Here is a 60948-nt window from a genome sequence, read left to right as displayed (position 1 = left end):
GGGGAAGCTGAAACACAGAAATTGCAGAGGGGTGAATCGATAATGTTGGTTTGTGTAACTGCTGGGAAACGTCAATGCTGGGAAAAAGCCAGGAGGAAACGATGAGAAAGCGATTAAAAACCAGAAAATGGCAGATATTTCATTTGCAATAGGCATCACTGAAACATTCCTGGTGTTGGTGCTGGGCTTGGGATGCTGTGGGAAAAAAGCTGAGCACAAACCCAAGGACTCCTCAGCTCTCTGGGCTTCCCAGATAAATTCCCTCTTCCTCCACACAACAACACCATGAAGTTACATTCAGATGTCACATTTAGGAAAAAAAAAGGGATTTTTTTCAGCCTGTGTGGAAAAAATTTGGGCTCCTGGGCCCTCTCGTGGCTGCTGGGGACAGGACAGGAAGGAATTCCCCTTTAATTTTCTCTCAAACACCCATTTCGTGTTCTTGGAAGGAGATTTTTGGGTTTGGAGTGCAGAAAATCCCATCTGTTGCACACAAATGCCCCCAAAACTGAAATGTTTGGAGCAGCTGGTGGGCACGGGAATGGCAGGAGTGGGAAATTCCAAATGGAAACTTTATTTTTTCTTCCCAAGGAGCAATTCCAGAGTGAAATTCCGAGGTGCTGGAGGCAGGGTGGGGGCAGGGAAATAATTCCAAAGGTGAATGGAAAAGGAGGAAAAAAGGGAGGGAGGAAAAAAGGGAGGAAAAAAGAGGGGGGGAAGAAAAAGGGGAGGAAAAAGGGAAAGATGGGGGGGGAAAAAGGGAAAGGAAAAAAAAGGGAAAGGAAAAAAAAAGGAAAAAAAAAGGGAAAGGGGAAAAAAAAGGGAAAGGAAAAAAGGGAAAGGGAAAAAAAAGGGAAAGGGGGATAAAAAGGGGAAGGAGGAAAAAGGGGAAGGAATAAAAGGGGAGAGGAAAAAAAGGAAAGGGAAAAAAAAGGGAAAGGGGGAAAAAAGGAAAAGGGAAAAAAAAAAGCAAAAGGGGAGAAAAAAAAAAGGGAAAGGGGGGAAAAGGGGAGAGGAATAAAAGGGGAGAGGAGTAAAAGGGAGAGGAATAAAAAGGAGTGGAAAAGGCAAAGCAAGGCCCAGGAGCCAGTTCTAGGATGAAGCCCTGGCTGAGAGAGCATCCTGTGAAATATTTTAATATTAATTATTATTAATATTATTAATATTAATATAGCAGAACCAGCTTTCTGCTCCACTTGCAGCCAGGAGAAGCCCAGAGGTACCAAACCCATCACCCACAAATCGGCTTTTCCTGCCTGGAGAAGCTTCTGGATGCCTCAGTTTCCCTCTGGAGCTCTCTCCAGAGCGTTTATCCCGGAGTAAAATTCCAGATCCCGCCGTGGCAAACCCAAAATATCCGGGGTGAGCCTTCTGCAGATTGAAACTCCCCAAATATTCACGCTGTAATCTGAATTTCTGAGGATGCAGGGCTTGGCTGGGGGGATTTGATGCTCGTCCTGGTTCCTGCAGGGATTCCCAGATTTCCTGAAGGAATTCTTTCCGTTGGAGATGGGTGGGAAATGCAACGGGGTCTCTGCAGATTCCAAACTTAGCCAGGATGGGCTTTGATTGGAAATAATCCAGGTGTGTCACACGAGTGGTGGCTTCAGAAGAAAATTCAAAATAAATTAAAAAAAAAAAAAATACAGAGATAATAATAAAGATAATAATAAAGATAATTTAAATAATTATTAATAATGTATAAATAGAATTAATGATAAGTGTAATCAAGATTAATAATAATATAATAAATATAATTAATGTTAAATATAATTATAATGACAAATAAATATAGATACATTAATAATAAATATAATAATATAATAATTAATATAATAATGAAAATAATTTATAATATAATTAATATAATAATCAATATAATAATGAAAACAATTTATAATATAATTAATATAATAATCAATATAATAATGAAAACAATTAATAATAACCTATTAATATAATTAATAATTAATATAGTAATTAATATAGTAAAGATGTATAATAAATATAATTAATGCTAAATATAATAATAAATATAATCAATAATAAAGATAATAATAAAGATAATTATAAAGATAATTATGAAATAATTAATAATAAGATATAAAGATAATTAATAATACATATAATAGGAATATAATAAATAATAAAGAGAATAAAGATTAATAAAGATAATAAATATAATAATAAAGAGAATAATAAATATAATAAAGAGAATAATAAAGAGAATAATTATATTAATATAAAAATAAATATAATTAATAATAAAGAGAATAACAAAGATAATAAATATATTAATATAAAAATAAATATAATTAATAATAAATATAATAAATATATTAATAGTAAAATAATAAACATAATAAATATATTAATAATAAAAATAGTAACTATAATAAATATATTAATAGTAAAGATAATAAATAATAAAGATAACAATAAATATAATTAATAATAAAGATTCCTCAGGGAAGTTTTGGCAGGATCCTGGGGCAGAGGAGGTTGGAATTTCCTGGAAGGATTTTACCTGGAGGCCCAAAAGCCCAGGAGGGAAATCCCAGATCTTTCACCCCAAATCCAACTGCAGAATTCCCAAGAAATGATTTTATAACAGAGAATTGGGCAGAAACACAAAACCAGGGAGAAGCTGCTCCTCCTTTGTGTTTGGAAAAGGACAAAGGGCAAACTTAGAGAGTTCTGCAAGTCCCAAGAAATTTAAATTTACCTCTTTTTCCCGTTTTTTCCAGCCCACAGATGGGGGAAGTTGCTAATTTTATACAGGAACCCCCCCAAAAAAAGCTGCTCCTCCTTCTGCTTCACAAGATAAAACTTACCTGGAATAAATAACAAAATAAATGTACCCTTTGTGCTTCTGCATCAGGGCATTTAAAGAGGCAAAAAAAACCCAAATTAAAAAAAATTTAAATGATTTCTTTTATCTGCGAGAAAATGTTTTATTCTTTCCAAACCCCACAGAAAAAAGGAAAAAAAAAAAAGAAAAAGGATGCAGCCAAAACCAAGCAACAAAATCAGAGGGGGCAGAAAAAAGGGGGGAAAACCTCAACCCAAAAATCAGTGACAATTATTCCGTGTTCTGCACAAGGATGGAAAAACTCTGAGCAACAATTCCAAAATGCAAATCACAGCTGGGAGCTGCATCCCAGGGAATTTCTGGGAATCAAAGGCTGCAATTTGGATTTTTCTATTGACTAATAGCCCTACTCCTTTTTGTTGGTGTTGTTACATGCCAATTAACACCGTAATTAGAAAAAGAAACCTGAATTATTTCTTTTTTTTTCAGGTTTTCCAGAGTCCACTGCACGTTTGCAAAATCCTAAAGCTGGGGTTGGATTTTTTCTTGGCCTCCCATCCCTCCCAAATCCCAACCCACTGCAGAAATTGCCAGTGCAAACACATTTCCCACCATTTTTAACTTTGTGCAATTGCTGAAACTCCTTAATAAAACAAAAACCAACCCAAACTCGTTGGCAGCGGGGCTGGGAGACAGGAGGGGAGATAAAAAAAAAATGTAAAAATCACAACTGAATAAAATAAAATTAAAAAAAAAAAAAAATAAAAACCCCAGAACTGCAGCTTTTATTAGGCAGCTTTACAGTCTCTCTCGTGTACAGAACATTTTGCACAGCTCCAGCTTGGCTCTCCTGGAGGGATCTGCTGCAGAACCACCGAGTACAGAACAACTGCTGAGCTTGGACCAAAAGAAACAAGAGGATGGAGAGACCCAAATTACCACGAGTTGCAGCAGGCTCTGTCGTGAGTTTTGATACAGAAGCTGACAGTGAAGTGTGGGGGGAAAAAAATTAGTTTATAAACCATCAAGTTTCCTCTTGAAATGTCTTTTCCCAAGGCACTGTGAACAAGACTGTTTAGCAATTAAAAAAAAAAAACACCAATGGGGATAGAAATATTTCACACAACAACCACCATCACATCATCAGCTATTCTTTATTCCTTCCCTTAAACAACGCCCCTGGAATTTGTTTGGTCCTTTGAAGGGGGGGAAAAAAAAAATAAATCAAATTATCTTCTGCAACATACCACGTGTTTGTATTTAATACATCTATAAATCAAAGCTTTGTTGGATTGTTTAACCCTTTCACTGGGAAAACTCCAGGGTTTTCCTCACTGGATGAATCTGCAAATCCAATTTGATCATTAAATAAAAAACTGAGGGAGAAAGGGTTCAAAACCAAGCAAAGCCCTGTGGTTTGTTTGTTTTTGTTTTTTTTCTTTTCAAGAGGAAACCATGCAAGAGTACATAAAAAGGCAAAATTGGCTACTTGAAAACCAAGAATCGTTTTTAATGCGTTGGCCAAGGAAAACAAATCGCAAAGTTCCGTGAGGTTTCTCTAAAAATTTACAAGAAAAAAAAAAAAAAAAACCAAAACTGATGGGCAGCTCTAGTCAACGCTCTTTTCTCCTGCTGGAAATGACAACAAACACAGTCCCACACGAAACAATTTCATCTTGACTGCAAGAGACCCCCTGGGAGCTCCTGCAGCCCCCAGGGCAGAGGGAAACCTTGGCATTTATTCATTTCTTCAGGGGTTGGTAGACAGAGGCGTTGGGGTCGAGTCCAGAGGGGCTGGGCTCCACGAATTTGGAAGAATAATGTGGGGACACGGGGCTCAGAGTGCTGGTGGCTGCGGTGTAGGTGATGCTGGGCATCACTGCCATCACCTCTGCGATCTTCTGTTTGAGGTCCTTGATTTCCTGATCCTTCTGCAGGATCTGCCCTGTGAACAGCAAAGGACAGCGCTCACGATGGGTTTGGATTCAAAATCTTCCCTTCTGCAGACTGAAATCAGCACCTGATCTGTGGGCAGAGCTGTCTCCAATTGCCAGAGAACAAAACTCAGCGCTCCTGTTGTCATTTTGCATTATTTGGAGTCACAGCTGCAGCAGCCCCAAAGATTATTTCTATTTAATCTCATTTTTTCTGCCCTTTTCCATTCCCTTTCTCCAAACTCCTCACAAAATCCAAAATATTTTGGTCATAAAATCTGTTAATTTTCCAAACCATCCCATTCCCATCACTTCTTCTCAGCAATTCCTGAAACCAGGTGCCAAAAAAACCCAAAACAAAACAGTTTCTCCCTCTAATTAAGTATTCCTGCAATCAAACAACCCTCTGCAGGGAAATTAAACTGGTGTTAAATGCAAAGTTATTGAATTTTGTTTTTGCACAGCTGCACCGAGCCTGGGCTGGGTTTTATGTTGGTTTTCTGCTCCCTCTGGTGGCATCACACTCCCCTCACCTGCTGAGGGTTAAAACATGTTGGGTTCTACCCAAATGTAGCTTTTATTTACTTGAGGAGCAATAAAATATTATTATTATTATTATTATTATTATTATTATTATTATTATTATTGTTGTTGTTGTTATTATGAAAGGACAGCAGCTTAATAACAGGCTTAATTTAATTAATTAATATATTTTAAAAAAGAGAGAGTTCTTTCAGAGCTTTAAAAGACCTCCAGCTCCTTGAAATGGTTTCTAAAATAAACAAATTGATAAAATTTATATAAAATAATTTATATAAATTTATTGGTTTATTGATTTATATAGCATTATTTATATAATATTAGTTTATATTTATATATTATTTATATAATTTATATATTAATTTATCGATTTATATTATTATAATATATTGATTTATATAATTTTATATATAGATTTTATATTGATTTATATAATATTATTTATATCATATTGATTTATATTTATATATATTTATATTATTTATATATTAATTTATTGATCTGTATTATTATAGTATATTGATTTATATAATTTTAGATATTGATTTTATATTGATTTACATACTATTGTTTATATAATATTGCTTTATATTTATATATATTATTTATATAATTTATTTAGCAATTTATTGATATATTATTATAATATATTGATTTATATAAGTATATTTATTTTATATAAATTTATATAATATTGATTTATATAATATTGATTTATATTTATATATTATTCATACAAATGATATACTAATTTATTGATTTATATATAATAATATATTGATTTATATAGGTTTATATATTGATTTTATATTGATTTATAGAATATTGATTTATATTTCTATATATTATTTATATAATTTATATATTAATTTATTGATTTATATATTATGTTGATTTATATAGGTTTATATATTGATTTTATATTGATTTATAGAATATTGATTTATATTTCTATATATTATTTATATAATTTATATATTAATTTATTGATTTATATATTATGTTGATTTATATAAGTTTATATATTGATTTTATATATATAGATATAGATATATAGATATAGATATATATATATAGATATAGATATATAGATATAGATAGATATATATATATATAAAATTATTTATATAAAGTAAATCATTCAGAAAACAATCCTGAATTAATTTAAACACCCATTTTAATGTTTATTTTCAGTTTGATGGGCTGGGAAGGTGAGATCAGACGATTCAAACTCCACACTCCCAAAGCCAGAAATGCCAAATTCCCTCTGAGAACCACAAAATTCCAGGATTTTCCCCCTCACTGGGGGTGGAATGGAAACTCTTGGTTACCTTGGGCAATCTCCAGCTGCCTTTTTGCATCTCCCAGGGCAGAGAACAGGTCCAGCTTGATCCTGGTCTCTGCACTCAGGCTGTTCTCCAGGTGTTGTGTCTTGTCCTGCATGGCTGACAGCGCTGACATCAACACCTCCGTGTCCTTCTCGTTCTCCTTGTACTTCCTCAGCTCCTGCAGGGAAAATCGGGCTGAGGATGCCTCCAGGGACATGCTGGGGGGTGAAAAATGTCAGCCTGGGGGGAGGAATGGCATTCTGAGGGGGGAAAATGGCATCCTAAGTACAAAAGTGGCATCTTTGGGGACAAAAATGGTACCCTAAGGACAAAAATGGCATCCTGGGGGACAAAAATTCCATCCTAAGGACAAAAATGGCATCCTGGGGGACAAAAATTCCATCCTAAGGACAAAAATGGCATCCTGGGGGACAAAAATTCCATCCTAAGGACAAAAATGGCATCTTTGGGGACAAAAATGGTACCCTAAGGACAAAAATGGCATCCTGGGGGACAAAAATTCCATCCTAAGGACAAAAATGGCATCTTTGGGGACAAAAATGCCATCCTGGGAGACAAAAATGGTACCCTAAGGACAAAAATACATGGAATGGTTTGGATGGAGGCTCTGGGTGTTCCCTGAGCATGGAATGGTTTGGATGGAATGGTTTGGATGGAGCCCCTGGATGTTTCTGAGGATGGAAATGGTTTGGATGGAGGCTCTGGATGTTGGTTTGGAATGGTTTGGAATGGTTTGGATGGAATGGTTTGGAATGGTTTGGATGGGGCCCCTGGATGTTGGTTTGGAATGGTTTGGAATGGTTTGGATGGAGGCTCTGGATGTTGGTTTGGAATGGTTTGGATGGAATGGTTTGGAATGGTTTGGATGGGGCCCCTGGATGTTGGTTTGGAATGGTTTGGAATGGTTTGGAATGGTTTGGAATGGTTTGGAATGGTTTGGATGGAGGCTCTGGATGTTGGTTTGGAATGGTTTGGATGGAGGCTCTGGATGTTGGTTTGGAATGGTTTGGAATGGTTTGGATGGAGCCCCTGGATGTTGGTTTGGAATGGTTTGGAATGGTTTGGATGGAGGCTCTGGATGTTGGTTTGGAATGGTTTGGAATGGTTTGGATGGAGCTCCTGGATGTTGGTTTGGAATGGTTTGGAATGGTTTGGAATGGTTTGGAATGGTTTGGATGGAGGCTCTGGATGTTGGTTTGGAATGGTTTGGAATGGTTTGGAATGGTTTGGAATGGTTTGGAATGGTTTGGAATGGTTTGGATGGAGCCCCTGGATGTTGGTTTGGAATGGTTTGGATGGAGGCTCTGGATGTTGGTTTGGAATGGTTTGGAATGGTTTGGATGGAGGCTCTGGATGTTGGTTTGGAATGGTTTGGAATGGTTTGGAATGGTTTGGAATGGTTTGGAATGGTTTGGATGGAGGCTCTGGATGTTGGTTTGGAATGGTTTGGAATGGTTTGGATGGAGCTCCTGGATGTTGGTTTGGAATGGTTTGGAATGGTTTGGATGGAGGCTCTGGATGTTGGTTTGGAATGGTTTGGAATGGTTTGGAATGGTTTGGAATGGTTTGGAATGGTTTGGATGGAGGCTCTGGATGTTGGTTTGGAATGGTTTGGATGGAGGCTCTGGATGTTGGTTTGGAATGGTTTGGAATGGTTTGGAATGGTTTGGATGGAGGCTCTGGATGTTGGTTTGGAATGGTTTGGAATGGTTTGGAATGGTTTGGAATGGTTTGGAATGGTTTGGAATGGTTTGGAATGGTTTGGATGGAGGCTCTGGATGTTGGTTTGGAATGGTTTGGAATGGTTTGGAATGGTTTGGAATGGTTTGGATGGAGGCTCTGGATGTTGGTTTGGAATGGTTTGGAATGGTTTGGAATGGTTTGGAATGGTTTGGATGGAGCCCCTGGATGTTGGTTTGGAATGGTTTGGAATGGTTTGGATGGAGCCCCTGGATGTTGGTTTGGAATGGTTTGGAATGGTTTGGATGGAGCCCCTGGATGTTGGTTTGGAATGGTTTGGAATGGTTTGGAATGGTTTGGAATGGTTTGGAATGGTTTGGAATGGTTTGGAATGGTTTGGATGGGGCCCCTGGATGTTGGTTTGGAATGGTTTGGAATGGTTTGGAATGGTTTGGAATGGTTTGGAATGGTTTGGATGGGGCCCCTGGATGTTGGTTTGGAATGGTTTGGAATGGTTTGGAATGGTTTGGATGGAATGCTCTGGATGTTGGTTTGGAATGGTTTGGAATGGTTTGGAATGGTTTGGAATGGTTTGGATGGAGCCCCTGGATGTTGGTTTGGAATGGTTTGGATGAAGGCTCTGGATGTTGGTTTGGAATGGTTTGGAATGGTTTGGAATGGTTTGGATGGAGGCTCTGGATGTTGGTTTGGAATGGTTTGGATGGAGCCCCTGGATGTTGGTTTGGAATGGTTTGGAATGGTTTGGATGGAGGCTCTGGATGTTGGTTTGGAATGGTTTGGAATGGTTTGGATGGAGGCTCTGGATGTTGGTTTGGAATGGTTTGGAATGGTTTGGATGGAGGCTCTGGATGTTGGTTTGGAATGGTTTGGATGAAGGCTCTGGATGTTGGTTTGGAATGGTTTGGAATGGTTTGGAATGGTTTGGAATGGTTTGGATGGAGGCTCTGGATGTTGGTTTGGAATGGTTTGGATGGAGCCCCTGGATGTTGGTTTGGAATGGTTTGGAATGGTTTGGATGGAGGCTCTGGATGTTGGTTTGGAATGGTTTGGAATGGTCTGGAATGGTTTGGAATGGTTTGGAATGGTTTGGATGAAGGCTCTGGATGTTGGTTTGGAATGGATTGGAATGGTTTGGAATGGTTTGGATGAAGGCTCTGGATGTTGGTTTGGAATGGTTTGGAATGGTTTGGAATGGTTTGGATGGAGGCTCTGGATGTTGGTTTGGAATGGTTTGGAATGGTTTGGATGGAGCCCCTGGATGTTGGTTTGGAATGGTTTGGAATGGTTTGGAATGGTTTGGAATGGTTTGGATGAAGGCTCTGGATGTTGGTTTGGAATGGTTTGGAATGGTTTAGAATGGAGCTCCTGGATGTTCCTCCTGCCCAGGCTGTGCTCCCTGGGTGTTGTTCTCACACAGATCCAGGGATTTGGAGCTCTCCTGGAGCTCTGGCATTACCTGAACTTTCATTTCCAGCTCTCTGATCTGATCCTCTTTCAGTTTGATGTCGATTGTTAACTTCTTGCACTCTGTCTCCAGCTCCCGGATGCGATTCCGAAGGGTTTCGGTGCATTCCCCCCTGCAGGGAAACAGCACAAGGAGAAAATAAAAATTAAAATAAAAATGAAAGAAATTAAAAGAAATAAATTTTTTAAAAAAAATTTAAAATTAAAATATTAAAATAAAGAAATTAAAATAAAAATTTGAAATAAAAAATTGAAATAAAAAATTAAAAAATAAAAAGACGAAAAGATAAAAATAAAGAAATTAAAATAAAGAAATTAAAAGAAATTACAATAAAGAAAATAAATTAGATAAAAACTGAAAATAAGAAATTGAAATAAAGAATTGAAATAATAAAAAATAAACCAAAAAGATTAAAATAAAGAAATTAAAATAAAAATTGAAAATAAGAAATTGAAATAAAGAATTGAAATAATAAAAAATAAACCAAAAAGATTAAAATAAAGAAATTAAAATAAAAATTGAAAATAAGAAATTGAAATAATTGAAATAATAAAAAATAAACCAAAAAGATTAAAATAAAGAAATGAAAAGAAATTACAATAAAGAAATTAAAAGGAATTAAAAATTGAAAATATGAAATTGAAATAAAAAATTGAAATAAAAAATAAAGGAATTAAAATAAAGAAATGAAAAGAAATTACAATAAAGAAATGAAAAGAAATTAAAATAAAAATTGAAAATAAGAAATTGAAATAAAAAATTGAAACAAACAATAAAATAAAAATATTAAAAGAAATTAAAAATAAAGAAATTACAATAAAGAAATTAAAATAAAGAAATTACAATAAAGAAATTAAAATAAAGAAATTAAAGAAATTAAAAGAAATAAATTAAAATAAATAAAAATAAATAAATTAAAGAAATTAAAAGAAATAAATTAAAATAAATAAAAATAAATAAATTAAAGAAATTAAAAGAAATAAATGAAAAGAAAGAAATTAAAATAAATTAAAATAAATTAAAGAAATTAAAAGAAAGAAATTAAAATAAATTAAAATAAATAAATTAAAGAAATTAAAAGAAATAAATGAAAAGAAAGAAATTAAAATAAATTAAAATAAAAATTAAGATATTAAAATATTAAAATAAATCAATTAAAACAATAAATTAAAACAACAAATTAAAACAATAAATCAAAACAACAAATTAAAACAATAAATTAAAACAATAAATTAAAACAATAAATTAAAACAATAAATTAAAACAATAAATTAAAATAAAAGCTATTTTTTTTTAAATAAAAGCACAGGCTCCTCCCTCCTGCCCCAAAGGCTCCCCAGGGCAGAGCACCTGGTGGCAGCAGCAAAGGCCACAGCTCGTGCAGCAGTTGCTTCTTCCAACTTCTTCCTTTTCTTCTCCTCCATTAATTGCTTTTCTACAAAGGTTCGTGCCTCCTGCTCTGCCTTCAGCTTCTTCTCCAGCTGGCTGATGGTCTGTTTGTCCTTCTGCTTCATCTGTACAGCGTTGTGCAATCTGCAGGGGACAGCGGGCACTGAGCGCGGGCTGCAGCCAAATCTGCCTCCCTGATTTAACACAGCAATCCCCCCCTGCAGCCCCCAGGACAGGCAGATTTATTGAGAAAAATTGCAGAGAAAAATACAGGTAGCAATCAGTAGAAATGAAGATGAAAAATTGATGTAAATGACAATGTGGTTGGTTCATTTATATGTATATAAGTAAATAATTGATAATAATATTGATAGCAATTGGATAGAAAAATATAGATATCAATCAGTAGAAATTAAGATGAAAAACTGATGTAAATGACAATGTGGTTGGTTCATTTATATGTATATAAGTAAATAATTGATAGCAATTGGATATAAAAATGTAGATATCAATCAGTAGAAATCAATATGAAAAACTGATGTAAATGACAATGTGGTTGGTTCATTTATATGTATATAAGTAAATAATTGATAGCAATATTGATAGCAATTGAATAGAGAAATATAGATATCAATTAGTAGAAATTAAGATGAAAAATTGATGTAAATGACAATGTGGTTGGTTCATTTATATGTATATAAGTAAATAATTGATAGCAATTGGATAAAAAAATGTAAATATCAATCAGTAGAAATGAATATGAAAAATTGATGTAAATGACAATATGGTTGGTTCATTTATATGTTTATAAGTAAATAATTGATAGCAATTGGATAGAAAAATGTAGATATCAATCAGTAGAAATTAAGATGAAAAACTGATGTAAATGACAATGTGGTTGGTTCATTTATATGTATATAAGTAAATAATTGATAGCAATTGGATAAAAAAATGTAAATATCAATCAGTAGAAATGAATATGAAAAATTGATGTAAATGACAATATGGTTGGTTCATTTATATGTTTATAAGTAAATAATTGATAGCAATTGGATAGAAAAATGTAGATATCAATCAGTAGAAATTAAGATGAAAAACTGATGTAAATGACAATGTGGTTGGTTCATTTATATGTATATAAGTAAATAATTGATAGCAATTGGATAGAAAAATGTAAATGTCAATCAGTAGAAATGAATATGAAAAATTGATGTAAATGACAATGTGGTTGGTTCATTTATATGTATATAAGTAAATAATTGATAGCAATTGGATATAAAAATGTAAATGTCAATCAGTAGAAATGAAGATGAAAAATTGATGTAAATGACAATGTGGTTGGTTCATTTATATGTATATAAGTAAATAATTGATAATAATATTGATAGCAATTGGATAGAAAAATGTAAATATCAATCAGTAGAAATGAATATGGAAAACTGATAGAAATGACAGTGTGGCTGGTTCATTTATATGTATAAGTAAATAATTAAAAAGGCAAATAATAAATAAAAAATACCAAAGAAATAAGAAGAAATAAGAAAAAAAGAAATAAAGTAAGAAAATAAGAAATAAGAAAGTAAGAAATAAGAAGAAGGAGTAAGAAATAAGAAGGAAGAAAGAAAAAGAAATAAGAAATAAGAAATAAGAAGAAATAAGAAATAAGAAAGAAATAAGAAAGAAATAAGAAAGAAATAAGAAAGAAATAAGAAAGAAATAAGAAAGAAATAAGAAAGAAATAAGAAAGAAATAAGAAAGAAATAAGAAATAAGAAGTAAGAAGTAAGAAGTAGTAAGTAGTAAGAAGTAAGAAAGAAAAATAAGAAAGAAATAAGAAAGAAATAAGAAATAAACAAGAAGTAAGAAAGAAATAAGAAAGAAATAAGTAATAAATATGAAATATATACTAAATAAATCATCAATAAATCATCAATAAATCACCAATAAATCACCAATAAATCACCAATAAATCAGCAATAAATCACCAATAAATCAGCAATAAATCACCAATAAATCAGCAATAAATCAGCCATAAATCAGGCACAAATAAGCCACGAGGAGCTGTGTGCTGTCACGTACTTGTTCTGCAGCAGCTCGTTCTCCTGCCGGAGCTGGCCCATCTCGGCGCGGCTGCCGCGCTCGGCGGAGCTCAGCGAGCTCACCTGGCTGCGCAGCTCCTGCTCCACCTGCCTGCTGGCCTGCAGGTCAGCCTTTAGCTTCTTGATGTCCTGCTCCAACCTGCAAATGACAATTCCAGAGGATACCTTCAGCTTCCAAAAACCAGGAATGACCTCGTGCCACCAGCCAGACCCTCAGAGCTTCAGCCTCACCTCTGACTGGGTCCTAAATTTAGTTTTAATTGCTCTTTGTTATAAATCCATATCATTTTATTGGCTTTTTGTAAATATTATAATGAATGTTATGTGTGTAAGATTAGAAAATTTAGCTGTATTAATGTAGTTTATTTCTGTTATTGATGAAACTTAGAAATAGTGGTGTAATATATATATATATGTTAGGCTATGGCATGGTATTAAAATAAAAACTGCTTTTGAGACTGAAAAAGATATTTAGAGACCCCCCTGCATTCATAAATTATCTTATCCAGATGAAGACTGCCTGACCAGAGTTCTGGGGAAGGAATTTATTGGGAATGTAAATCTCAATGGCACCAAGAGCATTGATCTACTGGGAAGGGGGCAAGAGAAAATTAAACAGAAGAACCCCAAAAATCTCAAGAAGAATGTGTGAATATGTGTGAGAATTTATGGATATGGAGCAGGGTTCTGTTTTTAAGGGACAATCCTTTGTCAGTGAGGTGAATGCAGAGACACCCAGCTCTATCTGTATACTTTATTTTTTATCTCCTAATTGTCTTTTTATTAAACTTTGAAATTCTGTAAGAAAAACATGTGCACCTCGTGTTTCACGCTCTTGAACAGAGCCCATCTGCTCCACGCTTCAAACTGCAGCTTTGGAAAGTTAATGAAGATTTGTGTAATCTTATTAATTAAAGTATTGTTAAATAAAACACACTTTTTGGATGAGAGGCTCTCAGCTCACTTTGATTTTGCTCCCCACAAATAAAGTTATTGATTCTTAGAATAAAAACACATCACAGGTGAATAATCAACCTTTCTAAACTCTGTTACACACTTATTTAAAGCAAATACACCCCAGCCATTCTCACACAATCTTCCTTTGCTCTGCCAGCTATTGATTGGAGAGTTTTTAAATGCCCATAAAGAAGATGAAGGTGGTTTTGTTTCCTAGGTTTGTATTCTGAATTAGTGGGACACTGAGATGAGGGGAACAATCACAAAAAGCCAAAAAGAGCTTTTGCAGCAGATGAATGGCTGGAGCTTTCCTCATTCCTTAATGGAACATTTTTGGGCTTCAATGCAGGGAAATCTCAGCCTAAAAGGCACTGAGAGATGAGCAGTGAGAACATCCTGTGCCACTGGATCCAGAGGGGAAGTGAATCTGTGCAAATCCATGGAATTGAGAAGATGAGAGGGTGGATGAAGAGCCAGGAGCAGCCTCTAAAGGAGCGTGGCTGGGCTGGGACACCTCCCACAACTCCAGCCTCAGCCCCCTCCTGCCTCTCCAGCCCTCCTGGGAAGTTGAATTCCTTCAGTGAACTAAAAATGCTCAAAAACACCCTTAAACAGGAAAAAATTAAATCAATTTACAGGCAAATAGTAACAGCACAAAGCAAATACCCACCTCAAAGGGAAGTGCACAAATCACTTCAACGCCTGGGGCTCTGCTGAGGGAAAGAATTTACAAACCTGACCGAATATCCCAACCTCAGCCCCAAAACAGCAACACCAGGAGCCTTGTCCATCATTTAACACTGGTGATGCCACCCTGTGCAGCGTTAAATGATGGACAGGGCAGCTGTTGGGCAAAGAAATCAGAGTTTTGTTTCATCTGCCAAAAAAAGCAGCAGCCCAGCGTTGTAGGTGTTTTAATTAAAGAGAGTAAGAAGCTGTAGGAGCCACTACCAGACTGGGGTGTGCCAAGAGCTGATTGGTTTTATTCCATGCTTTCAAAAATAGGTGGAAAAATGCTGTTTCAACAGAGGAACACACCTGAATCCCACTTTACACATAAATAATTTCCATATCCATGGCTCCAGTGAAGTGATAACTGAAGTGCTGTAAATAGCTTTTACCTATAGCTCAGACTATGCCAAACTAAGATACCCCAGGATTTATTTTTGGGTGTTGAGTATTCCAGGAAAAGAAGCCCTGAGCACACAGAGCCTGAACAGGAGGTGCTGGCACAGGATGGGCTGAATTTGTGTTTTTTGGCAAGGGGGAACTGATGTGAGTTCAGGGTTGTGGAGCCATTCCTGCACCTGAGTGTTCCCAGGGCTGCTCCAGGTAAAATGCTTTTTCCTTCTGTGTGGATGGAATTGGTGGGATCTGGCCTCAGGGAGGGTGGAAAATCCATGAGACATCGCTCCAAAGCAGCCAGAAAAAAAAATGAACACAGAAAATTCCTCTCCTTCCAGTCAATGCCACACAAAACCACTGGAAATTGGAAATGGGCTTGTTTGGAATGAGGAAGATTTCAGCAGGTTTTAATCAGCCCTTTCCATTACACTGAAGGTTTTGCTCCAGCTTTAAACACCTGAGCAGAGAATATCTGTTTTCTGCCAATTATGGAGCAAATCCAGGCTCCTGTCTCCCTAAAACCAGTGAGGAAGATCAAGATCATCATCATCATCATCATCATCATCATCCAAAGGTTTCCTGTGTGGTTTCTGTCCCAGACCTGCCCCAATTAGGCAGCGACACAACTTCATTAAGGAGAAAACAAGAAGGGAGTTACCCCTCAGAGCCAGGTGTGCTCCTTGCACTGTCACACAAGGACATCAACACTGCTCCAAAATAAAATCACATCAAGGTAAAGCAATAAAAAGCCATAAAAACATCCCTGCTGCAAGCAGGGAGCAGTGCAGGGAGCTGGGCCTCCTCCCCTCTGGAGCAGGCTGTGCTGCTGGGGCCATGATAAATGACCCCCAAAACCAGCATTTTTCAGATTATTTTTATTCTTATTCTGATTTCATTTGCTGCTTAAGTCTCTTATTCCCAAGTTTATTGGAAAAAATTATTCCCAGAGGAGAGGGAGCAAAGAAAAGTTCTGGAAGATGTTTTTCCCTGCACACAGCAGCACTCACTGTGACACAGAACTGCTTTTTAAATGAGGTTTTAGGTGCAGATTATGTTGTGCTGTTTATACAAGAGAGGTCAATTCCTCTGGTTTGTCATTCCTCTAGCTGCAGATTTGCCCATTTCCTCTCCTGAGCACCACCTCCTGTCATTCCTGGTGAGGAGAATTCATCAGGGACCATCTCTGAGAGGGACAATTTTCCCAAATGCCTCGGGGGAGACTGATGGAGGAACTTAAAGACAACTCAATTCAGCTTTAATGTTCACCAGTATTGACATCCAGGTGCTCAGTTTACTCCATCCCATAATCACCTGGTGATTGCACTCAAATGAAACACAGTTTATATCAAAATTATCACTTTGAAGCACCCACAAGGCCCTGAGATGCTGTGCAAGAGCCCCAGCTCTGCCTTTGTCCTGCTCTGGCACAAGCAGCCCCTGCAGTGGAGCTGCTCCTGTGCTCCTGCAGCCCTGAGCTGCTCCTGCTGGAGCTCACAGGCTCTGAGGAGCATCCTGCATTCCCACAGAAATCCAGGATCCACAGAAAGCCAGGATCCACAGAAAGCCAGGATCCTCAGAAAGCCAGGATCCTCAGAAAGCCAGGATCCACAGAAAGCCAGGATCCACAGAAAGCCAGGATCCACAGAAAGCCAGGATCCACAGAAAGCCAGGATCCTCCTTTGCAGCATCCTGAATTCCCACACAGCCAGGGATCCACAGAAATCCAGGATCCACAGAAAGCCAGGATCCTCCTCTCCCTGCTAGAACTCACAGGCCCTGAAGAACAACTTGCATTCCCACACAGCCAGGGATCCACAGAAATCCAGGATCCACAGAAAGCCAGGATCCTCCTCTGCAGCATCCTGAATTCCCACACAGCCAGGGATCCACAGAAATCCAGGATCCACAGAAATCCAGGATCCACAGAAATCCAGGATCCTCCTCTCCCTGCTCAGCACTGCTCCAAGCAGCTGCCAGCTCCAAAGGTCGTTCAGTTTCGAGCACTCTGCTGCCTCGGGAAGGAGGGATTGGCTCCCACATTCCTCATTTCCATTCCCAATCCTGATTTTCTGTTCTGTGCTTGCTTTCCTAGGGCAGGAAAGCCTGGCCATCCCCCCCCCTGCAGCTGACACAGGAAACCTTCTGCTGCCTTAATGCCACTCCAGGCAGGGGGTGAGCAGGAGGCACCGACCCCTCCCTGCCCATCAGTGATGCCACCAAATTTTATGATCTTAGCACCAAATAGGCCATAAATTCATAAATTCACATTAAAACCTTCCAGTCTGTCTCTGCAGGTAATGCCATTTTAGGAAAGCGATATAAGCTGTGGCAGAGCAGCTTTTGCTTCAGCAAGAATTTTCCCAGCCCGACTGCCAGAAGATGTCCTCGTTATCTGTGGGAATAATTAGTACACGAGACAGCTTGTTCATCACCTCGTGTGCCAAAGGCAGGACCTCTATGGATACAGACAGTTCTGCCAAGCTGCACTGCCAGGTTTTTTTGTGTGGTTTTAGTGCAGGGACTTTAAGGGTGCTAAAAAGCCAGGGGCAGGTCATGGGTTTTGCCACGTAATGTGCAATAAACAGCCACAAAGAAATAATTCTGCAGCAATTACAGCTTGGACTTGTTCCATATATTGAGGCTCTAAATCTGTTTCACCTCAGGAAAGAGTGAAATGGTAAAAAATGAATTTGCTCTGTGCCTCCTGACAAACAGCAAAGTGCAAAGGGACTGATCCCAAATGGATCCCTCCACTGACCCAGTTACCAGAGAGCTGGGAAAGCACTCAGAGCACAGAGATTCTGTGGTGAAGGGTTTGACAAGCACCAGCAGACGTCTCAGAAAAGCCCAAAGGTTCCTGAACCTCTGGGATCCCTCAGCTCTGGCCAGCAAGAACGGAACAATTCCCAGGAATGGGCATCAGGAAGTTCCTCTCCATAAAACCAAGCAGTCAGGCCCTGATGTTCCAGCCAGAGCAAAAAGAAAAGCTTAGCTTCAAATAACAGCAGTATTTTATGTATAAAATAGATACATAAACCTTAACTAGCAGATTCCAGATAGATCATGTCAGGTGTTTCAAAGGAAAACTCCTGGCCTCCAAATCCTCCTGATCTTGACTGTCTCCAGCCCTGTCAACCCCAAGTCCCCAGCAGCAGAAGGAATATTTTACATTTATTTCTGCTTACTCAGGGCCATCATGTGTGGACACAAAAGGAAAGCAGCTCAGGGCTGCCACCCTGCAGCTGGACACTGAGTAGGAAAAAGCAGCTTTATTTGGAAGCTGAGCAGATCTGACCTGAGTTTGAACAAATGCAGGACTTCACTCAGCCCTTTTTCAGGCTCCAGCAGCAATGCAGACTGAAAGTTTAATAACAGGAATGAGTAACACTCCTGGAAGTGGAAAAGATGATGAACAAATGCCTGGCACTCCAGGGACGGGATAATTGACAAGGTTAAAATAAAAAAAGCACCATGAATTTTTAAATTTAAGTGCATCCATCTAATCCAATTTGTCAGGTGAGTTTATGCTCCCACTGGTGTGGGAGCTACACAGGCAGGCTGAGCAGAAACAAGATTTCATGAATGATTTCAGGCAGAATGCTGGGCTTTGGTGCTCCTGTGCTCCTGGGCTGCCTGCACAGGGACATCACGGACAAGAAACAGCTCCAGGGATTTGTAGCACAACTCCACACCCACACATCCCAAAAAATACTTGCTTGAAGAAGTTCAACTCCCTCTCAGGGCAGAGTCAGGCATTTTCAGAGTGGAGCTGTGTTCTCTGTCCTTCCCCAGCGAGTTCCAGGAGCTGGAATTCCCTAATCTGGAATTCCTGATCTGTTTTGCTGCAAGATTCATTTCTGTCATCCAAAACTCACCCTGGGCAATTGGTGACACCTGCTCTAAGCTCCCACACGAGGATTTCAACATGGAATTTAAATTTTAAACACACCAGGTTGGAACCTCAGTCCCTGTCACAGCCACACAATTCTCAGGCTGGCAGGCCATTCCTGAAGGCTTTCCCTCTTCTCAAGACTTAGGAACGTTTGGAATTGCAGCAAACTGAGCTGACCCTTCTCTCCCAACCTTAAAAAGAGTGCAGAGCTGCCAGCTGAGGATGGGAACCCCCAGGCAGCCCTGGGCAGCTCTGCTGAAGGCAGAACCATCAATCCTGGATTCACAGATCAAATTGATTGCTGCTTTCTGATTTGCCTCACACAAGCTCTCTACAGACATTAGGTATCAATTAGTCCGGGTGTTTAATTGGCAGGGCTATGTCAATCAGGGGCAGAGTGATTATCAGAGGAGAAAATAGTATTTCCACTGAAGTAATTGTGTTGCCACAGCACAAACCCTCAGAGACAAAAGCCCAATTATCAAAGGCACCTGCAGGGAAAACGAGCCTGATCTGCCAATTAAGTTGGCCAACAGTGATTTGGTGGAATAAGGAATAAAAGAGGCATGAGCCAGGTGGAAAATGCTGGAGGAGAATTGTGGAACAGTTTTTTTGTTCCTGACATCTCTCCGTGCACAGTCACACCGCTTTCCTCACTGCTGCACATGACAACACCATCTGTCTTGGGGTGAGATGCACCTCACAAATCCATCTCCCTCTCCACTTCCCAGGAGCAGATGGGTTTTTCCATGGGGCTTTTCCACGCTGACAGGTTCCCAAACCAATCCCTGCGAGCTGTGCCTGCACCAGGGCTGAACTCAGCTCTCTGCACTCGCTGCCTCCACACTGGGAATTGGAGATTAAAGCAGAAGCTGAACACGCCAAAGGAAAAACAAAACCTGCTCAGGCACCAAGAAACCCCAGTGAACCCCCAGAGAGGCAAAGGTTGCTCCACAGAAGAGCTGGCAAGGACAGATGAGCTGATTTTCTCCATGTTTCTCTTGCTTTCTAGCAGAGCATTGATGGTGCCTCACAGGAGCCCTGTGAGGTAGGGGAGCAGCAGATCCCAAGCCAGAAATGATCTGCTCCAGGCTGCACATCAAACAAAAACCAGGAATTGTATCTCCTGGAGATCTTACCCCACACCCCTACACAATTCTGTCTTCTCCACATGATCAGAAATGACATTTTGATAATAAAAAGCAAACCCCCCTGAGTCCTGATGGACCAAGGGAGGTTGAGACAAGGCTCAGGCCCAACTTACCTTACCAGTGCATCTGGTTTGCTTAGCTGGTTATTAGGAATACAATTTTCCATTAAGTCCTTATGTGTGCTCGGGCTCTTGCTGGCACATTTCTGTTTTTTCTCATTTTTAGAGGATGAGGAGGGGATGCTCCCGTTGGTTGCACTGTGGCTGCGGGGTGAGGAGTTCACAACCCCACTGACATTTTTGTAATTTTTGGACGAGGCAGTGCATGAGTCCTCTTTTAAGAGGTTTTCTGTACTTCCTACAAGATCATTATTTAATCTTTTACTATTGATATGGTTTTCCATATATTCAATTTCTTGTATTTTAGAGTCTACAGGTTGCAAAATGTTGTTGTTTATTCCAAGGTTGTGTTTCTTTGCATCCTTGTCCTTTTCTTTCCCTTTTTCTCGATATTCCAGCTCTGGCAACGTTGCAGAGATTTTTTTATTGGCTGGAATGCCTCCATTGTGCTGCAGGAGCATCGAGGAATCCATATCAGATAATCCTTTGGCTGCTGCAACACCAAAGTGAAAACAAAAAACCCAACTTAGTTCATTAAATCCATCAATACTGTGCCACAGAAAGAAAAATCATTATGGACACATCCATCATTCCTGCAGGAAACAATCAGTATTGGAGAATCTCTAGAAAAGAGATTTTTTTTATCCAAAGTCACCTATTTTAAGGCATTTTTGCCTCATTCCAGGCAGGAAACAGGGATTTAATAAGATAGTATTTATTATTATTGTTAATATAGTATTTATTTGCTTTATTATTATTATTATTAAGCTTCACCCAACTCTGACTGACCAGATGGATGCAGCTGCTAATGAAGAACTGAGCAGAGGGGCCATAATTCACTTTTCCTGTCACATTAACCACTCCAAACTGATTTCATTTCTGCCCCTCTGAGCTCACCACCAAACCAAGCCGGGCTGAAACAGCTCCTGAGGGTCTGGAGCTGGCTTTTCCTTGGAAAACAGCACAAGAAGGAATAACTTGCCTTCCTCTGCCTCCCTCTCTTGCCTTTGCAGCATCTGCTGCTCTGGGGGCAGTGCCTGCTGCAGGAGCTGCATGTAGAACTCGTTCTCCTTCTGCACCTCTTTCTGCTTCCTCAAACGCATCTTGTAGCTGACGTAACTTTTAAAGCCAAAGCCCAAAGTCACAACAGGGTAGCCAATGCTAGGGAGAAAATAAAATTAAAAAAAAGCAGTGTTATTAATCAAATTATAGCTATGATAGAGAATTAATCAAGTGTATACACCTGGGAACAACTTCCAAAGAAGATGATCTATAAAGTGGTTTTTGCTGCTCCACAGGAGCAACAATGTTTGGAATATCCACACTCCAAATTCCTCACAGCACACACAGGTGGCACTGGGTCCTTGTTTACACACATTTCTCATGGAATATTGGAATATTTCATGGCAGAAGTGTGAGGGAAAAACTGAACAGCCGAGCCCTGAACCCAAATAAAAAGGCTGGATTGTTCATTTTCCTGGTGAAATGAAGGTTAACAGGGAAAGGACAGAGAAGAACTTACCAGTGCGCTGCAAATGGACGACAAAGGTCCACGTGGAAGTTTTTTAAATCTTTAAATCTAATGGCTGCTTCAATATAAACAAAAAGTATCCACAGTGATACTGTTGGTAAGCACACACCTCTTTCTGTGGAGAGAAGGGAAACAGAGGCACCTCAGGGGCAGAGCACAGGCAGCAAGGATTTGAAAGTTCTTTTTAAAATGTTTCAGGAGTCTAAGGAAAGGTTTCACCCCAAAAGATCATAACTTAGAAAAAAAAAAAAAGCAAGTTCCCATCAACTTGGATGAGCACTGAAAATGAGTAAGTCCTGAGGTTGCTATGAATTAAAATATTAAATCAGCTCAATAGCTACAGCTAAAACTGGCCCATCAGGTTCCTCCTTCTAAGCACCAACCCTGAACAACTGCAGATAAGGCTTTAACATATTAATACAGCTCTAAAAATAACCCCAGATTCTGCAGGTATTTGAAATTGGGCAGCAAGTGGCTCACAGCATCTGCCATCAGCTCCCACACTGCTGCTATTAGCAATGACTAAGTTGTCACAGAGCTGAGTGAGGGATGATCAAACCCCTGGGATCAAGGCTAACACAAAATGTTCCACAAATCCCAGGAATCTGGGGAGCAAAAGATCACCCCTAAAAAAAAAAAACAAACCAACTTAAATCAAATTTTAATCCTAAAATGTTTTGATTGAAGGAAGGAACTAAATCATCTCCCCCCAGCTCCGCTGCTTCATCCAAACCCAGGGATTTATGAGAACAAACCCAAACAACTCGGGGAGAAAAGGGCAGCAAAGGGGGACAAGAATTCTCCATATAAGTCTCAAACTGACAGGAGAACCTCTGGTATCACCAGCTCAAAAACTTGATCCAGCTTTGCTAAAACAGAATTTAACTCTGCTCACTGAAATAACTGGTATCTGAATGTTATTATCTAAATTTGAGTGTGGAAGAACAGAGCACTGTCACAAACTTTTCCTGTGCGCTCTGTATTTCTTGAATCGCTGCAGGAGAGTTTTAAAGTCAGGAAATTAATCTTCTTTTTACTACTCTGGAATTCCTGTTTATTCCCCTCCAGTTCCTGCTTACTTGAGATGCACCCCAAGTGCAAAACTAAAAAACAAACCAACATTTTTAGCTCTAAAAAAATTGCATTAAGTGAGGAAACAGCGGAGGGGTTTTGTTCCTAAAAGATGTGAGACACAATCTGAGCACTGGAAGCTGTCAACAAAGAAGAGTTGTAAATAAAGAAGTAAGAAATGAGTCTTTGCAAATAAAGAATAATGCCCCACCTGTGTGCCACACATACTGTACCCACACATAGGTGCTGGCAGCAAAGAACAGCCACTGGATTGGGATGAAGAGCAGACAGATGATGTTGGAGGTAAATGCTACACACACAAAAAATACTGAGAAGGCCTGAAAGAAAGGAGGCAGGGGGATAAAGAAGAGGAAAAATAACCAAAATAGTTTTATATATATTAAATATATATATAAATAATATATATATTAAAATATGTATAATACATTTTAGATAAAATATCTAATAGCTACACTTTTATAACACAACAATATCTTTAATATTCTATGTATATTTAATTTTAATCTATTCTAACATATTAAAAAATATTTATATATAATCTATTTGTTTATATTTATATATAATCTAGATATTTATAGATATTTATATCTATTTATCTATATTTATCTATCTATATAATAGATATTTAAATCTATTTATATATAGATAGCATATGCCTATATATACACATACATCTATAAATATAAAAAACTCTATATAACAGGGTTTTCATTAAAATAATACAGAAAGTCTTGACTGTTTACATATATATAAGGTTATATACATATAAGAATATGTTATTAATAAATATAAATATATATATAATTATAAATATGTATATATAAAATATAATTCTGTTTAACAGAATATATATATTAATAATATTATATTAATAATATTATAATAATATGTTAATAATCAAACCCAGCTCAGCAATTGAAACAATATTTTTTCTGTGGTGAGATTTGGATAAATCTTTATTTCATTTTCACTTGCCACAGATAAAATATCCATCAGAGAGAAGAAATAAATCAGAGAAAAACTCTCCTGGTTATATGAAATATTATATATATATAATACTGTAGTAAATAATAATAATAGTAATAATAATAGTAAATAATGGTAATAGCAAATAATAATAATAAAATAATGATAATTATAATAATGATGATAATGATCATGATGATGATGATGATAATGATAATGATCATGATGATGATAATAATGATAATAATAATGATGGTAATTATGATAATAATGATGATGATAATAATGATGATATAATAATGATAATGATGATGATGATAATGATGATGATAATAATGATGATATAATGATAATGATGATAATGATGATAATGATGATAATGATGATAATGATGATAATGATGATAATAATGATGATAATAATGATGATAATAATGATGATAATAATGATGATAATAATGATGATAGTGATGATGATAGTGATGATGATAGTGATGATGATAGTGATGATGATAGTGATGATGATAGTGATGATAATGATAATGATCATGATGATAACAATAATAATAATAATGATGATGATAATAATAATGATGATATAATAATGATAATGATGATGATGATAATGATGATGATAATAATGATGATGATAATAATGATATAATGATGATATGATGATAATAATGATGATAATGATGATGATAATGATGATGATAATGATGACAATAATTATGATAATAATGATGATAATGATAATAGTGATGATAATGATAATGATAATATTAATAATAATAATAATTATAATAATTATAATAACAACAACAACAAATGCTGTGTAATATGGAATATTCCCTGGAGTTCAGGATTCCCTGGAAAGGCTCAGGGCTCCTGAGCACACTCACCAAGCCCTGGTATCGGAAGGAATCGTAAACGCTCCTGATGAAGAGCCAGAAGGGCCACAGGTACTCAAACCTGAACTCCAGCACAAAATCTGCCAGCAGCACCAGGGCCCACACCACCAGGAACTTCAGGTACAGGAAGGTGCTGGGGGGAAAGAAAAAGGAAATTTCAGGTCAGGATTTCCAATAGATAAACTCAGTTTTTTGTTGGTTTTTTTTTAATTAAAATATTCAGAATTACAACTGTAATACAGAGAAGGAAATGTCAGCCAAAATAATTTTATAAAATAAGTTCAGGGTTTTTTTTTTTAATTATTATTTTTTTTAATTATTCCATTACAGCAGGTCTGGTCTAATGAAGCTGATACTGAACTGCATTTATTTCTCCTGATGAACAGCAGGACACACACGACATCAGCACCCATTTGCATTTTCACACAGTGAAATCCTGCCAAAGGTAACTTCTCCCAGCTGCAATCTTCCTTTTCCAGTCCTCTCCTGCCCCTGGAGCTCAGGAATTTCAGTGTTCCCCCTCCTCAGCAGGCTGCAGATGTTCTCTCATTTAACACAGACTGCAACACCAATAAACTGAGATGTATTTTGAGCCTACAGCAATTTAAAGATTGTTTTGATACTGAGTTACCAGTGTTAGATTTGAAAACGTTTCTATGAAGGCAAAGGGGTCCCTTAAAAACAAACAAAAGCCCAGAAAAATGGAAGCACACGAGGCTTGAGACCAGCCTAACTTTTATTTTTTAATTCTTTCTGAGCCACATTCCCATGTTCTGAGTCCTGCATTTTGAACCACTGATCATCCTTCTTGGCAACAGAGCTTAAAAACATTTTCAGCTCATACCCAAGGAACACTTGAGGCATCAGCCCAATCCATTCCTCCAAAAAAGAACCCAAATCCCTTTTTCCCCCCAAACCCACCACCCCCAGATCTGGCACTCCAGCTCCCCAATACCTTGCTGCACTCTATTGGGTTATAGACAAAAAAAGTGGGGTTAAAAATACATTTTTCTCTTTTAAATCAAGTGCCAATTTTCCTTTTAGTCACTTGTTTTCCCTCCTCTAGCACAACCAGCAGAACTTTGCCCTGGAATGTTTCGTGGGATGTGCCAAGGGTTTGCACCCAGAGCCAGGCAGGGTCGAGTTCCTGCCCTGCTCAGGGCCACGGGGCTTTTTTTAGGAACTTGTTCAGAATTTTGGGGAAGAGACAAAACACAACATTTCCAGAGAAAAAGAAAAACCAAAAAAGCAGGAGAGGTTTGGAAACAACTGAATTTGTGCCATTCTCACTCGCTTGTCGCCCAAATCCAGGTCCAAAGCTCAGGGCTGGGAAAAACCACTTGGATTTGGTGGGAATCAGAGGTGAATGGGATGTTCCTGAGAGTCCCTGGGTGGGGAAAAAAACACAGCAAAAGGCTCCAGGAAGCACTTTAATGGAATGGAAACAAAATTAACTGCACACACTTGGAAAAGTTAAAGAAATGCAATTTTCAGTTCTGATGGACCCAGCCCCAGTCACAAATTACTGTTTGAGAAGAATGAAACTATAATGTGAGTATTAAAAAAAAAAAACCCAACAAAATATCCCACAGCAAAACCCAGCCAACCAAAAGTCACCACAACCCCTTAAATGGTCACATTGTCCTGGTGAATTATGCTTCCACAGACTGCCTTTCCCTGTTTATTTAAAGTTTAGATCCTCACCAGAAATCTGTAAAAAAGCAGCTGCATTCAGAGAACATTTGACACTAAAGGTGACATTTGGGCCCAGACTCTGGAATTGTACCTGTGCAGCTCCTCAGATCGGAGGGATTCTAGAAAATCATCACAGCCAGAAATTCCTTGCTCTGCTCAGTTGTGTTGTGGAGCTTTTTCCTGGGTTACACTCATGGCTTTTGTTTATTTTCCACGAGGAAACCCCATTTTTCCCAGCAAATGAGGGCTGCCAGGCCTAATGCTACTCAACTGTGAAGTGCCACTCCAAGTGAAAGCATTTGCTGAACAAGAGATCTGTACCACAGCCATTAAAGTGATTTCTGATATTAAATTCATATCAATCCAAGGGCCCTGCTGACACTTAGCACTTTCTAAAGTGGAATTGGAACAATGCAACACTTGTAAGAAGGTTTTGCCAACAGTATTAAAGAGCCTATTTCTCATTGTCTGAAGGGCTCCAAAGCCATTCAGAATTCCAGGAGTACAGGAAAGTTTAAAAGCCTCGAGCCTGGTGTTGGCCCCAGCAGGGAAGGAGCCCAAATCTCAGTTCCTGCTCCCCCTGAGGTGCTGCCCAGCCAGGTTTGTGTTCAGACAAGCCCCCAGCCCAGCAGGATGAGCTGACAGCTCCCCATGGAGTCAGGGAGAGCTGAAACACATCCCCAGGAATTAAATCCCCTGGAAAACCTCGTTATTGCAGAGGCTCAAATATATCCCATGAGACCAACTGGAATTCTGAAGTGGATCCCAAAACAGGGGGGGAAGATTCTTGCAGATAAAAACCTAAAAATCTGGGTTATCCAATTTCCTGACACATGTCAAAAAATCTGCCCTGGGTGGCCTGGCAGAGGTTTAAGGACAGGGCTTTTCCCATGAAACAGCATATGGCATCTAATCCTGGAGGGTGATAAAGGAAAAGGAGGAGCAGGGCACAGGGCAGGGAGGAGCAGTGATTACAGTGCTGCAATTTCTCTGAAAGGTCAATTGATGGCTAATGTACACTGAATAGAAAGATTTATTCATAACCCTGTAGTGACTGTGCTCCCCCTTTGAATTTGCAAACAAATAATTTTCCTCCTTATTCTTCCTCCCCCTGCAAGTGCCAGATGCCATTTCCTTTTTTGTTTTTTTCCCCTCTCTTGTTCTTTGTTCTCCTTTTACTGCCCCGCAGCAGCAAATCCTCTGCTGGCTCTAAGGTAAAAACATTGCCAAAAATCCCTAGAAAAAGACCCAGTTCTGTACCCCAAACCCAAACTGGGGGTCGATGAAGCTTTAATTCTCTCCCACTATTATCAGCAATGGCCAAAGGCTGGAAAGGAAATCCTGGCATGTTCCATTTGGCAGCCTGACTCATCCAAGACAATGGAGCAGGAGGCATCCCGAGGCTGGCAGGGTGCCAAGGGCACAGGTGAGCTTTAAAAAAGGTGAATTTGAGCATTTGGGTGAAATTCCCAAATAATCAACAACCCCCCCACCTCAGGGGTTACCCAGCAGCCACAACACTGGGGATGCTGAGTGGGGATTAGCAAATAGAAAAGCTTGATATAAATAAACACACCAACAGATATCAAGTGGGCAGGAGAAGTGGAACAGATCGAGCACAGCGAGTCTGAAATGCAGACAACATCATTGCTGGCACTGGCCACGTGAAACACTCGCCAGCTACAGGTTTGAAAAGGAAAAGAAATGTAAAGAATCCCACGAAAGCTCCCTGACTCCTGATTCTTGTCAGAACGGATCCATCCCTGAGCTGGGGCAGGTAAGGAAAGGCAGCCCCAAGGGAAAATCCTGGCAGTGCTGGAAGCCAGGCAGCACCCAGCCCGTGGGGCTGGGACAGGAGGCACTGCCAGCTCTGGGAATTCAGCTGCAAACACCAAAACCCAGCCACAGGAGCTGCAGGGAGTGAGAGCCAGGGCAGAGGGGCTGGCACAGTGGAACACATTAAATGTAGGCTAAATTACACTGGAGTTCAAGTGAGAAAAGGCAGCTCTGCTGCTTTGTTCCAGACCTCCGGGGCAGCTCCAGCAGAAAATGCTTTACCCTCTATAGGGAAGCTGGTAAAGAAGTGTCAGAATAAATTAGGAGGAGAAATCATTATAGATTTTCAAGAAAAGCCTAAAAAAGGCCACATTCCTGGAGGTAGCGCCGATGGTTTCCTTCCAGTTTATTTGGCTGACAAAAATCCAGTCCTTGGAACTCAGCCCTGTCAGGATCTGGGTGGCAGAGGGAACCAGGAGTATTTTAGGGGTGGTGGCACCCAGGAATCCTGTCCTGTGCCACCAGGGCCAGGTGGAGATGAGACACCCTCCCCTGCCAGCCCACGGAGTGCCTGGATAAAGGGCAATTTACATCCTGAGCTAAAAAAACCCTGGCTCTGAAGGAACGGGGAGTATTTCAGGACTATTGTCAGGGAATCCACGAGACAGCATCCACCAGCTGATGTGACAGCACAAGTTAAAGCAGGGATGTGGGGAATTCATCTTGAAAATTCCTCAGCTATGAAAGCAAGACCAAGCAGAAGCAAATATCAGCAATGCAGCTGAAGGATCCTCACCAGATTTCAACCAGATCCAAGATGAGGACCAGGAAGACTTAGGGACGAGTAAACTTTAATTGCTTGACTGATGACAAGCTGCAATTAATACTCTAATTAACAATTAAGGGTTTAATGGATGCACACTGCCAAAAGTAGATTTTAAATCGCTTTAGCATTTTTGAACTGTTGCCATTGTTTTACGTGGGAAAAGGCAAAATTTGGAATATAAGCTATGGAAATAAGAGATCCTCCAATTCCTACCAGGAGCATGGTGGGTTTGGAGATCTGCTGAGATCAGTTATTTTAAATTATAATAAAGTTCTTTCCACAGATTCTTCTAAAGAGCACAAGTCACTACAAAAATCAACATTCAGAGAGACAGATCATCCACATCTTTCAGTGCAGCTCAGGATTTTATAATTCTAATTCTGTTTTACTATAACTTCTTATAATCTACTTCAGTTTTACACATGCAAACTCTGCCACCAGAGCTTCCCTGCAGGACAATCCCTTCCTTGCTCCACCTGCTCCAAAACTTCTCGTTTTCCCAGCTCTCCCCCACCCCACGTGTCTCAGTGACAGCTGTGCCTCGCTCACACACCCGAGCTGGACAGGACCCTTAATTTAACATCAGGCTTAATTTAAAAAGCAAACAAAACAAAGAGTTAAGTATCCAAATCCCACTGTTTGCTCAGCCTGGCTGCTCTGCCCATAAACCCAGGATGCTTCCTCCTGATAACTGCATTTACTGGGTCTGTGTAAGCTGATGGGGACAATTAAGATAAGCTGAGTAAATAACTGCAGTAATTACAAGAATTTAGACAACTGTAGTTCTGTGAGAAGTTACATGTATGTGACCACTGAATTATGGAGTGGAGAGAGAAAAAAGTGTGAAAAAGAAAAGAAGAAAGAAAAATATCCCAGATCCCTGTAGGAGAACATCCCTGCTCAGATTTCCAGAGGGAAAAGCCTTCCCAATATTTCTCTCTCCTTTCTGTGGGACAACACTCTAAGGATGCTGATTGTTTCTGTTTAGCAAAACACCACGTGAAGCAAAGGCTAAAAATCCCATTCCTGAGCCAAAGCATGCCAGGAGAATCAAAGCCAGAGGTGCTCACAGGACACCAGCAGCTCTTCCTGCTGCACACACTCAGCTCCTGGAGTTCCTCTGAGCTTTCCCTGATTTTTTCCTCCTTCTCTCATCCCATTTTCCCTGCCAGTCACCTCAAGGGCAAAGCATTTGGAATGACTTCTGAAATAAGCAATTCCTTATATATTTGAATTATTCTTCACCTTGAATAATAATTTCTACACGAGGGATGTTTTCCTTTACCATTCCAGGCAGCGTTTTCCCAAAACCTGAAAGTCTAAAGCAAAAAGCTCTCTACTCTCACAGACTCACTACAAGTGGGATAAGCAGCACACTGGGACAATTTTATTCCTGTCACAGCTCCCCAGCAGCTGCTTCCCTCATGCAAAGTTTAACATCTGAATTGTATGAGCTCGCTCAGGTTTCCAGGCACTGCATTCATCAACCCCACTGAACTAGAAACAGAAATGGGACAGCAGCACTTTTACTACAGCTCTCACAAACTCCTGCTGATTGAGAAATGCAGAATTACTGCGTTCCACACAAAATCCGATGCACTCGGGAGAGCAGAGCTCTAAAGGACTCTTTAAACAGGCTCACAACGACGGTGTTGGGACACAAATCAGAGTTTTGGTGCGTTCTGCCTGTGGACACCCGGAAAACACATCCCGGTTCCCAGGGTGAGGCACACCCCACGGGCATCTCACTTCAGCGCTGTTTGTTTCCTCATTCCCCAGGTCAGAGGTGAGTCGGGCACCTGCTCACCACACCACACCAGGCCATCCATCCCTGCTCCGGGAATTCCCAAAACACCTCCTGCCCCCACGGCTCGGGATAAACAACTTCGTGAAAACCTGCACGAAGAGCGGAGCCAGCAGCCCAGGTGTTCACCGCTGCCGAGTGCAGCCTCTGGCAATGCCCAGCCGGGAAAACCTCCCCGGGCAGCTCCGCTACCCCCGGCAATGTCCAGCTGCGAGACCCCACCGGGAAAAACTCCCCAGGGAGAGCCGGGAGAGGCTCGGGGAGCCCCAGCGGAGCCCCCCGGGGGTGACACAGGGGGAAGGCCCCGGTGCTGGGTGCTCAGCCCAGGGCCGGCTCCGGCCGCTCCCTCCCGGCGGTGCCGGCAGCACCTTGGCCAGCAGCTGCCCCCGGCGCGGCGGAGCCCCGGGGGCGCGGAGGGCCCGGGGCGGGGCAGCGCCTGAGGGGAGCCGGGGCGCCATGACGGTGACAGGGCCGGGGGGCTACCGGGGAGAGCCCGGGGCCGCGAACCGCCCGCTCCCGGCGCCGCGGCGGGCGCGCGGGACCTGCCCTAGGTGCCCTCGGTGATGCGGTTCCGCTTGAGCGGCCGCCGCAGTTTGCTGCAGTCCGCGCTCCGCCGCTTCATCCCGCCGGCCCGGCCCGGCCCGGCCCGCCCCGCTCACGGCAGCACCATCCGCCCCCGCGGGGGGTTCCCGAGCGCGGGGCCTTTTTTTTTCGTTTATTTTTCTTTTTTTCCCTTTTTTTTCCTATTTTTTTTCCCCGGGAAACAAAGAAATAAAAATAATTCCTGGTCCGTCCCTCCCCGCCGTGTCCCCCCGCGCAGCCGCCGCGCAGCGCCCCGCCTCCCCGGCGCTGACCAATCAAACGGTGGAAACTATCTGAGTGACAGCATCTGCGACCAATCAGCAGCGAGGACAGTCAGACAGACGGTAGAATAGACCAATCGCAGTGCTAGAAAGTTGAGCCCGCCTCGTGCCGTCGCGTGGCACGCCCACCCCTGTGAATGACGGCCGTACAACCCAATCAGAGATTGCGCTTTTTGATTGACAGATCTGTCAACCAATCATGATATAGATTTGAGTCTCCTCCCGCCTACTGCGCTGCGGGCTTGTTCCTGCCCCTTGCAGTGACCGACAGCAAAACTGCCCAATGGAAGAGAAACAGAAAAATAAAAGGACAGCTCAGCCATCCACTCGGAAACGGAAGAAGGAGGGCTCAATTTCCTCTGTCACCGTAGCACAGAGGTGCCACCTCTCCCGCTTGATTGACAACCTCGCTGGCAAATGGGCAGTTGGGGAAGGGGATGCAATGTCTCAGGTGCAAAAACAAGCAGTGACAGTTTGCGACTCCCGGCGCCGCCCCCACAGCGCGGCCTACGCTGCCGGCTCACCGGAGGGCAAAATAACCCCCGCGGGGAATGACGGGCCTCGCCAGCCAATAAATAGCGCGCGCAGCTGAGTGACACGCGAGCGAACCAATCGCAGTGCAGGACGCGCAGCCCAAAGACGGCCGGTGCTGGGGATAGACCAATCAGAGGCCAGGAGGAGCTGAGCTCGGCCAATAGGAGGGCAGTCCCTATGGGCGGCCTGTGGGGAGGGGGCGGGCGTTGAGCGAGGGGCGGGGCCGGGCGGGTTCCGCCGCTGCCGCCAGCGGGGGCTGCCGAGTCACGGCCGGGCGGCGGCAGCGCTGTGGGGCCGCGCTCCGGGCTCTGCTCGCTAGGGCAGCCCGGCTGCGCCCCCAGCCCTGGGCCCGCGGTTGGGGTCTCCGTGGAGCCCCCTCCCCGAGTCCCTGAGTCCTCTGCGGCCTGTGGGAGCCGTGAGGGGAACTATGGCGGCGCCGCTCCTGAGGGAGCCGGAGCGCGGTGTGGGCCCCGCCCGGGCCTGGCTGGGTGCGGGGTGGCGGTGCCCGCGGCCTGGGCTGCTCCGGGGCTGGGCTGGGCCTGCCAGGGGATGATGGATCACCCAGAGCAAGGCTGAGTGTGAGGAGTGCGGGTCCCAAAACGGCGTTAAAACTGTCCCAGGAGGGTGTTGGACTGAGTCATGAGGGTGTTTTCCTGGCAGTAGAGTTATAATTTAGAATCGAGGCATCATGGATTTGTTTGGGCTAGAAGAGACCTTGAAGATCATCTTGTTCCATCCCCTGTCATGGGCAAGGACACCTTCCACTGTCCCAAACTGCTCCAAGCTTCATCCAACCTGGCCTTGGACACTTCCAGGGATCCAGGGACAGCCACAGCCTCCCCACCCTCGTGGGGAAGAACTTTTTCCTAATATAAAAGTTAATTTGTGCTTCACCCTGGCAGAGATCACCGACCTTTGGTCTGTGTTTGGATGTATAAGCTGTGAGTCTGAGCATCACCTTTCCAATGTGTCATCCTGAGGGAAAATGGGTGAATTCCTCACATTTGGGATGCTTTCCCTGGGTGTTAACACTGAGGGGATTTACTAGCAGGTAGCAAAGAGGCTACATTGTGTTAGCTAAATTAATTCCTAAATTGCTGCTTGAACTGTTGTTCTGTCCAGAGAAAGTTCACCAGGTGTTCTGGTTCTGTCTGAGTTACCCATGGGCTCAGAGAATTCCCAGAAAAAGAACCTGAATGTGGATCTTACTGCATCAGGATTTTCCTGAAGCCAGGGCAGTGCTTTGCATGCCTAGGAAAGTTTTTTGGTTTTTTTCTATGTCATTTAGAAGTTTCTGAAATGTGTGTAGGGATATTTAACTTTGTTAGGCCTAAACGAAAACTGGGAGAGGGCTTTGGGATTGAAGTGATTTGCTATTAAAGCAGTTTGATGTTGGATGGGAGGAAGGTTCAAGCTGTCACCACAAATCCAAACCTTGCAGAGATGCTTTGAACACTATTATTGTGCCCTACAGCCTGGGTTGGCAGGAGGGATGTCCTAAAATTTAAGTGAGCTGTGAGTTTTCCGTGTATATTTTTGCCTGATAAATGTCCCTGTCACCAGCAGGTGGCTTTATCCCTATTTCTGAGCACGTTTCTCCCCATTTCTATGCTGTGCCAGCTCAGCTCTGGGTTTGTGACAGCCTCAGAGCAGAGTCTGAGGTGTAATTACAGTGCTTTAATCTGAATTTCCTGCACAGAGGGCTCACTTCACAGGCACAGGGAATGCTGAGGGGGGACAAATGTTCCTCCAGTGCCTAAAGGGGGCTCATAAAGGGAGGAGAGGGATTTTTATATGGCAGGACAAGGGGGAATGGCTTTGAACTGTCAGAGGGCAGGGTTGGGATGGATATTAAGAGGAAATTCTTTATTCAGAGGAGGTGAGGCCCTGGCACAGAGAAGCTGTGGCTACCCCTGGATCCCTGGCAGTGCCCAAGGCCAGGCTGGACAGGGCTTGGGGCAGCCTGGGGCAGGGGAAGGTGTCCCTGCCATGGAAGGGTGAGACTGGATGGGATTTAAGGTCCCTTCCCACCCAAACCACCCCATGATTTGTACTATGGATCCATAAAGCGTCCCTGGAGCTGTTCTGTGAACAGCAGACTGATCCTCCAGTAGGAGGAGGAGGTGCTGCATCTCCAGAGGTCCCTGATTCCCTGGATCCACCCATCCAGGGTTTGCTGTGGGATGTGTCTGCAGGGCTGTGGAATCCCACTGGGGGTCTCAGCAGGACCCTCCCCACCTTCCTGTGACAGCACCAAAGCCCACAAATGATGATTCTGCTCAGGGAGTGTGTGTTCTTCTTGCCCTCTGGGGAGCTGCCAGGCCCCGGGAGGTGTCCTGGGGGTGGTGGCAGCCGCCTGTGCCTGTGTCCAGGGGCTCTCTGTGAGCTGGGCTGAGCTCCTGCCACAGCACAGATAAGGAGCTGCTCACGCCTCTTGGCGCTTTTATCTCTCGCCGAATTCTCCCAGCTGGCCCCCCACACCTCCTTTGCCATTGGTGTGAGGACAGCAGGGCATTTTTACAGGGAGAAGGAATAATTCACGTGTTGGTGCTTCATGTAGCCGAGCGCACGATGCCTTCCCGTTACCTCAACTTCCGCTGCAGCGTGCCCTGGCTGATCCTGTCTCTGCAAACTCTCTTCCTCATCCGCTCTTTCTTTGTCTTCCCAGGTGTCGGTGACATCTACTCCCCGTCCAATTTCTACCCAGGTAAGCCTGGAATATGCTGGGAAAGGAGGGATGATGCTCCTGCTGTGTGCCCTGCAGAACGGTTTTATTGCTCTTTGAACTTGCCAGGAGTGGTGGGGGTTCCTTTATATCCCAGGTGTGCTAAATTGTATTTTTGGTCAGTTTTCTGTTGGGTTTTTTGACCTCTCAGTCCCCATCCTGTGTCATCCATTCAGGTCACTGTGTAAAAATCAGCATTAAGGGTATTTTTTTCTCTGATTATAGATTGGAAAGAAAGCTCTGGAATTCTTTGCAAGCTCTAAACAGTAGTGGCTTAGTTAAAAAACTTAGTTTTTTATCTGTAGGCTTCTTAGTTAATTGTAATTTCTTAATTGATGTTTTCTAAAGCAGAAATCTGCATTAATTTCACTGCTGTCCTGTTATTTTCTGTCCTGCAGAATTTCAAGATGTCAACCACATGGTCATTTTTGGATTTGGCTTCTTCCTGATAGTTCTGAGAAGATATGGCTTTAGCAGCACTGGATTCAACCTCTTGCTGATTGTTCTTGGTGTCCAGTGCTCTGTGCTGGTAGATGATTTATTAGTTTTCCTTAGCCTACAGCAAAGTGAAGTTGGCATGAGAAGGTAACGAGTTTGTGTTAGAGCTTTTCCAGAATTGCTGATTGCTCCTTGTGCTTCTAGGGATGAGCAGAGTCACTTTTACAGGCATTTTAGAGGGTTCTTGGTTTTTAAGTACATTGTTCTGTTCCTTTTTATCGGCCCTGGTGTCACCCTGAGACTGAGTTGTTTTTCTCTCCTTTCTTTCTTGCAGTCTGGCAAAGGCTGTGGTGAGCATGACTGCTGTGGCCATCTCCTCTGGGGCTGTGCTGGGGAAGGCCAGTCCTGTGCAGTTAATTGTGATGACCCTGGTGGAATTAATCATTTTCTATGTGAGCAGATGCATCAACAGGACACTCCTGCAGGTACCCTGGTGGGATTCTCAGATGTGTGAGGGGAAATGTCACTGGGGCTTTGGAACGGCTCTGTCAGGAGCTGCAGCAAAGGCTTTGTGTGGCCTGAATCAGCCCACAGATGGTGAATATTCTGTTGCTGCAGGTCCCAGAGCACCTCACCCTGATGCATGTGCACCTCTTTGGAGCCTACTTTGGTCTGGCAGTCACCTCCCGCTTCCCTGCGCCTGCCCCAGGGCTGGACAAGCACAGGAGCACCCCAAAGTCAGACCTGTTCTCCATGCTGGGTGAGTCCTGGGCTGCAATGCCTCAGCTGGACAAGGGATTGCAGGGATTGCTGGATGAGGGTTGGGGGTTGAAATGCACAGAAACTGCTGCTGTGCTCTGGTTTGTGACATTCCTACCTGGCCCCAGCTGGGGCTCAGATTGCTTTTGTCACCTCAGCATAAAAGCTACTCCAGGTTAGCAGTTCTTTCTCCAGCTTCAGCACTCCCTTTCCTGGCCAGGTTGTCCCCTCTGGTTTGTCCAGGCCTGCTGGTGAGGGGCTGTGGGCCAGAGCTGAGCTCATAACTTGTATTTCAGCAGAGCTCAGGCTGCTTCTCCAGGTGGTGCACAGAGATAGAAAGGGGCAGTCCCTGCTGGTAACATAAATAAAAAGATAAAGCCTGGGGAAGGGTGGGGAGTGGCCCACCAGAGAGGATCTGGTGTCTGGGACTTTCATTCCTTTTCTTATTATCACAACTTTTATAGTTCTGGTTGTGCCACTAGCTGAACCCAGAGCTTCCTGCAGGAGTCCACAGAGTCTCATCCTCAGTCAGTCTTTGCCCAGGTTAGGGAATACCAAATTGAAGTGCTGCTCTTTTGTGTCCCTGGAGTTCTTGTTTGCTGTTCATTTCCAGAGCTCAGCAGATTCTCATTAGAATACTTCAGCAGATTTTATATCTATATTCATGACTGACTGCCTAATCAATGGGAACAGGGTGAATCATCTCACAAGTCCTCAGTGTAGGTTTAGAGTAGCTGAAATGGCCTCTCCCATCTGAGGCAGGGTTATCTCTGCCTTGGTGCACTGACACCGTGGATATTAGCAATGGGAGCTGGATTTCACAGAGCCCAGACGAGCTGGTGCACAATCAGAGCCTGCCAGGGCTGCTGGAAACTGCATTTGTGCCTCACAGTGACAACGCCTGTGTCACTTGTTGGGGGTCTTGGACAAGAACACACCAAATGTCAGGTGGATTGCACAAGGATCTGGTGCCTCTGTGGGGTGGGGAACACAACATCAGTGATGGCAGTGGGCTGGAAACTTTGTCCCAGCTGGGCAGGGTCTGTGTCTGTGCTCAGGGCTGTGCCATCAGCCTGAGGCGCTCTGAGGCCACCACATCCCTCTGCTGGCTGCAATTCCATCTGTGCACGTGCATCCCCTGGCATGCAGGGAGTCATGCATCCTGCCAGGCAGGACTGGGCTCCAGGGAGCCTGGGCTTCCCCAGTGCTGACCATTAAGGGCACAGAAGCAGGAGAACCTGTTTTCATTCCTGTTGGAGAAGCCTGGGTGGCCATGGAGGTTTGACAGCAGCAGTTCCTCGCTGGGACTGCCCTTAGAGGAGGCTCTGCTTTGGGAAAGGTTTGGGAATTACAGTGAATGCACAGTGTGGGCTGTGTCCAGAGACAGGCAGTGATGGGTTCCCTGTGCCTCAGAGCAGCTCCTGAGGGTCTCTTGTCCTTGTCCCCAAGGCACTGTGTTTGTCTGGGTGTTCTGGCCAAGCTTCAATTCTATCCTGGCTGACTCCAAGAAGCAAGCAGTGCTCAACACTTACTTGGCCCTCGCAGTGAGTGCTGTGGCTGCCTTCATGTTGTCTGCTCTGACCTCCAAGGATGGCAAGTTCAGAATGGTAAGGGTGAGGGAGCATCCCTGCACGGGGTTTTTTCTGTTCAAAGGGATTTTCTGGTACCCTCAGGAGCACACTGGCAATACAACAGCTGTTAACTGAAACCAAGTCCAGGGTCTGACAGTCACAGACTCACAGACAGGTTTGGATGGCAAGGAGCATCAGAGATCACCTCATTCCACTCCTGCCGTGGCAGGGACACCTTCCACTGTCCCAGGCTGCTCCCAGCCCTGTCCAACCTGGCCTTGGACACTCTCAGGGTTCCAGGGGCAGCCCCAGCTGCTCTGGGCACCCTGTGCCAGGGCCTCCCCACCCTCCCAGGGAACAATTCATTCTTAATATTTAATCTGCACCTTCCCTCTTTCAGTTTAAGGCCATTGCCCCTTGTTCTATCACTACAAACCCTTGTAAAAAGTCCCTTAACTCCCCGTTCTTGTTCTTGTACAGACTCACATCCACAGTGCAGTCCTGGCTGGAGGGGTCACCATCAGTTACACAGCATCCAGAATCCTGCACCCTTGGATTGCCATGATTCTGGGGCTGCTTGGCAGTGTCATCACCATCCTGGGATCTCACTGTTTACAGGTAATGCTCAAACCTCAAAATGGTTCTTGGATAAGCTAAGATTCTTTTTCAATGCAAGATAACCCCAAGGGAAAAACCTCTTTTCCAAGGGAAACCTGAGGTGTTCTGAGCAGAGTGCAGGATTTGCTCCTGAGAGCAAATTCATCCTCTAGCTCTGCAACAGCTGATCTGCAATTCCCAACTTGTGTTTCTGGGTGCCAATTAAACCTTTTCTTCTTCCCAGAGGTGCTTTAATCGTGCTTTGAAGATTCAGGATACTTGTGGAGTTCATTTCACTTTTGGTTTGCCTGCTGTGCTTGGAGCTGTGGCTGCTGTTGTTCTCGTTGTCATAGAAAATGGGATTCATAAACAATGGAGTAATTTATCCAGGTAGATAAATTCTTGCATTAAATAACGAAGATAAATAATTAGGGAGAGAGAAATCAGGGTGCAGCATGAAGGCCTGACACTTCTCGTTATGCTCTTAACAAAACAAATTTAATGAAGTTTTAATACCAAAAAGATGGATAAAATAAATCCTCTGAAGTCTGCATTAGTTTTCTGGTATGTTCCAAAAACATCTCACTGCAACTGCAGGTTTGAGAATTACAGTTTCTGTGGGAGATTTTGATAGATGCAGATTCATTCACAGTGTTAAATGCTAAGTAAAAGGTGAAACACTTTTTTTTGCTTTTCAGTCTGGGCTATTTGATCTTTGTTGACATTGGTGCCTTCTGCCAGACCATCAGCACTGCCTTGATAACAGGTTTGATTACAGGTCAGTACTGAAACATCCCAGGAATTCCTTTATTTCCTTGGAGCAGGTTTCTGTGGGTGAATCACTCGTGCAGTAAATGCAAATATTAATGCCAGGGACTCATCCCAGCCAGGCTTTTGAAGGAGAAGAGCTATTTTGCACAGAAATAACCCAGCAGCACCATTCTTTCAGTGCTGAAGTTTTATTTTAACCAAGGTTTAACAGCTGCCTTCAACCTGCAGACAGGAGAGGTGTGAAGATGAAAATAACTTCCACTTTTGGGTGTTGCCTTAGTGACAGAAGACGCCCCAATCTGGGGTTTGTCACTTTTCAGTCCTTTTGGAGCAAATGTGCAAAGTTTCAATGACATCAGGGCGTGGCTCAGCCCAGCTGCAGCCCTTTGATCAAGAGATTTTGGGATTTCGGGGACTTTTTGCTGCTTTGGGAGCAGCAGCACTCACGTGGCTGCCACGGGATGCTCTGCTCTGTGGCAGCTGCTGCTTTTCCCCAGCCCCTAATTCTGTCTGGAGTAACAGAGAAATCACCAATGAAAATTGCTGGGAAACACACCCTACAATGATTTTTTTTTGAGTGTTTTAATTTATTTAAACCTTTGCATTACTTGAAGTGTAACGAAGAAGGGAAATTTTAGAAAACATCCATCTGAAAGAACCAGTGTTTAACCAATTGTTTAAAAATCCAGATTCCCATCAGAAATGCCAAACTAAGTGCTGAGAAGCCAGATTGTTTTAAATACACAGGCACTTCTCATCATTTTGATGTGTTTTCATAACCTAGCAGCTGTTTAATGGGGTTTTATCAAAAGTAATTCATTTTAGAATCCCAAGCCTTGATCCCTGGCAAGCCTCTTTTTGTATTTAAGGCCAGCTCCAGTCAGGGGGCTCTGCTGGAGGATTTAGGTCCGAGTTTGTGTTTTGATCTGATACATTTGGATAAATGTTACCAAGAAACTCCTGTAACACCTCCCCTTGACCCGGTGTTTATGTTTATTTTGTATCTCTTTTTACCCACAGGTGTAATCTTAAACGTCAAACTGCTCAAAGCTGGGCATGTCTCAAAGTACTTTGATGACCAATTTTACTGGGAGGTGAGTTTCAAAATGATTTCAGATTCCCTGTGGGGGAGTTCATTTAGCACCTTGATGAAGAACTCCAGGTATTTGAATTTAAAAAATGAGGGGAAAAAAGGGTTATTCCTTTAGGCAGCACATTTTGCTGCACAAACAGTCCTTGGGCACCTTTAGGTGCTGATGTGAGGCTGTATCTGATAAACAAATGGGTGAAAATAAGCGTTTAGTCAGTTTTTCCATTTGTTTTGGGTTTTTTTTCTGTGATGATTTGATATGTTCTGATACAAGAATGTTTGTGTTGACAGTTTCCTCACTTGTCTGTTGGATTTTGAGTGGAGGATCCCAGCTGACTAACAGGACCAAGATAAGATTCTCCTCTTTATCACCAGGAAAACTCAACAGCTACGATGGGTTCAAAGAGCACTGAAATACCAATTCTGAGGCCCACAAAAGCCACTCCAAATGGACACTCAAAAATCAAACTGTTCCAGTTATTCTTGAAAGACAAAATGTAAATTCACAGATGCAAACTTCAGATGCATTCAGCTTTTCTACTTTGTTGGCCTTAAATATTTTTTTGTAAGATATGTACAAAAAAAGTTGGCTGCATTCTTGGCTTATCAATCCAAATGCTTGGAAACACTGAACTGTGTTTAACTCCTGAGTTTAAAAGGCAAAATGATGGATTTCAAAGTGTAATTTCTCAAGGAGCACTTCGTCTCCAGTAAAATACTCAGGTTTTTAAGCTGAATTCATTGTTCTGAAGGCCTTGACAAGCCAGGATTTGATGAGTGTGCTGGAGCAGGCCCAGAGCTCTGCATCCTGCCAGACTGGAACTCCTGGAAAAATCTGGGATTACTTGGCTGGGGCTGGATGTTGGGAGGTTGTGATGGCAAAAAGTTCAGCTGTGGATGGTGCTGCTGAAAGGTTTGCTGCCAGATGTAAAACACAAACAGAGCTCAGGCAGGGTCTGGGAGGGGAGAGCCTGGCCCAGCACCCAATTTTGGAGGTGCAGAGGATTTTCTGCCAGTGAACCCCGCTCTTGAAGTGGAGTGTGATCCTCAGTGTCTCTTACTCTCAAAAATAGTTGACACAGAAAATCTCCCAGCAGTGCTTACCTAATAAAGGAGTGAAAACGTGGCTGTTTTCTGTTCCTTCAGCAGCCCTGTGAGGAATGAAGGAGGGAGCTCGTGACAAGGCTGAGTCCTTTGATGAGGCTCACTGGCCTCATTCACTCCCTGGGATGAGCAGATCAGCTCCCAAGGAATGCAGGATTGCAGGGGAAGAGCCAGTTTTCCTCCTTCCCAGCTCCCACAGAACCAGCAGGAGTTCAGCCCAAACCTTCTACACACAACTGTGAGTTGCTACTTCCCAGAAACTTCCTCTTTATCACCACAGGATAAATGAAATATTCAGGGGGGGAAAAAGAAAAAAAGCCCAAACCACCACAGTTCTGAATTACACAAGAAAAGCCACACACCAGCAAGTTTTGAAATTGAAGAAATGGTTATATTGCCCAGATATAGGAAATATTTAATAAATACCTGTTAAAAGGTTGTTTTAATGCAGTTTTTAGTAAGTCCTGGGTTGTAAATAACATCATAGAAACAGCTGGTTAAATACATCCATATTCCACTCTCCTTTTATTTGTAGCAAACAGCATTTTAGAAAAGTGACTCCACTGTTGTTTGTAGCAATTTTCCATTTCTCAAAAACACCACAACATTGAAGTGGACGTACAAGAGTAAAAAAAATAAACAGAATAGAGCTGTATTTAGTGCTTTCAGCTTTCCTTGATTTCTCTTTAGACACAATGGAAGGTTTACAAAATGGTTTTACAAAACTTTTTGGGGTGCAGTTAAAGCCCAGGGCACTCCAGGCTGGGGTTCACTGCCACAAATCCTCTGTGCGACCGAACTTGAACACCAGGCCCCTGTAAAAACACAGCAAAAGGGACACCAGAAATCAAATTCCTCTGGTTTTAAACACAGGATTTCAAGGGGAATTTGTTAATCCAGCTCCTGTGCAGGCAGATCCCACTTTATTCACACAGGTCTGGTTACAAAACAGGACTTCAGGACCAAACAGATCGCAGCAAGTTGCAGTTTTTTATCATTAAAAACCAATTAAATGGGAAATAAATAAAAGAGGACAGTCTTACCCAAAAAAGATGAATGCATTCTGGAAAAACACAGCTATTCCTGGGTACACCACTGGCTTTTCTAAGAGGGAAAAAAAATCCCCATCAACTTTTTTGGAAGCAATTTTGAAGCATATCCCATTTCTGACACATCATTTCCCTTGTGCTAATTTAGCAGAGAGGCTTTGGGAGCAATCTGCAGGAACTCAGTAATTTGTAGTCTGGGAATAAATGTTCACTCAGGGAATTATTCCCTTAAAACTGCAGCAGTTTAATTATATCCATGGAGTTCCCAGTTGGGCAAGAGCTGGGTTTGTAGAGGAAGTTTGTACTTAGATCAAATCCACCCCAAAATTAGTATAATTTTATAGTACATATTTTTTTAGTACATATAGTACTATATGTATTATATATATTACAGTAGTATATATATTACATAACACATAGTAGTATATATATTAGTAATTATATATTAGTAATTATATAGGATATTGGTGTGTAGGGCAAAATATTCAAGCTGGGCCTGCCTAGAAACCCTCTAAATACCAGTTCTAATATTCAGGAGTCATTTAAAACACCTTAAAACTCCCAAAAACAAGGTCAGGTCTTACCTTTAACCACGTAGCCCCCAAAAAGGATCCACATGGAAGCAATGAGGGATCCAAAAGCCATCATGAAGCCGATGAAGAGCCAGATCCGAGCCCCTAGAATGGGATTTGGGGATATCCTGCAGCCGTGGGACCCCCAGGAACCCCCCCTGGCACAGCTGGGGACCCCCTGGTACCTGTCTGGCCCAGGCAGCCCTCGCTGTAGCTGTCCCCCCGCACCTGCCCGTTGGACACGGCGTTGATCCTGGGGAAAAACGGGACAAAAACGGGACAAAAAGGGGCGTGAAAAGCTTCTCCTTTTCACTGTGAAGCGCACAAAGGGGCTGGGCTGTGTCCTCACATCAGGAATGCGATGGTGGCTATCACCCCGCAGGCGTGGTAGGAATGGTTGAAGTCTTCCACTTGTGGGTATTTCACAGCGGCATCGATGATGATCCACCAGCCTGTGAAAAACTGGGGGGGAAAAGAAGAGTTTGGAATTAGACACAGCCTTTCCTCAGCCTGTGAGATTGCTCCAGAGAAAACATCATTGCTGTTCAATTGTCTCAGAGCCACTGGTAACACCATTAGTTCTGATTTGGGATCAAGCTGACTGCAAAGCTCACTCCAGCAGTTACTTCCTGGGTAAAACTGTGAAATTGAAACAAAAAACGGATGGGAGAAAGCGGGCCAGATTTTGTCAGTAACTCTGCTGCTCCACACAGGGACAATTTATCCCTGTTCTTTCTTTCCCTGGAGTTGCTCAGGTTGGAGCAGCCCTCTAAAATCAATTCCAGCCCACCGTGGTCAGCACTAAAGCGTGTCCCCAAATGCCACATCCGTGTATTTCCTAAACATTCCCAGGGGCAGTGACTCCAGCCTGACCATCCTTTCAGCGGGGAAATTTCCCCTTTTCTTCCACCTAAGCCTCCACTGGCACAACTTGAAGCCGTTTCCTCTCATCCTCCCACTCGTAACGCGGGAGACCCCCCCCCAAACTGCTCCTAATTTTTATCTTACGGCAGAAAAACCAAAAGAATCCCAAAATCCCGAGCAGGGCGGGGCCGTACCAGCACCCCCGCGGCCACCGAGGCGATGGTGTTGCGCTTCTCGCCCCAGTCCACGCACTCCGAGCACCGCAGGCTCTCCAGGAACCCGGACATGGTTCAGCGCTGCCAACAACTGCGGGAGGAAAAGCGAGCTCGGTCCGCACGGGAAAGGGGCGGGAGCGGAGCGCGGGGACCGCCCGGGGCCGGGACCGCCCGCCGGAACCCGCCGCTGGTCCCGGGCACCGCCGCCTCCCCCGGGCCGCGGCCCCGACCCGCGCATCCCCCGCGCATCCTCCGCCTCCAGGAGCCCGCACCCCGCGCATCCCCCGGCACCCCGAGCCCGCACCCCGCGCATCCCCCGGCACCCCGAGCCCGCACCCAGAGCCTCCACCCCGATCACCCCCCGCGCATCCCCCGCGCGTGCCCGCACCGTGCGCGCCCCTTGGCCCCGCGCATCCCCCGCGCGTGCCCGCACCGTGCGCGCCCCTTGGCCCCGCGCATCCCCCCGCGCGTGCCCGCACCGTGCGCGCCCCTTGGCCCCGCGCATCCCCCGCGCGTGCCCGCACCGCGCATCCCCCGCGCACCGTCACGGGACGCGGCGCCGGCGGCCGCGCGCAGGCGCAGCGCGCGCGCGCAGGGGCGGAGGGAGGAGGGGTTGGGGGGGGGGGGGGCGAGTCCCGAGCGCCGGGGGCGGGGCCGGCGCGTGCGCCGCGAGCGCGCGGGTTGCGTAACGGGAGGGACGTTCTGGAAGGTTCTCGGCCGGCCCTCAGTCGCTGGCGGGCGGCGGCAGCGGGTGGAGGCGGCTGCGAGCTGCGCTTCTATCGCGCTTCTGTCGCGCTTCTGTCGCCGATCGCGGCTGGCGCAGCGGGCCCGGCGCTATGGGGGTGACTCAGGAAGCGGGGCTCTCCCCTCAGGACCCGTGCGGGGGCAGCCCGGCGGGCTGGAGCCGGTGAGGCGGCGGGTCGGGGGGGGGTATGATGCGGGTGAGGCCGATCGCGGTGGCCGCTGCGGTGTGAGGGCCGTGGATCCCTCCCGGGTGGATTTTTACGGGTTTTTATTGGTTTTATTCCAGGAGCGCCCAGGTGCCTCAGGGAAACCAGCGCGGGGCGTGCCCGGCGGCGCCCAGCGGTGAGTGAGGGACTCTGAGGGCTCGGGGGGTCCGGTACCGACCATGGGCCCCGATGGACCGGGCCGGACACGGGCCGGGAGGGGGTTGGCGATGGCAAGCGGCACTTGGGGATTTATCTTAATTACCGTCCCACCCGTGTGACCTTGGCCCTAGCGTAGAGGTGAAGCAGTGAAACTTTACCTGGAGTAGTAGCGAGAGAAGTGCGTCTGACAACTCTCACACAACTTAAATTACACATTTCAGTGCGGGGGTTGGATTTGTTGCCTAACGTCGCTTTGCGCTGAGCGCTAAATAGAAATTCGGTGTCAAAGCAAGCTTCCCTAAAGTGTAAACTGGTTACGCAACTCAGGGCTTAAGTCTTGTGATAAGATCCTTACCCCGAGTAACCTCTGTAGCCATAAAATGGCTGCCACTCCAGGGACAGCCATTTTAATTATTAATATAGAGCCATAAAGCATCGCTGAATCATCACCTGGGCTCTGCTGTTATGTAGAATGTTTTGAACAGCAGCTTGTTGCATTCACTGCTGGGATGTGTGGATGCTGTTATGGCACGATACAGGCAAGATCTCATCTGATTTGTACTTAAAAGATACTTTAGTTTCTCCTTGTTGGAGTAAAAACCTCAGTGGAATTGTAGCAGAAAACTCCTCAGTTTGTACAGAGCTGGAAGGCAAACGGTTATTTTGTTTTGTAGATACAATGGGCTGTGTTTAGGGTAGATGGAAGATAAAATACCTTGAAAATTTATTTTCAAGAATGTCTTTTTTACCTTTTTGGAGGGAAAAAAGGTGTTGCAAAAGGAATTACTTAAAACCCACATGGACTTCCCTCAAATTCCACACAGAACATGGTTTAAACTGAAGCCTTTCTTTGATACAGCCTTGTGTTTGAGTTCTGTGGCTGCAGGAGAGGGAATTGCAGAGTTCAGTTGTTACTGGGAGGTGGTTGGGGGTTGTTGGGGAATTTCTTTATCCCCGGCCTTGCTGCTGAGGAGACGCAGAAACGCTGAGCTTCCTCTCTGCACCCCACAGGAACAGAGACCGGGCACTGCAGAGCAGCAGCCAAGCCCGAGGCAGGCGCTGAGGGCGCGCAGAAAGCCGGCAAGGCGGACGACATGACGGATTTCATGGACGAGCTGAGCCTCAGCTCGCCCCAGCAGAGGGAATCACCGCGGAGCTCCAGGCGGAGCTGCGCCCGCTCCTCCAGCCGCTCCTCCAGCCGTTCCTCGTGCAGCTCCCGCTCCAGCTCCAGCAGCTCCTCCAGCCGCTCCTCGCGCAGCTGGAGCCGCTCCCGGTCCCGCTCTCGCTCCCGTGCGCGGCGCTCGCGGCGTTCCCGGCGCTACTCCCGCTCCTGCTCGCGCAGCCGCTCGCGCTCCCGCGGCTGCCGGCGCTACCGCAGCCGCTACCCGGCCCGGCACTACCGGCACCGCTACCCCCGGCCGCGCTCCCGCTCCCGCGGCAGGGCCTACTACCGGCGCTCCTACTCCCGGAGCCGCTCGCGCTCCCGCGGCCGCAGGTACTACGGCTTCGGCAGAACCGTCTACCCCGAGGCCTACAGGAGCTGGAGGAGCCGCTCCCGGACACGCTCTCGGAGCAGGTCACCTCTGCACCTCAGTGAAAAAGGTACTTGAGGGGGTTTTTTGGGGTTTCTTTATGTGAGAGCCCACAAACAGGTGTTGTTTGGATGAGGCAGATGCTCCTTTGCTTGATTGGTTTGTAAAGCCCAAGTGAGGGAAAACCTCAGTGTGGTTGGAGAGATGTATTTAATAAAAATTGTTCTTCGGAACGTTATGTTCTGAAGGCTGTGATGAGATCAGTCCCAGTTGATGCTTGAATGAAACCTGAACAATTTAGGCTTGAGTAGATGCACGTGGATTTTAACGTGACACAAAGCACTTCTTTTTTTTTCATTCCTTTCTCTTCTAGACAAGAGGGAACTCCTGGAAATTGCAAAAGCCAATGCTGCCAAAGCTCTGGGAACAGACAACATTGTCCTGCCAGCCAGCCTGAAGATCTCTGCTCCTGCCAAAGAGGTCAAAACTGAGAAGCAGGAGCGTGCGGAAGCCACGGAGTCAGCTGAGGTAAGTATGGAATGTTCTCCCTGGAAAGGTAAACACCTCTTAGACTTGTCTGCATGGCTCTGTTGTAGTTCAACTGTAGAGGTTGTGCTTATGAGTTCAAGCTCTTGAACAAAAACTTGTCCAGAAACCTCGAGGCTTTGCCTTAAGCTGGAAGCACAGAAGCTCTCTCAGAGGTGTTTGATCCCCTGAGTGTCCAGTAGGGACAGCTGGGGAAGGAGAGGAGACTTGTTCCTTTGACTTGTTCTCCTAGTGGGATATTTCCCATCAATTCCACTAGTTTATGTCTTCCTGACCTAAAACCAGGACTCTCCTTGCCAAACCTAGTCACCTAGTCAATAGTGTGGGGTTATTTTATTTTTTTTAAGGTTAAATCTTTCTGCCTTTTTTAACTGTTAAAAGCTTTTCATGTGCAACAAACTGTTTCCCAGAAATTCCATACCCAAGCACACAATGCATTTTACATACTTTATTTCTGTCTTATAGAAATCATGACTATGGTTCCAGACATGAGGAAGAAAATCTGGTGGTAATTAAGGGACTTGTGGGCTGTAGCTGCTGTGAACTGAAGGGAGGGAGAAACTCGAGCAGCTTAAAGTGAATTTTAGTTTGGTTCTGTCGTGGTGTGTTACCCTGAGTCACAGTAAATACAAACCTGCAGCAACTGCCTGGCTCAGCTGCTGCTGTTGGAAAGGGAATTTGCTGAGGGTTTGACACAAATGGTCCAGGCATCCCTTTCATAAACATATGCAATATATTCCAGATGTTGAGAGAGTACAGAAGAAGAGGCCTGCATCCCTTGCAGATAAGTTTATTGTTGTTCTCCCGAGCTCTGCAGGATGGGTGTGCAGAACTGCTGCCACTGTCACTGCTCTGGTGTGGCAGCTTGTGCTGTGACTCTGAGTCCTCTCTGAGCTGGGGCTGGAGCTGCCTCCACTCCCATGGGAATTGGCACAGCTGCCTTGGGCAGACTCAGTGGGCTCAGCCCTGCTGGGTTGTAGCTTTACAGCTACTTTAGATAAATCCTGAAATGTTGCAGTTGTGCTGTGCAGTGCCTGCCCTGCCCCAGGGATCCCACCTCAGCTGTGTCTGCTCTTCTTTAGCAACCTGGGAGTGCAGCTGAGGACGTGACCAAGGGTGGCGTGGAGAGAACAACCATCCAGAGGAGCATTTCCTTCAGCCCTAAAGTGAGTGATGCCATTTCCTTCAGCCCTAAAGTGAGTGAGAGTGTTTCCTTCAGCCCTAAAGTGAGTGAGAGTGTTTCCTTCAGCCCTAAAGTGAGTGATGCCATTTCCTTCAGCCCTAAAGTGAGTGAGAGCATTTCCTTCAGCCCTAAAGTGAGTGATGCCATTTCCTTCAGCCCTGATGTGAGTGAGAGCATTTCCTTCAGCCCTGATGTGAGTGAGAGCATTTCCTTCAGCCCTGATGTGAGTGAGAGCATTTCCTTCAGCCCTGATGTGAGTGAGAGCATTTCCTTCAGCCCTGATGTGAGTGAGAGCATTTCCTTCAGCCCTAAAGTGAGTGAGAGCATTTCCTTCAGCCCTAAAGTGAGTGAGAGCGTTTCCTTCAGCCCTAAAGTGAGTGAGAGCATTTCCTTCAGCCCTGATGTGAGTGATGCCATTTCCTTCAGCCCTAAAGTGAGTGAGAGCGTTTCCTTCAGCCCTAAAGTGAGTGAGAGCATTTCCTTCAGCCCTGATGTGAGTGAGAGCGTTTCCTTCAGCCCTGATGTGAGTGAGAGCATTTCCTTCAGCCCTGATGTGAGTGAGAGCGTTTCCTTCAGCCCTAAAGTGAGTGGTGGCATCCCAGTGCCTCAACCCTCCTGCCTCAGACTTTCCCCAAATAAAGATCTCAGTAACAAAAGAAATTTCATGTTTGATAATGAATTCTCTGGAGGAGTTCTTCGAGTGCCCTAAATACACCTCAGCAGTGTGTTTGAAATAAGTATTTACCCTCAACTTGGAACAGTTTAAAACTTGAACTAGTTTAAAACACATTACACATTTTAGTAATGCAAGCTTAGCACTCAGGGATTGACACCCAGAGAACACATTTCTATGATTTATATGATGAGCACAGATAAACCCCTTGGCTTTAGCACCTTTTCTTAGATGAAATCTCTTTTTTTTTCCTCCACAGAACACAATGGCCAAGCCTGCCCTGCAGAAGCCAGTGAGCCATGCTGTGGTTAAGGAGCCAGTGGTTTCTCCAGCCAGGGAGGATGACAGGAAGGGAAGCCCCTATGGGCAGTGGGTTCCTGTCAAGAAGGAGGAGAAGAAAACATTCCTGAACTTCTCACCCAAAAGCTCCCTGTTCCGAGCACGCTGATGGGAGTCCCTGTCAGACTGCAGCACTTCACACCCCTCAGTAGAGAGACGGAGATTTCTCATGGGCTTGAAGTTTTGTTAATACTGAGTATTTATTTTGAGGTCTTAATTTTTGGAATCTTAGGTTTCTCTTTCAGATAGAGAGCACACAGATCCAGAAGCCACAGATGGGAATCTTGTGTATATTTGTAAATATTTTGTATTGCTTTATTGGACTAGAACTTGCAGGTGGGTAACTTTTTCTAAACCATAGTTGAGTAGCTGTTCTTTGAACACCTGGATTTACATTGTGTAACTGTTTACTTGAAGTGAATAAAGTTTTAGTTTTGCACTGGCTGCGTGTGGCAGGCGTCAGGCCTGTGTTTGTGTGGTTATTTCTGGCTGTACCCAGCTCCTCTCACCCGCTGCAGCACCGGGACCGAGAGAGGCTCCTGCCTCATTCCTCCCGTGGATTTCCCTCTGGAAGTGGGGATTGTGTAGGATTGCAGCTGCCTGCCACACAGATCGTGGCTGTTCCCAATCCCATTGTCCCTTCTGACGCTGAACTCGAGGTATTACAGCATTTTATTTATTTGGTTTGCTTTAAAAATTTCTCCCTGAGGAAGGAAAAGGTGCAGGGAGGGCAGGAGCGTTCCAGAGCTCTGCTCCAGCAGAAAGGAGTTCAGGAAGACAAGGAGCTGGGAATATCCAGTAAAACCTGGGTTTTGTGTAAAGAATTAGTAAAACAAATGGAATTTTCTGCTCCTGTCCGGGAGTTCTTTAAGGAACCCTGGAATGGGTGGGAGGAGCCCGTGTTTATCCTGTCCCCTGGCTGGGGCTGGACAGCCCAGGGGGGAAATTCCACCCTTGGAATCGCTGCCAGGGGGGAAATTCCACTCTTGGAATTGCTGAGGGCCAGCTGGCGAGCTGCCCTTCCACGGGAACGCTGCTCTTCACCCTGCTGCCAAGCAAACCCCAGGAACAGACACCAACTCCCAAATTACACCAAAGAGTTTATTTAGAGCACGAGCGGCAGAACCTGGCTACAACTGAACGAAAATTCACAGCTGGACTACACAAATTCCCTCCAGCACACCCGGAGAGCAACAGCTGCACTCGGATACAACTTCAAACGGGCTGAAAACAGCAACAGGGGAGAGCTGGGCTGGGCTGGGTGGGCTCACACGGCCGTGCCCCTCTCCTGGCTCTGTTTGGGCTGGGTGAGCTCACACGGCCGTGCCCCTCTCCTGGTTCTGTTTGGGTCAGGTGAGCTCACACGGCCGTGCCCCTCTCCTGGTTCTGTTTGGGTCAGGTGGGCTCACACAGCCGTGCCCCTCTCCAGGTTCTGTTTGGGCTGGGTCAGGTGGGCTCACACGGCCGTGCCCCTCTCCAGGTTCTGTTTGGGTCAGGTGGGCTCACACGGCCGTGCCCCTCTCCTGGTTCTGTTTGGGCTGGGTCAGGTGGGCTCACACAGCTGTGCCCCTCTCCTGGTTCTGTTTGGGTCAGGTGAGCTCACACAGCCGTGCCCCTCTCCTGGTTCTGTTTGGGTCAGGTGAGCTCACACGGCCGTGCCCCTCTCCAGGTTCTGTTTGGGTCAGGTGAGCTCACACAGCTGTGCCCCTCTCCAGGTTCTGTTTGGGCTGGGCTGGGTGGGCTCACACAGCTGTGCCCCTCTCCTGGTTCTGTTTGGGCTGGGCTGGGTGGGCTCACACAGCCGTGCCCCTCTCCTGGTTCTGTTTGGGCTGGGTCAGGTGGGCTCACACAGCTGTGCCCCTCTCCTGGTTCTGTTTGGGCTGGGTGAGCTCACACGGCCGTGCCCCTCTCCTGGTTCTGTTTGGGCTGGGTGGGCTCACACAGCCGTGCCCCTCTCCAGGTTCTGTTTGGGCTGGGTCAGGTGGGCTCACACGGCCGTGCCCCTCTCCTGGTTCTGTTTGGGCTGGGCTGGGTGGGCTCACACGGCCGTGCCCCTCTCCAGGTTCTGCTTGATCTCAGCCGTGTATTTCCCGTAGAACCTCTCTGCCTTCTGGTTGAACTTGGCGTTCCTCTCGTTGATGTAGTCGATGTCGGCGTCGTCGTTGTAGGGCCGCCTCCGGCTGTACTTCTCCCTCTTCTCGATCCTGGGAGGCAGCGGGGGCTGAGCCCTGGGGCTGCAGCACCCCCAGCCCTCCCTGCCCGCCCTCTCCCCCCGTTACTCACTGCTTCTCCAGGTCTGCCACCATCCTGTCCACCCCTTCCTTGGAGGGCACGTGGGTGCCGTGCAGGAGGCTGTCCGAGCTGGGGTACAGGGCCTCCCCGCTGCAGGGCACAGCAGTGGGGCAGCACTCACACACCTGACGCTGCTGGCGCTTCCTCACAGCCCCAGAAGGGTCCTTACAGCCCACCCAGTGCCACCCCTGCACCTCCCACCATCCCAGGCTGCCCCAGCCCCATCTTGGACCCACAGCTTCTCTGAGAAACCTGTGCCAGGGCCTCACCCCCTCACAGGGAAGGATTTATTCCCAACATCCAACCTAAATTTCCCCTCTCTCCCTTTGAACCCCTCACCCCCTGTCCTATCCCTCGTGTCCTTGTGGCCCCGGTGTTTTTGCCTCAGTTTCACACTTCACTCAGCCATGGGAATCCCAGACTCAGGTGACAAATGTCAACACTAAACCCAAGCTCTCAATTCTTTTGAGAGGTGAAAGACACAGAACCCCCTGGAAATGCTGAATCCACCTCAATAGAAACTGGGAAAGTCTCAGCCCTTAAAGCTGGGCTGCTCAAAAACCCCAAACCCCGCTCCAGGAAGCGATTTCACACTGACAATATTTCTTCCAACTCAGCAGTGCCAAGTTTGAAGAAATTAACCTCATTAATTACCCCACTGCCCCTCCCTGAAGCTCAGAGAACACCCCAGAGCACGGGAGAACAGGCTGGAAGGGTCCTGCTGATCCCTCAGAGACCCCAAAGAAGGTACCAAGGACTGAAATCAGGACTCACTACTGCTCCTTGAGCTTCTCGTACTGCTCCAGGTCGGGTTTGATCTGCCGGGTCAGCCTCTGGTACTGGCGCAGCTGCGCCGCCGCGTAATCTGCACCGCAATTTGTGCTTTGAGCTCGCTCTTCCACCCCAAACACCACCCCAGGAGCTCGTCAGCAGCGCAGCCCCGCGGCCCAGCCCTCACCTGAGAATCCCAGGTCGGGATTTTTCTTCTTCTTCTTCCTCTCCCACCTCTCGGCGTCCTCGGCGCTGATCTCCAGCAGCTTCACCCGCTCGTAGTCCTCCCCCCTGGCTGCACATTCCTGCCCGGCACAGAGAATCCCCAATTCCAGCAGAAACCCCGGATCCACCCCACATCCACCCCATTTCCAGCCCCCCAGCCCTGCCCAGCCAAGCCCCCGTGCAGGACAGGGAGTGAAGCAATGGGGAGGTCATGAGAACCCGAATTTGGGGTTTGGGGTGACCCCCGTGTAAATCTGGCCGTGTCCCCGGGGGTTCTTTACCTTCTTCTTCTCCTGCACCTGCAGCTCCCACTCCAGACGAGCTTTTTTAGCTTCCCAGTTTGGGGGCAGTTTCAGTCTCTTGTCCTCCTCCACCACCTCCTGGCTGTTCAGCTTGCAGGCCTCGTACTGCAATCGAGCACAGAGAGAACAACTCCAAACCCGCCCCGGGGCACGGAACGATCCCAGAATAATCAGATCTGGAGATTTCCCCCGTACCCGCTTCATGTGGAGCTCCCGGAACCGGCGCAGCCGCTCCTCCCGCCTCTGCTCCGCCGCCGCCGCCGCGGCCGGGCCGGGCTCCGCCTCCTCCTCCTCCTCCTCCTCTTCCTCGCTCTGCAACGACCCGCACTCAGCCAGGAGCCTCGGCAGGGTGTCGGGACCCCCGCCCCGCCCCATCCCGTCCCCGCCTCACCCCAACATCGGCCTCGGGCACCCCCAAACTGCTGAGGGCCGACACCGCCGCCGCCATCGCGCCGCTCCCGCTGCTCCCGGCACTTCCGGCTTCCGGCACTTCCGGCTTCCGGCACTTCCGGCTTCCGGCGCGCCCCGCAGGGCGCCCCCCAGCGGGCGGGAGGTGCCGCCGCCTCCATCTGGAATTTTCCCGAAATCCGTAAAATAAAATCCCCCAGGTGTCCCAAAACCGGGGCAATTCCCACAAAATAATAATAATAATACTAATAAATAAGGTTTTGTTGCAGCTTCTGGGCCAAGAAAGAATTAGTCGGAATTTCCCCGGCGTTGCTGCAGCCGGGGAACGCAGATTTATTACAAATTATCGCCGCGTTGGTTGCAAATGTGGCAAATGTGGAAATAAAATGTGTAAAAGGTTTTGTGTGAGCACGGGGGAGGCAGCAGGGCTGGGCAGTGTCGGGTTCCTGTGGAGAAAAGCTGTGGTGAAGCTGATTTCCAGCAGAGGGAAGCGCAGCCCCAGCCGTGAGGGAAAAGGGTCTGAGGGGGCCAAAATCCCCCCAAAATCCCCCAAAATCCCAAAATCACGAATTCTCCAAAATCCCCCAAAATCACAAAATCACGAATTCTCCAAAATCCCCCAAAATCACAAAATCACAAATTCTCCAAAACCCCCAAAATCCCACAAAATCCCAAAACCCCCAAAGTCCCCAAACCTCCAAATCCCCAAAATCCCCAAATTCAAAAAAATCACCAAAATCCCCAAATCCCCAAATTCCCAAATTCCCAAACCCCAAAATCCCCAAAATCCCCCAAATCCCCCAAATTCCCCAAAACCCCTCAAATCCCCAAACCCCAAAATCCCCAAAATCCCCCAAAATCCCTCAAAATCCCCCCAAATCCCCAAATCCCCAATTCCACATTTTGTGTGCTCAATTCCACATTTGGGGTGCTCAATTCCACATTTGGGGTGTGCAATTCCACATTTGGGGTGCACAATTCCACATTTGGGGTGCGCAATTCCACATTTGGGGTGCTCAATTCCACATTTGGGGTGCACAATTCCACATTTGGGGTGCTCAATTCCACATTTGGGGTGTGCAATTCCACATTTTGTGTGCACAATTCCACATTTGGGGTGCGCAATTCCACATTTGGGGTGCTCAATTCCACATTTGGGGTGCTCAATTCCACATTTGGGGTGTGCAATTCCACATTTGGGGTGCACAATTCCACATTTGGGGTGCTCAATTCAACATTTGGGGTGCACAATTCCACATTTTGTGTGCACAATTCCACATTTGGGGTGCACAATTCCACATTTGGGGTGCACAATTCCACATTTGGGGTGCTCAATTCAACATTTGGGGTGCACAATTCCACATTTTGTGTGCACAATTCCACATTTGGGGTGCTCAATTCCACATTTTGTGTGCACAATTCCACATTTGGGGTGTGCAATTCCACATTTGGGGTGCACAATTCCACATTTGGGGTGTGTAATTCCACATTTGGGGTGCTCAATTCCACATTTTGGGTGTGCAATTCCACATTTGGGGTGTGCAATTCCACATTTGGGGTGCTCAATTCCACATTTGGGGTGCACAATTCCACATTTGGGGTGCACAATTCCACATTTGGGGTGCACAATTCCACATTTGGGGTGTGCAATTCCACATTTGGGGTGCTCAATTCCACATTTGGGGTGCACAATTCCACATTTGGGGTGCACAATTCCACATTTGGGGTGTGCAATTCCACATTTGGGGTGTGCAATTCCACATTTGGGGTGTGCAATTCCACATTTGGGGTGCTCAATTCCACCTTTGGGGTGCACAATTCCACATTTGGGGTGCTCAATTCCACATTTTGTGTGCACAATTCCACATTTGGGGTGCACAATTCCACATATTGTGTGCACAATTCCACATTTGGGGTGCACAATTCCACATTTGGGGTGTGTAATTCCACATTTGGGGTGCACAATTCCACATTTGGGGTGCTCAATTCCACATTTGGGGTGTGCAATTCCACATTTGGGGTGTGCAATTCCACATTTTGTGTGCACAATTCCACCTTTGGGGTGTGTAATTCCACATTTGGGGTGCTCAATTCCACATTTTGTGTGCACAATTCCACATTTGGGGTGCACAATTCCACATTTGGGGTGCGCAATTCCACATTTGGGGTGCGCAATTCCACATTTGGGGTGCGCAATTCCACATTTGGGGTGTGCAATTCCACATTTGGGGTGCTCAATTCAACATTTGGGGTGCTCAATTCCACATTTGGGGTGCTCAATTCCACATTTGGGGTGTGCAATTCCACATTTGGGGTGCTCAATTCCACATTTGGGGTGCTCAATTCCACATTTGGGGTGCGCAATTCCACATTTTGTGTGCACAATTCCACATTTGGGGTGTGCACAATTCCACATTTGGGGTGTGCAATTCCACATTTGGGGTGTGCAATTCCACATTTGGGGTGCGCAATTCCACATTTGGGGTGCTCAATTCCACATTTGGGGTGTGAAATTCCACATTTGGGGTGTGCAATTCCACATTTGGGGTGCTCAATTCCACATTTGGGGTGCTCAATTCCACATTTGGGGTGCACAATTCCACATTTTGTGTGCACAATTCCACATTTGGGGTGCTCAATTCCACATTTTGTGTGCACAATTCCACATTTGGGGTGTGCAATTCCACATTTGGGGTGCACAATTCCACATTTGGGGTGTGTAATTCCACATTTGGGGTGCTCAATTCCACATTTTGGGTGTGCAATTCCACATTTGGGGTGTGCAATTCCACATTTGGGGTGCTCAATTCCACATTTGGGGTGCACAATTCCACATTTGGGGTGCACAATTCCACATTTGGGGTGCTCAATTCCACATTTTGTGTGCACAATTCCACATTTGGGGTGCTCAATTCAACATTTGGGGTGCTCAATTCCACATTTGGGGTGTGTAATTCCACATTTGGGGTGTGCAATTCCACATTTGGGGTGCACAATTCCACATTTTGTGTGCACAATTCCACATTTGGGGTGTGCAATTCCACAATCCAGACCCACATGTCACAGTTTGGACCTGCACCACAACGGGTCACACTTGTGTCCCCTCAGCTCTGTGATGGTCACTCCGTGTCCCCGTGATGGTCACTCCGTGTCCCTGTGATGGTCACTCCGTGTCCCTGTGATGGTCACTCCGTGTCCCCGTGATGGTCACTCCGTGTCCCTGTGATGGTCACTCTGTGTCCCCGTGATGGTCACTCCGTGTCCCTGTGATGGTCACTCTGTGTCCCTGTGATGGTCACTCTGTGTCCCTGTGATGGTCACTCTGTGTCCCCGTGATGGTCACTCCGTGTCCCTGTGATGGTCACTCCGTGTCCCTGTGATGGTCACTCTGTGTCCCCGTGATGGTCACTCTGTGTCCCTGTGATGGTCACTCCGTGTCCCTGTGATGGTCACTCTGTGTCCCTGTGATGGTCACTCCGTGTCCCTGTGATGGTCACTCCGTGTCCCCTCGCGTGTCACGGGATCTGCAGGAGCCGCTGGCACTTCCTGGCCCTGCTCTGGGCTGTTCCCAGCTGCATCCCAAATCCTGCTCATCCCAAATCCTGCTGCATCCCAAATCCTTCTGCATCCCAAATCCTTCTGCATCCCAAATCCTGCTGCATCCCAAATCCTTCTCATCCCAAATCCTTCTCATCCCAAATCCTGCTCATCCCAAATCCTTCTGCATCCCAAATCCTTCTGCATCCCAAATCCTTCTGCATCCCAAATCCTTCTCATCCCAAATCCTGCTGCATCCCAAATCCTGCTGCATCCCAAATCCTGCTCATCCCAAATCCTGCTGCATCCCAAATCCTTCTGCATCCCAAATCCTGCTGCATCCCAAATCCTGCTCATCCCAAATCCTTCTGCATCCCAAATCCTTCTGCATCCCAAATCCTTCTGCATCCCAAATCCTTCTCATCCCAAATCCTGCTCATCCCAAATCCTTCTGCATCCCAAATCCTGCTGCATCCCAAATCCTTCTGCATCCCAAATCCTTCTCATCCCAAATCCTGCTCATCCCAAATCCTTCTGCATCCCAAATCCTTCTGCATCCCAAATCCTTCTCATCCCAAATCCTGCTCATCCCAAATCCTTCTGCATCCCAAATCCTGCTCATCCCAAATCCTTCTCATCCCAAATCCTTCTGCATCCCAAATCCTTCTGCATCCCAAATCCTTCTGCATCCCAAATCCTGCTCATCCCAAATCCTGCTCATCCCAAATCCTGCTCATCCCAAATCCTTCTGCATCCCAAATCCTTCTGCATCCCAAATCCTGCTGCATCCCAAATCCTGCTGCATCCCAAATCCTGCTGCATCCCAAATCCTGCTGCATCCCAAATCCTGCTCATCCCAAATCCTTCTGCATCCCAAATCCTGCTCATCCCAAATCCTGCTCATCCCAAATCCTTCTGCATCCCAAATCCTTCTGCATCCCAAATCCTGCTGCATCCCAAATTCCCACGTGCCTGGGAACCCTGGAATTGGGATCATCCTCCCTGGGAAGCACCAGCACAGATCCCAGTCAAGAAGAAGCAAACTGGGCCTGAATCTTGCCCAGGACCCAATCAAACTCAAATCAAAATATAATAACAACATTAATCCAGCAAAACGGGAGATCTGAACCGCTGGGGAATTAATTAGGGACGGCTGTAATTGTGTGTGGTCATTAACCACGGGGAAATTTGGAGGGAAACGTGACGAGGGTTTGGTTTTTAGCGGGGAGAGGAGCAGGTTGTGTGTCAGGCCGGTTCCTCTCCGTCACAGGCTCCTGCTCGTGTCCTCTTGGGTTGCAATTCCAATCGTTCAGCTCAGACACAAAATCATTGGGCTGGAGAGCCAAAAGTAGCTGGCTAATGGGATTAACAGAAATTAACCTGGTTAGGGGGGGACTCCATCGAAAATGAGAAAGTGCTGATGGCCAAAATCAATTCCTCCCCAGCCAAATGACTGCAGGCCTGGCTTAGGGTTTCAGTTTAATGCTCAGCCCTCCAACAATGAGCAGGATGGGATTGAATTAGGTCCTGAGCGAGGAGTTCAGATGATGGCAGTGGTTTGTCTTTAATGCCAGCAGCGAGCTGGGGGGGAAAAATGGGAATTTCTCCCTGATTTTCCCCCATGGAATCACAGGGAGGGTCCTGCTGGGGGTCCCCGGTGCCCTGCCTGTGGGACAGCTCGGGATCAGAGCTGGAACTGGGGCTGGGGAGTGGGGTGGGATGGTTTGGGATCCAAAATGGGATGGGGACAGTGGGGTGGGATGGTTTGGGATCCAAAATGGGATGGGGACAGTGGGGTGAGATGGTTTGGGATCCAAAACGGGCTGGAGGAGCAGGGTGGGATGGTTTGGGATCCAAAATGGGCTGGGGACAGTGGGGTGGGATGGTTTGGGGTCCATAATGGGATGGGGACAGTGGGGTGGGATGGTTTGGGATTCACAGTGGATTGGGAGAACAGATTGGGATGGTTTGGGATCCAAAATGGGCTGGGGGAGCAGGATAAGATGTTTTAGGGTGCACAGTGGATTGGGGGAGCAGGATAAGATGTTTTAGGGTGCACAGTGGATTGGGGGAGCAGGATAAGATGTTTTAGGGTGCACAGTGGATTGGGGGAGCAGGATAAGATGTTTTAGGGTGCACAGTGGATTGGGGGAGCAGGATAAGATGTTTTAGGGTGCACAGTGGATTGGGGGAGCAGGATAAGATGTTTTAGGGTGCACAGTGGATTGGGGGAGCACGGTGGGATGTTTTAGGGTGCACAGCCCCCAGAGCTGATAAATCCCAGCTCTCCCAGCCAGGGCTGCTCCCTTCGGAACCTCCCCAGCCTGCGGAGGGGGGCAGCTCCCGGCAGCTCCCGCCCGGCCTCATCTTTTCCCTTAAAAGCCGGAACCTGGCGGAGTTTCCTGCATGAGAGCAGCTCGGTCATTGCGGCGCATTGGAAATGAGGCAGATCTGCGGGGTTTGAGCGCACGGAGCCCGGGACTGCGACAGTGACAATCCATGGACTGTCCCCAGCGAGGGAGGAGGGACCTGGGGTCCTGCTGGAGCTGCTGGGAGGGAGGAGGAGGCGGCAGGGAGAGCCGGGAGGGGGCCCGGGGCACTCGGGATTTGTTAATGTCCCTGCTCTGGAGCATCCCGAGGGTGGAACCATCCCTGGAGGGAGCATCCTGAGGATGGAGCCATCCCTGCTCTGGAGCATCCCGAGGATGGAGCCATCCCTGGAGGGCACATCCCGAGGATGGAGCCATCCCTGGAGGGCACATCCCGAGGATGGAGCCATCCCTGGAGAGCGCATCCCGAGGATGGAGCCATCCCTGGAGGGCACATCCCGAGGATGGAGCCATCCCTGGAGGGCACATCCCGAGGATGGAGCCATCCCTGGAGGGCAGCAGCCTCGCCGGGGGCTCGGGGAGGGAGGATAACGTCACGTTTCCCCCGGATCAATGAAGATTTTGGTTCGGCAGTTATTAGCCCGGTGTCATAAACTATCTGAAAACCACAAAAGTAAAATAATAAATCTCCCTGTTTGCCTCCTGCGCGGGGTTTTTAAGTACCCGAGTCCCTCCAGGCAGCGGTTCGATATCTCAGAGAACACAAATCACCGAGACAGAGCCGGATTTTGGGGAATATCGCTCAGGCTTTGCTGCTTTCCAGCACTCGGCTGTGGCCAGGGAAGCTCCCCGGGCTCCTTGGGCAGAGCTGGGGGGGCTCAGGGGGCTCAGGAGGCGGCCGGGGATGTGTCCTTGTCCCACAGCGGAACAATTCGGGATGATTCTCGCATGGCAAACACCCTTCAGGCATCGTTCCATTATTAAAACGAAGCTGGGGTTGGTAAAGCCGCAACACCGAGCCCCCAAATTGGGGTTCAGCGGCTGGGGTGGGACAGGGGACCCCCAGTGCCCCTCCCCTGGGTGCCCTGCTGGGATTCCGGGGCTGTCCCTGGAGCCCGGAGGTCTCGGGGTGTCCCCTGAGCCCTCCCAGCCACGGGTTTGCTTTTTAAAGCTCTTTCTGGTGGCTTTTCCCGGTGTTTTTGTCTCGGGGCCGCGGCCGCTGCATCCTCCCTCCCTCCCTCGTTGTTTCCAGCCTGCCGAGGGCCGCTCCCTGGTTTGTCCCATCCCGGTGGGCTCCCCCTCAAAACCCACCGGGATAAACCCCTTAAAAATGAAAAATATCCCCGACAGAATAAAACCCGACAAAATAAATCCTGACAAAATAAACCCCGAAAAAATAAACCCCGACAAAATAAAC

At 45.5% G+C, this 60948-nt stretch overlaps 5 protein-coding genes and 1 long non-coding RNA gene across 15 annotated transcripts; 3 read left to right on the top strand and 3 right to left on the bottom strand.

Annotated features, from left to right (window-relative positions):
* The first annotated feature begins 1188 nt into the window (after nt 1-1188).
* LOC148182538 (uncharacterized) lies at nt 1189-3928 on the top strand. Its single transcript, XR_015774604.1, has 2 exons — nt 1189-1362; nt 3302-3928. It is a non-coding gene; the product is annotated as an uncharacterized LOC148182538 (long non-coding RNA).
* A 19-nt stretch (nt 3929-3947) lies between these two features.
* On the bottom strand, nt 3948-31935 carry MACO1 (macoilin 1). Its single transcript, XM_088067502.1, has 12 exons — nt 31675-31935; nt 25393-25591; nt 25023-25164; nt 23346-23472; nt 22055-22178; nt 21515-21693; nt 20527-21025; nt 13269-13427; nt 11152-11334; nt 9793-9913; nt 6618-6792; nt 3948-4757 (listed from the first exon to the last, which is right to left on the bottom strand). Exons 2-12 carry the CDS (start codon nt 25395-25397, stop codon nt 4555-4557), a joined length of 1917 nt encoding a protein of 638 aa, XP_087923628.1. The 5' UTR covers nt 25398-25591; nt 31675-31935; the 3' UTR covers nt 3948-4554.
* Nucleotides 31936-32805: 870 nt separating this feature from the next.
* On the top strand, nt 32806-41606 carry RHCE (Rh blood group CcEe antigens). Of its 2 annotated transcripts, XM_088067514.1 has the most exons (11): nt 32806-33470; nt 35198-35236; nt 35653-35839; nt 36027-36177; nt 36311-36452; nt 37901-38058; nt 38503-38640; nt 38864-39009; nt 39318-39397; nt 40411-40484; nt 40772-41606. In XM_088067514.1, exons 1-11 carry the CDS (start codon nt 33218-33220, stop codon nt 40796-40798), a joined length of 1395 nt encoding a protein of 464 aa, XP_087923640.1. In that variant the 5' UTR covers nt 32806-33217; the 3' UTR covers nt 40799-41606. The 2 variants fall into 2 exon arrangements, with proteins under 2 accessions (XP_087923640.1, XP_005529763.2); XM_005529706.3 differs by lacking the exon at nt 32806-33470 and having other exon boundaries at nt 34609-35236.
* Nucleotides 41607-41953: 347 nt separating this feature from the next.
* On the bottom strand, nt 41954-44892 carry TMEM50A (transmembrane protein 50A). 4 transcript variants are annotated; one of them, XM_005529707.3, is made up of 7 exons: nt 44827-44892; nt 44264-44375; nt 43555-43667; nt 43391-43458; nt 43218-43310; nt 42628-42688; nt 41954-42399 (listed from the first exon to the last, which is right to left on the bottom strand). In XM_005529707.3, the coding sequence occupies exons 2-7, from the start codon at nt 44354-44356 to the stop codon at nt 42354-42356; spliced, it is 474 nt and encodes a 157-aa protein (XP_005529764.1). In that variant the 5' UTR covers nt 44357-44375; nt 44827-44892; the 3' UTR covers nt 41954-42353. The 4 variants fall into 4 exon arrangements, with proteins under 4 accessions (XP_005529764.1, XP_087923643.1, XP_087923642.1 ...); XM_088067517.1 differs by having other exon boundaries at nt 44764-44851; XM_088067516.1 differs by having other exon boundaries at nt 44809-44839.
* Nucleotides 44893-44971: 79 nt separating this feature from the next.
* Nucleotides 44972-50110, top strand: RSRP1 (arginine and serine rich protein 1). Of its 5 annotated transcripts, none has more exons than XR_015774607.1 (6): nt 44972-45191; nt 45315-45370; nt 46405-46995; nt 47299-47453; nt 48214-48637; nt 49587-49651. XR_015774607.1 is itself a non-coding variant. In XM_088067538.1 (6 exons), the coding sequence occupies exons 1-6, from the start codon at nt 45121-45123 to the stop codon at nt 48754-48756; spliced, it is 993 nt and encodes a 330-aa protein (XP_087923664.1). In that variant the 5' UTR covers nt 44978-45120; the 3' UTR covers nt 48757-48771. The 5 variants fall into 5 exon arrangements, 4 of the variants coding, with proteins under 4 accessions (XP_014114001.1, XP_087923664.1, XP_087923662.1 ...); XM_088067538.1 differs by lacking the exon at nt 49587-49651 and adding an exon at nt 48751-48771 and having other exon boundaries at nt 44978-45191; nt 48554-48667; XM_088067536.1 differs by having other exon boundaries at nt 44980-45191; nt 48554-48667; nt 49587-50110.
* A 643-nt stretch (nt 50111-50753) lies between these two features.
* On the bottom strand, nt 50754-53731 carry SYF2 (SYF2 pre-mRNA splicing factor). 2 transcript variants are annotated; one of them, XM_088067547.1, is made up of 8 exons: nt 53648-53731; nt 53452-53568; nt 53236-53361; nt 52917-53034; nt 52733-52823; nt 51950-52048; nt 51701-51870; nt 50754-51644 (listed from the first exon to the last, which is right to left on the bottom strand). In XM_088067547.1, the coding sequence occupies exons 1-7, from the start codon at nt 53702-53704 to the stop codon at nt 51705-51707; spliced, it is 774 nt and encodes a 257-aa protein (XP_087923673.1). In that variant the 5' UTR covers nt 53705-53731; the 3' UTR covers nt 50754-51644; nt 51701-51704. The 2 variants fall into 2 exon arrangements, with proteins under 2 accessions (XP_087923673.1, XP_005529767.1); XM_005529710.3 differs by having other exon boundaries at nt 50754-51870.
* Between the last annotated feature and the right edge of the window lie 7217 nt (nt 53732-60948).

The sequence above is a fragment of the Pseudopodoces humilis genome, chromosome 27 (assembly GCF_049639895.1).
Source record: "Pseudopodoces humilis isolate 2021_Gansu_Grassland_sample_001 chromosome 27, ASM4963989v1, whole genome shotgun sequence".
Lineage (NCBI taxonomy): Eukaryota > Metazoa > Chordata > Aves > Passeriformes > Paridae > Pseudopodoces > Pseudopodoces humilis.
This window is presented reverse-complemented; position numbering and strand designations above follow the sequence as displayed.

Excerpts from the sequence above, each read along its gene's own strand:
- MACO1 (XM_088067502.1), bottom strand. Across the intron at positions 11,335-13,268 it reads AACGAGCTGCTGCAGAACAA|ATTGCACAACGCTGTACAGA; the intron begins GTACGTGACAGC and ends TGTCCCCTGCAG. Across the intron at positions 9,914-11,151 it reads GCCTTTGCTGCTGCCACCAG|GGGGGAATGCACCGAAACCC; the intron begins GTGCTCTGCCCT and ends GTTTCCCTGCAG.
- RHCE (XM_088067514.1), top strand. The coding sequence starts at position 33,218 with ATGGATTTGTTTGGGCTAGAAGAGACCTTGAAGATCATCTTGTTCCAT. Across the intron at positions 36,453-37,900 it reads AGACCTGTTCTCCATGCTGG|GCACTGTGTTTGTCTGGGTG; the intron begins GTGAGTCCTGGG and ends CTTGTCCCCAAG. Across the intron at positions 38,059-38,502 it reads AGGATGGCAAGTTCAGAATG|ACTCACATCCACAGTGCAGT; the intron begins GTAAGGGTGAGG and ends GTTCTTGTACAG.
- RSRP1 (XM_088067536.1), top strand. The coding sequence starts at position 45,121 with ATGGGGGTGACTCAGGAAGCGGGGCTCTCCCCTCAGGACCCGTGCGGG. Across the intron at positions 47,454-48,553 it reads AAGCCACGGAGTCAGCTGAG|CAACCTGGGAGTGCAGCTGA; the intron begins GTAAGTATGGAA and ends GCTCTTCTTTAG. Across the intron at positions 48,668-49,586 it reads CCATTTCCTTCAGCCCTAAA|AACACAATGGCCAAGCCTGC; the intron begins GTGAGTGAGAGT and ends TTTCCTCCACAG.
- SYF2 (XM_005529710.3), bottom strand. The coding sequence starts at position 53,704 with ATGGCGGCGGCGGTGTCGGCCCTCAGCAGTTTGGGGGTGCCCGAGGCC. Across the intron at positions 53,362-53,451 it reads GGGAGCTCCACATGAAGCGG|TACGAGGCCTGCAAGCTGAA; the intron begins GTACGGGGGAAA and ends GCTCGATTGCAG. Across the intron at positions 53,035-53,235 it reads AGGTGCAGGAGAAGAAGAAG|GAATGTGCAGCCAGGGGGGA; the intron begins GTAAAGAACCCC and ends TGTGCCGGGCAG.
- TMEM50A (XM_005529707.3), bottom strand. The coding sequence starts at position 44,356 with ATGTCCGGGTTCCTGGAGAGCCTGCGGTGCTCGGAGTGCGTGGACTGG. Across the intron at positions 43,668-44,263 it reads CGGTGGCCGCGGGGGTGCTG|TTTTTCACAGGCTGGTGGAT; the intron begins GTACGGCCCCGC and ends TTTCCCCCCCAG. Across the intron at positions 43,459-43,554 it reads GCCACCATCGCATTCCTGAT|GATCAACGCCGTGTCCAACG; the intron begins GTGAGGACACAG and ends GTTTTTCCCCAG.